The following is a 72089-nucleotide window of genomic DNA, read 5'->3' as shown; positions in this document are numbered from 1 at the left end:
CAGACTGGTAACAGCAAGAAAAGCATTTCTGAGAAACAGCAACTTGTTAACATCTAGTATAAATTTAAGTATTAGTAAGATATTTCTGAAGTTGTCTGGAGTGTAGTCATGCACAGAAGTGAAATATGGGCGATAAACATTTCAAACAAAAAGAGAATAGACGCTTCTGAAATATGGTGGTATAGAAGAATGCTAAAGTTTAGATTGGTAAGCGGAAAAAGTAATGAAGATCTAATGAATCGATTTGTGGAAGAAAAGAAATTTATAGCACACACTGACTAAAAGAAGGGATGGTTGATAGGACACAGCTGAGGCCCCAATGAATAATTAATTTGGTAACGGGTGAAGTGTAGGGGGTACAAATTTGAGAGGAAGACCTAGGTGTGAAAACATCCGAAGTGATCCCATATTCAGGAAAAGAGCGTAGGGTGCGGATGCAGGTATTTTGCAACGCCATTTCAGACAACGTCCTAGTGGAGATTTTTTGCCGTTGAATTCCTGCTACTTTTGATGAAATGTGGAGTGTGGATCTGTATCGTGTGTGTGATTGGTTTTACAATGTGGTGTCAAATCCGTGTTGTTACGGATGAATGGAATGCAGAGGTTTGAAAACCCGGTGCCGACATGTAGTCTACTCCTCTCGAATAGCACCAAGTGGAACGCCCAGCGTGGCGTCCCCATCCGACAGACGGACCATCATCAACCATATCACATGTCCTCACTTCATGAGACACTGTGGTACGGTTTAGAATTTAATCCAGGACATTGATGCAAAGACTGGTGATCAGAAACACCTTGTCAGCCAAATAATGCCAGTGGAAGGTTTCCAGCACCAGCATCTGAACTGGAGTACCCCCGAATCGAGCGCCAACGCGCAAGTGTGCGCCACCAACCTCAGGTATGAAAGCTGGTACACAAGTACGTTATGAAGGTTAAAATACATGTTGGTTGCCACAGTTATTCAGAGATGAATACGCCTGCATAGGATAGAGTAGCTTGTAGAGCTGCCTCAAACTAGTCTTCGGATGATAGAACAGAACAACAACACCGTGGGGTATACGTTTCAAGAGCCAATCACACCAAGCTTGATATTAAAGCAATGAGTCACATTTTAATGTTTTACGAAAGCAATACTTGAGTCGTAGTATGATACCAAAATCTTTCGATCCAGAAAACTAGTTTTCCATGGAAGATATTGTTGAAATTTATATGAATCTATTAAAATTCTATAGCAACAAATATATTACTTTAAAATGAACTGATAGTATCTGTTCGACATACTTTTTCCCCAAATAAAAATATTCATTCAGTTTTTATTGTGAGAGTGTTATAGGGAATTCTGCTTTTGTAATGTTTCCAACATTTATATAACTCATATCAAGCCGATACAATCACCAGAACGTAAATGTGAATTGCATACATACATGCAGAAAAGGCACTCCCTCCCACTTCCATTACAGCGCTCTGAACAGTCCATAAAGTCTGCAATCAGCTTAAGTTAGCAGTATGTAAGATGTACATTGAATTAAGTTACATGTCCTAATTACGATGTATCGCTCAGCCGACGCTGTGAAAGTCATAAAATACGAAGCATTTTGAGCCAAAGAGGGCAGTGTGTAACAGTCAGCATCGAATGGAGATTGTCACACAGCGTGTAGCGTTTCCTGGACTCGTAAAAACTCTGTATTTGGTAACTGGCGCATTATTCGAAGGGACACTTGCTTTGCGAGGTGCCAGGGCTATCAGTGTGTTTAGCACTAAATTCAGCTAGAATTTTCTTATGTAAATGATGCCCTAACCCCCCCTCCCCTTCCCTAACTCCAACTTTTTGCTGTTGCACATGGATTAAAAAAGAAACGCGACCAGATTGTAATCGACCCTGCAAGTGGAGTAGAGAAGAGTTTGGCACCTGCAATAATTTAATTTCATAAAAATTAATTTGACAGTGGAAAGTTTAGTTGATGTCATGACAGATGAAAGAGTTGCTCTACCTAACTACAGAATGAAAGTTGTGTTCAAGATAACAATTGGATTTGTTCTGACTAAATTCAAAATGAAAAACACATGAAACATTTTCAATACGTCAATTTGATACACAGATAATTGCTGTGAAGGTGAAGTTGTCCACAAACTAGCTTGTGACATTTATGACCAAGTGGTATGTGAAGCCAATTGCTTGCAACTCAGACCTATGGAAAAACACTCAGCGAACCCGACATTAAATGCGCAGCAACAGTAGTGAGAACTCAGACAATAAAAACCCAAGACAGAACCAAGTTAGGAAGAACGGAAACAGGTGCCCGCTGCTGAGCTCTGATTATCACGTAGCAAAATTCCCTGGTCTACCTGTGCTGCGGACATACATTTCCAGGTTGTCTTCTTTATTGCAAGAGCACGATCTGGCGTACTGGCGGCGATGGCTGGTTGCTTCGACGTCCCGTCGTGGTGATGATAATGTCGCGAATGTAGCTCGATACTAATTATCCTGGCCTGGTTGTTCCAGACTAAAGACTTCCTAGCAGTTCAAATGCTCCTCTGAGGGAGACGAAGAAAGGTTGCCACACAATCACTGACGGTACAGTGGTTGATTTTAACAATCAAAGTCACACAGTAACTGCGATACAGTCAACTTAAGTCAAAACTGCTCAAGACAGGCAACATGGGCCGATTGTACGCAGAACGCTCAACTGCCAACTGTACCCGGAAAGTTACGTTCAAGACGAAACTTCAGCAACTTCGTCAAACAAGTACTACTAAAAAAAAGTATATTAGACAGCCAAGGGAAGGCAGGCTGTCAAGAGCAGCGAGTGCTCAGTCTTGTAATCCACTCAGACCGAAAGGCAGACTAGACTGCCTCACAGAGCACCCGTACAAGCCGAACCCAGTACATTACTGCTCCCACCACAGTGCCCATGGTTAAACGGGCCAATCAGCAACCTGAAAACCGGTGGAAAATTCCCCTCTATTGCCGAAGCGCTTCTGCTACACCAATGGAGACACTAGGCGCCAATTTCTGCGCCGATTTTGCTGTGTCACGGAGCTTTTCCCTGAGCAAGCCAACCATAGGTGGTCTTTTACAGAAAACGCGGGAAATTGCCCGCGAAAACTGCCTGGGAACTCATGTCGTTCCCACGCCTCGCTCGTAGCTCGCCAAAATGTGTGTTTACCGAATTTCCGCGAAGAAACAGAATATCTCACTCCAGGCGCTCCGTCAGAACCCACTGCGCACGAGTCGTCCCGCTCTTTGGCAATGTCTTCGTCGGGGCAGCAATCACCCCGTTCAGCCAGTCCCTCACACCAGCAGAACCCTCCTGTCTTACCGGACCACCCAGGCGACGAGAGATGCCGCATGGGAATGAATAGAAACTCTTCACCACGTGCAATTAGAGAGGAAAACATTCATATCTTCCATGTTCTCAATACTAGCATTGTAATGCCCATTCTCGGCTATACCTCCCCAAATCGAATTACTGAAAGGAAGATGATTGCTGTAAACACGAGAGGGGGCAGGCCACTGTGTGCCTCAGAAAGGTATGCCACCTCTCAGCTTTGCTCATGTCTACTATGGATCCAGTGTTGTCTGCATTGGACTAATTCTCCGTAGGTCAACAGCGCAAGTAAGTGTGGTCATTAAGATAGTTGCAAAAACGTCAAAATATGTATCACCGCCGGAAAAAAAAATTGTGCACTTGGAAAGACGACGTCGACTTTGATCCGATGATGGCATACACCACCTGGGGGGGCAGAAAATGTTCTGATTAAGGTTTAAGAGTCATCTGCCAAAAGACAGGGCATTGGCATAGCTAGCAGAGAGCCATCTGTGTCAATCCCTTAATAGAGAATGCTCACAGCTAGAAGGTTCAGTGTGGTGCAACTGAGTGAAGCAAGAAGGCAACCCTGCTACGAAGACGCACTCGTCCTTTCTGCAGCCAACTGACGAGTCTGAATAGGTTGAAATTAAACTGTGGCCTTTCGAGTGGCAGGATGGTCCTTTCGGAGAACTGCTACTCGAGGGTGCGATAAACTTCAAATTGCGTTCACCTTTGGTGCTCCAGGAAGGGACGCTAACCAGCGCTCGGTACGTTAACAATGTTGTTTGACCCGTTCTTTTGCCGTTTTTGCTACATGAAGGTGATGTGTTGTTCAAACAGGATAATACTCGCTCGCGCACTGCCCGTGAAACTCAGCGTGTACTGCAAGACTTGCAGCGACTTTCCTGTGCAACACGACCGAGCATGTGCGAGTTATAATGGGACGAGAAGTGACTTGTGCGGGTCGTCAACCAAGAACTCTTATAGAACTACGTGAGAAGGTCGAACAGGCGTGGCATACAGTATCCGCCATATGTACGATCGACTGGGTGCGGAGTAAGAGCTTGCAATGATCCCTGTGGAGGATTCACCACACACTAATGTGGGTGTTTCAGCGTAGGTCGATAACTGTTATCTCAGAACCGCTTGTGCGATTGATCTGTAAATGTACTCATTTCATCTACTCCACATGCACTGTTGCAACAATAAATCTTGAATGAACTGGAAATCTCTAAAAGGGTATACCAATTCTTTCCGGCAGTGTATTTAGGAAACAATGGATGGTATCTTATTTATTTGCCCATTTGTGTGCAATAAGGAAGCACTTATATCTGATGGTAGGGTAACATCAATGCCACCTGAGAGCCAGTCAATATCCTGTTGATATTGCGACCGCGATGTCTAATCACAATGTCTAACACAACAGTTGTAGTACCCAATAACAAAATTTTTTCCTGAGGGTCAAATAAGCTCGCATCAAATATTGCCTGAAGCACTTTTATCATTTATTTCGCTTTAAACTACAGCGCTATGACCTGTTCCCTTCGATAGACATTTACATACCAACATCACCGAGCAACGAGCTAAACTGCTGAATAGGTACACCTCACAATTCCTCACTTGACGGCGCAGGGCACTTTCGCGTCATTGGTTATCTCCTTCGACCTTCGTCACGTTAATTTTGTTTCATTTGATTACCTACCGAATTTATTTTTAATAAATAAAACTGTTAATATGAAACGAGAGTATGAGTACGGGTTGAAAGTAATTGATAGCTTCGTTTTAATAAGTTATTTGTTGATTATTGATGTTTGAGATTATCCATTTCCGCCGGTTTTCTACAGGAGCTTTTCCGTCCGCCAAAGCTTGTGGACATAGTTTCCTACCAAATGAAAAATCACCTACACTGCGTATCCAGATGTCGTACTGGAGTGGGTAATCTGCCTATCTCTTCTGCCGTAGCAGTGAATGTAAGTCTGTACTGAGATTATGTTATGACACATCTAAACTGGCTGTATTGGCGTATTTTTTGAGATATTTGTGTGGTTACAAGACGTCTACATAGACCTCCACACTCGTGAAGCCACCTAAATAAAGCCCTCAGTTCCCACAACTCTCTCGTACCTCCTTTCCGGTTCCATTCACCAACGGTTCGCGGGAAGAACGATTGTTAATAGGCGTCCGCGTGACCTCGAATGTCTTTAATATTACCTTCACATGGTTCAAATGGCTCTAAGCACTATGGCACTTAACATCTGAGGTCATCAGTCCTCTAGACTTAGAACTACTTAAACCTGACTAACCTAAGGACATTACACACGTTCATGCCCGAGGCAAGATTCGAACCTGCGACCGTAGCAGCAGCGCGGTTCCGGACTGAAGCGCCTAGAACCGCTCGGCCACAGAGGCCGGCAATATACCCTTCTTGGTGTTTTCCTGAGATGTACATAGGAGAAGGCATTATATTCGTTGACTCTTCGAAGAACGTATGCTCTCGGAATTTTTATACTAAACAACACCTTGATGAAGACACCTCTCTTGCAGTGTGTGCCGTTGGAACAGGATGATCACCTCCGTGACGCTGTCTCGATTACTAAACGAACCTGTAACGAAACACGCTGCTCTTCTTTGAATCTTCTATAAGTACTCCATCAATCTTATCTGGTACGGACCCCAACTGGCTTTGAAATATGCATACTTCGGCTATTGTAAATTCTTAACCGATGTCTATATTATCGAATTTTATTTTGTTCGGTCTGAAATTGAGAAATGACTAGGTATTACTTAGAGTGTTTTCTGTTTCTCCTTGGTAATGTAGCATCCAAATATCCTTAGAACGTCAAGAAGTACAGGGAACCTGCACACGGGGTGATTCATCTGCCCTTACCGAAGTTATTTTATACAGTCCGAAATGTTGTCCTCGCTTTCAAAACTACGCGCGAGATTCTCATATTTTCACTCACTGCGCTCGAACTATCGGACCTGCAGAAAAAGAAAACGAACATAAGTTTTTGTAGGAAATTTAATGCAGCTAAATTTTGTCCTGGGATACGTTTTCGCTGGAGGTCACGGTTTCAGCGTTATTCAAGAAAAACGTGCAAAAATGACATTCAACGCACTCCATCCCCACAGTCATCCTTTACCACCAAGGATTTTTATGTTCTTCGTTGCACTCTCTGCTACCAGTGTGCAAATATTTCCGAAGATACGAACTACTACCGATATTCGACCTTTTTTGGTCTCTATTGATGGGCCGTTATGGCACCAGCATAGTCGGCTATTTCGTTAACATTATTAATTTAAACATGCTCATGAGAGTAATGAGAGAAAAACAACTTTTGTAAACATTACGCTAAACCAATTACGTTAATATTCCATTCCAAACTTAACCCTCGCTAACACAGTGGTTTCTTAGTCAGAAGGCCTGACGAATACAATGATGTAATTATTTATTTTATGCTGTCTAAATTGAAAAAAACTGTTAGGTGAAATTTAAACAAAAGTCGATTTTGCAATTTGTAATTGCTCTACTAAGACGGTGGCCTAATAAGACTAGTTAATGAAGACCAGCAAGAGGTCGAATGTGGCAAACAATTCGTGGAGCGGCAAATTTTCGTAAAGTGCTTGGAGGGAGTGCCATGAACAGCATACTAGAAACCCTCACCGGTGGGGGCTGAGGGTGGGAGTGTGGGTGCGTTTGAAGATCTCTTTTGTGCTTTTTTTAATAATTCTGAAACCGTGGCCTCCAACTAAAAGTTATGCCAGTACAAAATTTAACTACATTAAATTTGCTACAAGAAGATCATATTCATGTTTTCTGTAGCGAAAGAGACAATATGAAAATCTCGCATGCGTTTTGTGAAGGGCAGATATGACACTGGGGGGGTTGCATAGCACGACATCTGTAGGATAGCTGAATCACCGTGCATAAAATGACAAGAGGCGCATCCACGAAAGTTGTGGTTGCAGGAATTTATGTCTTCATGGCGAATCACAATTTAAGTACATCTCATAACGAGAAAAGAAGTAGTTTTTTAGTTTTTTTCGAACAGTAAGGTGACAAGCCAAGTGCAGTGGTAATTATGATCACTATCTTGCAATACTCTGGTAGCAGCCTTTACAACTGCTTGTGGAGATGAGTGACTGGAAGATACCGCCTCCGAACGAAACGCGTTGCGGCGTTGTTAAGGGGAGGTACCGGTGAAATTTCAACCCAGTCGTAAAAAAATTGCAGGAGGCTGAAAATATGTTTCGTAACACATTTCGGCATGCATAATTCAGTGGATAAATCCAATTTGCTAAACAAAATTTTTTCAGCACTTTAGAATGTTTGAGTTTTGAAAAAATAATTTTTTTCAAACCCGTAAGTGAAGTTATTGGTTATCACTGAATGTATTCACAAAAAAGTTTGAGGCAAAAATATTTAAAATTCACGAAGGAGTAGCATTTTGTTTTTGTGGCCATTTTGATCTTTTTTTCTAAGATGAAGCATAGTTAGTTTTTTATCACTAGATAAACATGCACTGCACATAAATTTAATCGAAACATTAATTTCATATGACTATGTCTGCTTATTTGCATAAAATACATGTACACCCGTAATCGTGCATGTAAATGTTCCTAATCTGTAAGTACATCCGAAATCAATGTAAATAAATAAGTGTAGGTATAATTTATATTTCATTTGCAATTTCCACGCATTTACTTTCGTGGCGGGCTGAGTCGTGAACTAGAAAGTAAAAATTTATGAAGTTTTCTGGCCCAGAATGGGCAGCGGCGTGGTATCAGGTTCTTATGGCGAGCAGACGACCAACATTCGAACACAGTTTAGTTACTTTTCCTAATTTTATTCGTGCCACGATACATACATACAGTAGCGGTAACGCCCCTGCAGTCCACCAACTCTAACCCGACGCGGAAGCCCACGACCGATGATAGCAGGACGTCTGGTTGCCAGAAAAGGCCTACTTTCATTGCGCATGGCCAGCTGTACCAGCGGCCGATGACCTGCCAGTACGGACGCAGAGGAGACGCGGATGTCTGATGTACTCGTACTACGTAAGCTGAAAATAAAGAATACAATTTTCAAACGTATCAGATCTCCTCTTATTCATTTTTCCTTCATATAGGGCCAAATATTGTATAGTGTCGTAGTACACTACTGGCCATTAAAATTGCTACATCAAGAAGAAATGCAGATGATAAACGTATTCATAGGACAAATATATTGTACTAGAACTGACATGTGATTACATTTTCACTCATTTTGGATGCATAGATCCTGAGAAATCAGTACCCAGAACAACCACCTCTGGCCGTAATAACAGCCTTGATACGCCTGGGCATCGAGTCAAACAGAGCTTGGATGGCGTGTACAGGTACAGCTGCCCATGCAGCATCAACACGATATCACAGTTCATTAAGAGTAGTGACTGGCGTATTGTGACGAGCCAGTTGCTCGGCCACCATTGACCAGACGTTTTCAATTGGTAAGAGATCTGGAGAATGTGCTAGCCAGGGCAGCAGTCGAACATTTTCTGTATCCAGAAAGGCCCGTACAGGACGTGCAACATGCGGTCGTGCATTATCCTTCTGAAATGTAGGGTTTCGCAGGGATTGAATGAAGGGTAGAGCGTCCGCAGATCGTGGTCATGCGGTAGCGTTCTCGCTTCCCGCGTCCGGGTTCCCGGGTTCGGTTCCCGGCGGGGTCAGGGATTTTCTCTGCCTCGTGATGACTGGGTGTTGTGTGATGTCCTTAGGTTAGTTAGGTTTAAGTAGTTCTAAGTTCTAGGGGACTGATGACCATAGATGTTAAGTCCCATAGTGCTCAGCGCCATCAATGCGAACAACAGGTGGCCGAGGCGTGTAACAAATGGCACCCCATACCATCATGCCGGGTGATACGCCATTATGGCGATGACGAATACACGCTTCCGACGTGCGTTCACTGCGATGTCGCCAAACACGGATGTGACCATCATGATGCTGTAAACAGAACCTGGATTCATCCGAAAAAATGACGTTTTGCCATTCGTGCACCCAGGTTCGTCGCTGAGTTCACCATAGCAGTTGCTCCTGTCTGTGATGCAGCGTCAAGGGTAACTGCAGCCATGGTCTCCGAGCTGATAGTCCATGCTGCTGTAAACGTCGTCGAACTGTTCGTGCAGATGGTTGTTGTCTTGCAAACGTCCCCACCTGTTGACTCAGGGATCAAGACGTGGCTGCACGATCCGTTACAGCCATACGGATAAGATGCCTGTCATCTCGACTGCTAGTGATACGAAGCCGTTGGAATCCAGCACGGCGTTCCGTATTACCCTCCCGAACCCACCGATTCCATATTCTGCTAACATATTGGATCTCGACCAACGCGAGCAGCAATGTCGCGATACGATAAACTGCAATCACTATAGGCTACAATCCGACCTTTATCAAGGTCGGAAACGTGATTGTACGCATTTCTCCTCCTTAGACGAGATATCACAACAACGTTTCACCAGGCAACGCCGGTCAACTGCTGTTTATATATCAGAAATCGGTTGGAAACTGTCCTCATGTCAGCACGTTGCAGGTGTCGCCACAGGCGCCAACCTTGCGTGAATGCTCTGAAAAGCTAATCATTTGCATATCACAGCATCTTCTTCCCGTCGGTTAAATTTCGCGTCTGTATCACGCCATCTTCGTGATGTAGCAATTTTAATGGGCAGTAGTGCAATTCTATTTACGCTAAATTCTTGTCATGTATTATAAATACATGATTTTTATAATTGGTTTACACTTTTCGTGTGCGTACAGTGTTAAAAAGGTCACTATACTTTAATTTCTTTGAAAAAATCGAAATGGCCGTAACGGAAAAATGCTACTCCTCTCTCAATTTTAAAAATCTTTTGCTCAATTCTTTTTTTTGTGAATACATTCCATGATAACCAAAAATTCCACCCATGGGTTTGAAAAAAATACTGATTTGTTTTCAGCAATCTAAAATTCAAAAGTGATGAAAAAAACTTTTTAGCAAATTGCATTTACCCACTGAATTCAGCACGCTGAGATATGTTATGAAACAAATTTTCAGCCCCCCGTGATTTTTGTATAACCGGGTTGGTATTTCACCCGTACGTCCCCTCAAGGAGAAACTTGATTTCACACAACGTCCGGCAAGGTGATGTGACGAAGCCCGCAGTCCAGCGCCTGCTGCCGCGCCTGCTCCCCACTGGGAGGTATTAAGGTCGCACCGTAGCCCGCGGCAGAAAAAGACACCTTACCCACCGGCCCAGCGACACAGTAGCTGCGCTGACGGCCGCCGGATCGATACTCGTGACTTATTCAGCGCCCGCCTGACCGACGTGTGTTCATTTAGCGCGAATTAAACTGGCAGCCCGTAGAGGCACTTGCGAGTGCTGAAAGCGCCATCTCTTATTGACAGTCCGCGGCCCCGGTCTCCATCTGCGCTTGCTCGGCATTCTTGTCCTACCTGCCGCTTCACCATTTTCTGGCCCTGGGCTGGCGTTCAGTGCTCTGCAGGTAGAACAGGCCACGAGGGAGTTACGTTAACGAGCACCTAGAACTGGTACAAGGTAAGGTGCATCTGCATTCGAAGCTGTGACGTCCCAACAGCGAGACCGCATCGCGGCAGGACGGATCGCCACGGCCGCTACAGGCGAGCCATGTGCTTCAGAAAAGAACCGGATATGGGTAAATCCCAAAGCTGGGAATCTGGACGGCTTTCACTCGCATAAACCTTCGTGCAGGAGACAATGCTCCTAAGATGTCGGGGTGTCAGACAAGCTGAAAGATGGGTGAGTTACAGCTCCTTCAGATTCGACAATAACTCACGACAGATATTAATGCAGATCTGAATACATCAGCAGTCTCATAAAAATGAGGGACATCCAATGGTGCAACAATATTTCAATATCGTTAAAACCAAAGATGATAATATTTCGCAGCGATTACACTATTTCACAGTGAACTTCCGAATTAACAACTTTTAAATGTTTCATGCGATTACACCATATGATGCACGACAGCTATCATCCAAGAAAGTCAATCATCTGTATCTATTATATTTATTGACTTATGACGTCATTTACACATTTTTTTTTATTACGCAGGTGTTTGTCAGAACGGCGTATTTTCGACACTTACACAGCAAATGAATACAGCATGATTGCCTCACATATTGTTATACTAGTGTAATTATTTAAAGAACAGATTGATATTTTGCCAGCAACTGTTGATTGCAACTACTATTAAAAATCGTGCTAATTTAAATGTGTTTAATCGCAGAAGTTAGCGGACACCACAATATATATTTGGCTACTCCGACGTTTCGGCGTTTTAGTCGACTGCGTCGTTCGCCCAATCGGTGCGGTTAGCTCTGACCTTTCTGTAAACTAAAACGAAGCGAAAGCGCCAGTTAGGGCAATTACTTGTCGCACAAACGTAACATCATTGCTGCACAAGCACTAAGTCAGACTTCAGCCACGAGCCACTGTTTAGACCTACTCAGTACATGTTACCATGAGGAACAGAAGATCTATAACTGCTGTAGTTGGAAAGCTCAAGATCTTATAGTATACACATTACGTCTACATCAAATTGTGAGCTAAACTGATTGAAACTCTTTCTGAAGTTAGCTTGAGTAACAGAAATGTAGTAGTAAGAAACATGTTGGTTCCTGGGCGTAGTATGGATGCATGGGCTTTATAAATTGTTCAAGCATCGGGGGTTATCTGCTCGTTCGCCATATAACATGAAAAGAAAAAAAAAAAAACCTTCAGCAGTCTAACGAAACGAAAAAAATGTAGTCAGGCGTTTTTCTTTCATGAAAATGATTTAAAATCAGGTATTACACAGGTTTTCAACAAGGTCTGAACTGGAACATTTTTATGACTGCTTACAAGTCGCTATTCATCTTCCAAATTCCATACCGTCAGGTCTAGACGCCCCAAGGCTGCTACGGTCGCAGGTTCGAATCCTGCCTCGGACATGGATGTGTGTGATGTCCTTAGGTTAGTTAGGTTTAAGTAGTTCTAAGTTCTAGGGGACTGATGACCTCAGATAGTGCTTAGAGCCATTTGAACCATTTAGACGCCCCAGACTATCGTGTGGGCGTCGTTACTTACTACGCAGAGGGTGGTGAGCAGCTACTTATACTGACCGTCCGAAGCAATTCTATACCACCTCCCAAAAGGGATCCGTGGCTGCAGTCAGCTACAAATGATATTCGGATGCAAAAAGAAAATATATCAACTTGAAATGAGTGATATATCTAAATGTGTGCAGTAAGGTTACAATCATAATTAACTTTGTAATGCTTTTACTTTTTACCGGGTGATATGTCTTGACATCTCCGGCCGGGGACTACTCAGGAGGACGTCGTTATCAGGAGAAAGAAAACTGGTGTTCTACGAATCGGAGCGTGGAATGTCAGATCCCTCAATCGGGCAGGTAGGTTAGAAAATTTAAAAAGGGAAATGGATAGGTTAAAGTTAGATATAGTAGGAATTAGCGATGTTCGGTGGCAGGAGGAACAAGACTTTTGGTCAGGTGAATACAGGGTTATAAATACAAAATAAAATAGGGGTAATGCAGGAGTTGGTTTAATAATGAATAAAAAAATAGGAGTTCGGGTAAGCTACTACAAGCAACATAATGAACGCATTATTGTGACCAAGATAGACACGAAGCCCACGCCTACAACAGTAGTACAAGTTTACATGCCAACTAGCTCTGCAGATGACGAAGAAATTGATGAAATGTATGATGAGATAAAATAAATTATTCAGGTAGTGAAGGGAGACGGAAATTTAATAGTCATGGGTGATTGGAATGCGAGAATAGGAAAAGGGAGAGAAGGAAACATAGTAGGTGAATATGGATTGGGACTAAGAAATGAAAGAGGAAGCCGCCTGCTAGAATTTTGCGCAGAGCATAACTTAATCATAGCTAACACTTGGTTCAAGAATCATGAAAGAAGGTTGTATACATGGAAGAACCCTGGAGATACTAGAAGATATCAGATAGATTGTATAATGGTAAGACATAGATTTAGGAACCAGGTTTTAAATTGTAAGACATTTCCAGGGGCAGACGTGGACTCTGACCACAATCTATTGGTTATGAACTGTAGATTAAAACTGAAGAAACTACAAAATTGAGGAAATGGGACCTGGATAAACTGAAGGAACCAGAGGTTGTAGAGAGTTTCAGGAGGAGCATAAAGGAACAATTGACAAGAATGGGGGAAAGAAATACAGTGGAAGAAGAACGGATAGCTTTGAGGGATGAAGTGGTGAAGGCAGCAGAGGATCAAGTAGGTAAAAAGACGAGGGCTGGTAGAAATCCTTGGGTGATAGAAGAAGTACTGAATTTAACTGATGAAAGGAGAAAATATAAAAATGCAGTAAATAAAGCAGGCAAAAAGGAATACAAACGTCTCAAAAATGAGATCGATAGGAAGTGAAAAATGGCTAAGCAGGCATGGATAGAGGACAAATGTAAGGATGTAGAGGCTTACCTCACCAGGGGTAAGATAGATACTGCCTACAGGAAAATTAAGGTGACCTTTGGAGAAAAGAGAACCACTTGTATGAATATCACGGGCTCAGATGGAAACCCAGTTCTCAGCAAAGGAGGGAAAGCAGAAAGGTGGAAGGAGTATATAGAGGGACTATACAAGGGCGATGTTCTTGAGGACAATATTATGGAAATGGAAGAGGATGTAGATGAAGATGAAATGGGAGATACGATACTGCGTGAAGAATTTGATAGAGCACTAAACAAGGCCCCCGGAGTAGACAACATTCCATTAGAACTACTGACAGCCTTGGGAGAGCCAGTCCTGACAAAACTCTACCATCTGGTGAGCAAAATGTATGAGACAGGCGAAATACCCTGAGACTTCAAGAAGAATATAATAATTCCAATCCCTAAGAAAGCAGGCGTTGACAGATGTGAAAATTACCGAACTGTCAGTTTAATAAGTCACAACTGCAAAATACTAACGCGAATTTTGTACAGACGAATGGAAAAACTGGCAGAAGCCGACCTCGGGTAAGATCAGTTTGGATTCTGTAGAAATATGGGAACACGTGAGGCAATACTGACCCTACGACTTATCTTAGAAGCTAGATTAAGAAAAGGCAAACATACGTTTCTAGCATTTGTAGACTTGGAGAAAGCTTTTGACAATGTTGAATGGAATACTCTCTTTCAAATTCTAAAGGTGGCAGGGGTAAAATATAGAGAGCGAAAGGCTATTTACAATTTGTACAGAAACCAGATGGCAGTTATAAGAGTCAAGGGACATGAAAGCGAAGCAGTGGTTGGGAAGGGAGTGAGACAGGGTTGTAGTCTCTCCCCGATGTTATTCAACCTGTATATTGAGCAAGCAGTAAAGGAAACAAAAGAATAATTCGGAGTAGGAATTAAAATCAATGGAGAAGAAATAAAAACTTTAAGGTACGCCGATGACATTGTAATTCTGTCAGAGACAGCAAAGGACTTGGAAGAGCAGTTGAACGGAATGGACAATGTCTTGAAGGGATGATATAAGATGAACATCAACAAAAGCAAAACGAGGATAATGGAATGTAGTCGAATTAAGTCGGGCGATGCTGAGGGAATTAGATTAGGAAATGAGACACTTAAAGTAGTAAATGAGTTTTGCTATTTGGGGAGCAAAGTAACTGACGATGGTCGAAGTAGAGAGGATATAAAATGTAGTCTTGCAATGGCAAGGAAAGAGTTTCTGAAGAAGAGAACTTTGTTAACATCGAGTATAGATTTAAATGTCAGGAAGTCGTTTCTGAAAGTATTTGTATGGAGTGTAGCCATGTATGGAAGTGAAACATGGACGATAAATAGTTTGGACAAGAAGAGAATAGAGGCCTTTGAAATGTGGTGCTACAGAAGAATGCTGAAGATTAGATGGGTAGATCACGTAACTAATGAGGAAGTATTGAATAGGATTGGGGAGAAGAGGAGTTTGTGGCACAACTTGACAAGAAGAAGGGATCGGTTGGTAGGACATGTTCTGAGGCATAAAGGGATCATCAATTTAGTATTGGAGGGCAGCGTGGAGGGTAAAATTCGTAGAGGGAGACCAAGAGATGAATACACTAAGCAGGTTCAGAAGGATGTAGGCAGCAGTACGTATTGGGAGATGAAGAAGCTTGCACAGGATAGAGTAGCAGGGGGAGCTACATCAAACCAGTCTCAGGACTGACGATCCACAACAACAATGTCTTGACAATTTGATATTGCTGGTATCTATGAACGAAACGTAAGAGGGATAACAAAATTGAAGTATCACTTCAGCTGCTGTATTTATATAGAAACAGCACACAGAAGGCGACTTGTAGAGATCGTTGTTCGATTTGCAAGGAGAGACAGAAAAAAAGTCAATGGAATAGGAAAGGGATGAGGTGTAGTACAACATTCTGATTACGGTGGAAACGAACGGAAGTGGACGAGAATGTAATCGCCTCTCCAAAATGTTCTAAGACTGACTTTATTCCTGATGTACAAGCGACGCCTGCACAGTATGTATGATGGCAACTTGAACTAACAAGAGCAAACAACGGATATACGTTCGACCAGTCAGTCGTGAGCGGGCAGTGATAAGTGGTGGACGTGCGACTGTAGTGTATCGTAGTTGTTATGTCACAAATTGCAATGGAGGGACATTGTAGATCAAGTGTTCAAGACGTTCTCCAGAATGTTTTGGAGTAGAGAAAAGTGAGTCAAAATTTGTGCTGCACACCATGTCTCCCGAACAAAAACAAAGACACCTTGATGCCTGCCATTACATTATTTTAATTAAAAAATTCTGGTAATAATATTAACGGATGACGAGACTTGGCGTTATCAGCACTAACCTAGAACAAAACGGCACAGTGCAGGAATTCATATGAAGGGTCAACTCTCTGATAGCATAATTGCATTGAAAATAATGTGTCGTGCAAGTTGAAGAATATTTCCAAGAATTTTTCTGACAGTTTCACAGGGTTGTATGAATATGCTTTGAACTGTACTCAAGTGGAGTGAGACTATGTACAATACCTGAAGCCTTGAAATCAACATCTTAACTTTTCTCTATTTTTTATTCATCGAGTCTCGAAACGTTTGGGATCGACCGGGAGGTAAGCGAATGAAGAGCAGGTAGACCAAGGAAATTATTTGCTGGATTCCAAGAGATAGGAAAGGAAGGAGGAAACGATGTAAAGGTAAATGGCTAGCTGACTCCTGAAAATAAGAGCAGTATTGCCGAAGAGCATAATTCATGAGAAATCCTGGAGTAGTTTGTTATTGGATGGAGGGCGTCAAATAGCTGCTGCTGCTGGCGGTGACGAGTTAACAACTTTATTAAAAAAGTGCAAAAAGAGTAGAACACCGGGGACAGACCGGTTTAAAGTTCCAATATGACTCGTAGCTTCAATCTGTCACAAATGTTCAGCACGATCTAAGACCAATTGACAAGAACTGATTAGATCGCAGCTGTGTTTGTAAAGAGCCTCGGTCAGAATCCTGTAGGTATCTACTGAATAAACGCCTGCGGTATTTCATTTTTCTTCTCCGTGTTGCCGTACAAGATTTCAAGTGTCATATAGATTTGTGCGTATCGGCAGAGATAACGAAACACTTACCAAAACTGATTCCTAGCAACTTCTGCATCAACCAGTAAACGTGTTAGAAACAGAATAGGTTTAGCATAAGTACGCAGCACTGCTGCGAGTGTTGGCGCGGCGCGTTGTGTGTGTGTGTGTGTGTGTGTGTGTGTGTGTGGGTGGGTGGGTGTTGCTAATGTGGCGGTGGCAGGCGGTCCATTAGCTCCGCTCTGCGTCCCGACACTCGTTTCATGTCCCACAGCTAATTTACGAGTTTGCGGAGTGCTCGGACTCACCCATCCAGTTGCCGACGATCTACTGAATCCCGGAGGTAATAACGAAGTGCTTTCAATTGGAAACTAAGCCCTCACGAAACGAGAAAGTTTCTCTTCACCACAGCAGCGAAAGTACCTAAGTGGCCGCTTTAACGAACCATAAGTTACACGGCAGCTTATCTTCTTCGTACAAAACAGTACTTCGATTTCCAATACGACCATTGTATTTCCAAAGCTAACAATGAAAACTTAAAATATAGGAAGAATTAATAAAAATGAGCGTACTGTGGGAAGGTTGTCCTAAATATTTCGATACAACTGCGCGAAGTTGTAGAGTTTCTGTCAAGTTGGTACATATAAATACCAACCTAAACCTAAACTGTTAGTAATTCTACCAAGTACTAAGTTTTTTACAACTCTTAAAAACAGCCTATACACAGATCAGACAGAACATTGCGACCACCGACCTACTGTCGATATAAACCTGTCTCGGCGATAGCAGCGTCACCGGATGAGGAGTGACTGCTAGTCAGAACACGCCCGGTGCCTGTAGTAACAGTGAGCGTGCAGTGCGTGTGTAGAATGGGGAAGGCGTGCAATCTATCTAAGTTTGACCGAGGACATAGTGTGATGGCCCGCAGCCTCTGCACGAGCTTTTCTGAAACCGCACCACATGCCGGGTGTTCGAGGACTACTGTGGAGTGTGTCTTTAAAAAGTGGCGAAACCAAAGCGAAACCACGTCCAGACGTCGTGGGTTGGGCGGTCACCCCTGATTACAGATGTCGGACGACGTAGGCTGAACAGACAGGTAAAACAGTACAGGTGGCGAAATGTGGCGGAACTATCAGTCTTTAATGCTGGGCAGAGTACCAATGTCTCTGAACACACAGTGCACACCACGACAACGGCAACTACGACTGAAATAGGCATGTGACCATCGGCACTGGACGTTGGCACAGTGCAAAGTGGTGGATGGTCTAATGAATCGTGATACCTTCTCCATCGTGCCGATGGGAATCTGTCATCTTCCAGGTGAACAGATCCTTGACACTTGTAGTGCGAGACGGCTCCATTATGTTCTAGAAAATATTCACATGGGCAGCCGTGGGTCCAATGGAGCTGGTTCAAGACGCCATGACGGTCAGGGAGTATCGTACAATGGTCGCAGACCACGTACACCTGTTCGTGACGATCATGTTTGCCGACGGCAGTGGCACTTTTCATCAAGGTAATGCACCATCTCACAAGGTCAATAGCGTGATGAAGTGGGTCGAGGAGTTCCAATTAATCCTGCTGGCACCCATCTAGCCAGATCTCAACCCGATCGAACACTTCTGAGATGTGGTTGCACGTGGCGTCAGAGCTCATCGCCCCCTCCTCGGAATTTACGGGAATTAGGTGACTTATGTGTGCAGATGTGGTGCCAACTCGGTCCAATGAGCTACCAAGACCTCATTGATTTCATGCTATGACGTGTCGCCACTGTTACCCGTGCCAAAGGTGGACATACAGGCTATTAGGTGGGTGATGATTATGTTATGGAAGATCAATATATGCGACCACGACGTAGGTTAGGCCTCAGTAATGTATGGTTATTAAAACATGGGACTACTCAACATCAAAACACATTTGTTTGGTGATAGTGGAAGAGCATATTTACTGGGTTAACATGTAGATTCCAGCGTAAAATATTACAGGATGTCTGTAAAACCTTAACACGAAGTATTCTCTGAGGCACATTAGACACTATATCAGCGTGAATTTCAGTTTTTTTTAGATGATAGAAACTTTAAACTTCATATTTGTTAAGATAGATGTCCCACGCAATGCGATAAACAACTTTGGAAACTGCCGAGGGAGGTATTTTGGAAATCAGCTGAAGGAATACCCTTTTCAATGGGTTCACTCGTTTTTCCAGAGATGACATGATAAGTTCGAAGCTGCCTTTCGTGGACGGGAATATTTCACCCCTTTGTAGACCATTTACGTACCTCTGGCACTAATTCAAATTTAGGATAAATTTTCCACAAGCTTAGAGACACTACAGAGATCTGCATCTAACGTGAAGTTCAAATATTTGTACGTGGTTGTTGTAAGAAATAGATGCATAAAAGCGATTTTCTTTCGCCACAGAGGTCGGAGAGCTGTGGTGGCTGCCTGCAAACATTACTTGTCGCGACAACGTCGCAAATTGTTTGTCGGAAACCATCGTCCGAGAAAACTGCCTCTTCTTGATCACGCACGTTCCCATACCGCAAATGTCGCAACGCAGAAGGTGCGTCAACTCAAGTGGGAGACACTTGAGCGCGTGCCACAGAGTCCTGGTCTCTACCCATTCGATTATCACGCTTTCGGTCCCATAAATGAGACCTTCAGAGGTCGACGATTCCTGTCGGAGGAGGATGTGCAGCGGCAGTTGCAGACTTCTCGACGCAGGAGAAACGGTTTTTACCAAATAGGGATTCTCAACCTGGGGCGTCGGTGGGATGATTGCCTAAACGCTCGCGGCGATTTTGGCTGAGTAGTTTACCGATTCAGGACTGTACTGCCTTCGAAAGGGGACTTTTTGATCGCATCTCATGTTATTACAGAAAAGTAATTATCTGCAAAAGTATTCTACATACAACATTGTTTACTGTAATATGCAGTTTTAGAATATCGTTCTATGCCTAAACTGCTCTGTCTATGCAGGCAGATTTTCAAATAATATGTATTCCGAATATGTTGTAATGCTATGTCAACTGACACATAATCTACTCTCCCTCAGTTTTATAGTAGATGTTTGTGAGAATTAATATTCTCATGCCTACTGATATCAAACCAATATTTGTAACATATCAATGATAATAATCTCTGCGTGTATTTTATTGTAAACTAGCTGCAATGCCCGGCGTTGCCGGTTCAGAATACTGTTAATGGCTTGAGGACCATTCTACCTATCAGACGTATATCCCATTAAACATACGGTGTATGTAGTGTCTACTAAAGTAATGAATTAATAACGCGATAAAATTTTTATTTACTTAAACAGGTGAGAATGTATGTGGGTGGGTGTGGTTTTATCGTTCGGATATAAATGCACAAATTTTGATGCGATCTACTCGTGAGCATGTGACGTACGATTGGCCATGTGAAAAGGAAGAGTCCTTCAAGCTAAGGCCACAATACCGGAATGTACTTGTTGATCGTTAAGCTGTAAGTCAATTTTACGAGAAACTTCAATCGCCTCAATTTAAAGGGCAATCCAGTTGATATTAAAGGTATTCGTGATATAAATACCATCTGCCTTTTTTCTTTGCCAGTCGTTATACAGGCTCGAGGGAGGACTCGAACCTCCGACGGGGGGGGGGATATTCTGCAGTTGTTTGACGCAGAGTCTTGTACTATTACGTATTTTCGACGAATTCAGATGTCGCAGTAAAATATCTGCAATTCTACTCTTCACTTCGGCTTTCACTTATTTGTTACACTCCCTGTCTCATTTTCGTAAAACGTCTTTCTTCTTCCTGACGAATCATATAGAATTGCGTGAGCACTATCTTTCGCTTTGTCATTTTATCTCTAACAACAACTTCGAAAAATAAATTGATTAATAAATTAAAATAAGTCATTAGCAGTAAGTAAGACAAGTGAAAAACAGTTTTCTACTCACTTGTATACAAGTGTTTAGAAAACAAATGACTACGAAAAAGAAATTTTCTTAGAAATCATTTTACCATTTGAATATTAATGTTTTGCTTTTAGGTATTTTTCACATTGATCCTTTCTTGACCGTTGTTACAATGTGACCGACGAAAAGACGCTGCGGCGCGACGTATATCGACGATCGAAGTTTGATATGTTCGATTTAGATATACTTCAACATTCATATACATTCGAGATCGGAAATTGAAGAAATTTCTCTGCGAATATACATCTAATTTTTTTGAATAATTTAGAATTTTTGTAACAGTAGAGTTTGGAACTCGCTAGAAAATTCTAACAGTTTAAAAAATTGTGAAAGATCTGAACTATAAGTTTTAAGTACATAGTTATATAATTCTATTAATAGCTGTTTATAATTATTATAGTTATTAATAATTATTGTAATTGGTGACAATGTTACTTTAGACGCTATTCGCCGGCCGCGGTGGTCTCGCGGTTCTAGGCGCTCAGTCCGGAACCGCACGACTGCTACTGTCGCAGGTTCGAATCCTGCCTCGGGCATGGATGTGTGTGATGTCCCTAATTTAGTTAGGTTTAAGCAGTTCTAAGTTCTAGGGGACTGATGACCACAGATGTTAAGTCCCATAGTGCTCAGAGCCATTTTTGAGACGCTATTCATAAACACAATGTGTGAGAAAACGATTTTTGCCATCGGCACTCACGCACTTCCACCGTCACTCTCTCTCTTTCTCTCTCTCCGTCCGAACAGGCCTTGGAAGGCCCAACAGTACCGACCGGCCGCCGTGTCATCTTCAGCCCACACGCGTCACTGGATACGGGTATGGGAGGACATGTGGTCAGCACACCGCTCTCCCGGCCGTATGTCAGTTTACGAGACCGGAGCCGCTACTTCTCAATCAAGTAACTTCGCAGTTTACCTCACAGGGCTGAGCGCAACCCGCTTGCCAACAGCGCTCGGCAGACCGGATGGTAACCCATCCAAGTGCTAGGCCAGCACGACAGCGCTTAACTTCGGTGATCCGTCGGGAACCGGTGTTACCACTGCGGCAAAGCCGTTGGCACTCACTTCCACCCACGGTGACCAAACTCCCTTACTAGCAGCAGGAGATCAAGGGCGATGTACCACCACAAACGCGAGCAGGTGGCAGTGGGTGATCATGGAGAAAAAAGTCTGTTTTTACATATACACATTTGCCTTTGATATCTAGGTTTCCATAGCACTAATATCTAACGTGCACTAACTTATAGATAAGATAATACCTTTGCGCCTCTTCCTTATAGAAAATCATTGGTGGATACGAAAACATTACTGTTAGACACTTAGCAAAGCATACGTCCGATGCGATTGTGTCTGAAAACGGTAATACAGATAGCGTATTCTGATGTGTTAGCAGAAGAGCCAACACCGTGTTGCTAGAGGAGGCCGAAATGCACGCGTTGAAGCTCACGCAGACTGGCGTGAGGTCTGGAACAATTAAAGGAGTTGAGTCTAATAAGAAAAGAACGTAGTTCTTGGAATACTTAACTTTAATCCATAATTGGAGAACATCGCTCTTGATGATACATAATTACAATCTCAATATAAACTGGTAATGCCGCCTTGCTAGGTCGTACCAAATGACGTAGCTGAAGGCTGTGCTAACTATCGTCTCGGCAAATGAGAGCGTATTTGTCATTGATCCATCTGTGGCAAAGTCTGCTGTACAGCTGGGGCGAGTGCTAGGACGTCTCTCTAGACCTGCCGTGTGGTGGCGCTCGGTCTGCAATCACTGACAGCGGCGACACGCGGGTCCGACGTATACTAACGGACCGCGGCCGATTTAAAGGCTACCACCTAGCAAGTGTGGTGTCTGGCGGTGACACCACATATGCAACATTACTCATTATGTGATATTAGATGACCAAGCAATTCTGCACATACAATTCGTTTGATAACCGAGAGACTTAAGTATGAATCAGCATTCAGCAAAAACTTCTCCTGCCTGCTCTCGACAATGGTTGCTGTTATTGCGTATATTTGCTCTTTCTAACTAAATGCAATTGTTCAGAAGATGACTGTCCAAAAACTACAAGGTATAGACGCATGTCAGCGGATAGAGCATCTCCTCAAGTTTTTAACTCAAATTGCAGGTGCTCTGTACGGGAACCTTCTGTTACGCGGCAGACTTCAATATGTGCGTGTGACGTGCCTACATAAACAACGACAGCAACCTGTTTTTTAAACTGTGCATTGGGTTGCCTATTTGCAGGTGCTAACTAATTCGGTGCGACAATACAGCGCGGATAAACTGTGTACACGTTCTCACATGATTGACCCCTGGTGGCGCACTTCGCAATTACGCCACGGTGCGAATTACGTACAGAAACTTGGATAGATTCTATATGCACTGATATTTGACATTTTTCAAAAAAAAAAAAATGGTTCAAATGGCTCTGAGCACTATGGGACATAACTTCTTCTGGAGGACGACGGTTCAATCCCGTCTCCGGCCATCCTGATTTAGGTTTTCCGTGATTTCCCTAAATCGTTTCAGGAGAATGCCGAGATGGTTCCTTTGAAAGGGCACGGCCGATTTCCTTCCCAATCCTTCCCTAACCCGAGCTTGCGCTCCGTCTCTAATGACATCGTTGTCGACGGGACGTTAAACACTAACCACCACCACCACCACCACCACTTAACTTCTGAGGTCATAAGTCCCCTAGAACTTAGAACTACTGAAACCTAACTAACCTAAGAACATCACACACATCCATGACCGAGGCAGGATTCGAACCTGCGACCGTAGCGGTCGCGCGGTTCCAGACTGTAGCGCCTAGAACCGCTCGGCCATTCCGGCCGGCTGTCATTTTTCCCTAAGCTTTGTGTTCGTAAAGACGTCTTCTGGAATTCCACAGGTCTGTTCGTTTATCTAAACTAAAAGAAGTACATTCCGCTATAAACGAAGTAATTAGTTCTCAAGCAGTGCAGTAGCAGACGAAGTGCTGCTAAAGACAGGCATATAACTCTGGAGCAGGCTGTGAGGATGAAATACTGACTGCTGATTATTACATAGTTCGGAATAACCGATAGTTTTCGTTATTTGTTTGGTGCCGGTTGTAACAGTTTTTTTCTAATAAGCGAGTAAAAAATCGAAATATCAATTAGTCATAGCAAGAGTGCAAAAATTTTTCGTTTTTAAATAAACCTTTCTTAAACAAGCAGTAATTTTTATACAAAAAGTTTGGATTATTTTGAAATATTGCGTTATTACAGAAAATGAGAAAAGTGATCAGTGCTATTTTAATAACAATGCCGACAGAAACGAGCAACGAACAAATGGCATGAGAATTGGTACAGCATCTCTGAAACAATATTGTCCGTGTTGCAGTGTGTCGTGGCTTAAACTATGAGCGTACGTGCAGTGTACAGGACTTGCCCCACCTGGTCAATATACGGTGGTTTCTCGCTGTTGTCGCCTAACATCCGTTAGTATTGCAGAATGGCACCAACCGTCGTCTGGAAATACTCGTAGTTTTACAATGAAGTACACTGCTTCATTTGGTTTAGGAGATCAGAGATTTGTCTGTTTTTTTTTTTTTTTTTTAATGAAATAATAAAACAGGAAGGAGGTTATGGTAACAGTGATAAATTATAACTTAACAGGTATTCATTCATAATGCGCAATAAAAATAGTAACTGACTGTTCTGCTGCCTGTTTGTTCATAAAAGGGCTATCTTTGCTTGCAGCCCTAGAAAACGGACAAATTAAGACCAAAAAAGACATCTTCAAACACAGCTTTCCCCCTTTACTACGGACTACTCGTCATGCCCAAATACTGATATGATCCCTGATTACAATTAATGATTTTTGAGCATTTTGTTTCTATGTATCTTGAAACTCTGAGAGTTAGAACTTTTCAATCTTTTCTCGATTTCTACATTTATTACAGGAAATAACAGGAACAAAATACCGAAACTCAAGTATTTTAGAAACCAGTTATTTTGAGCAGTTTTAAGAGTCAAGTTAAATTGGGGTGGAAAGAAAACGATATAACCGAAAACCACCATCCCTGGTCCCACTTCCTCGAGATGCTTGCGTTCATGGCACGTGCGAAGCCAGGCAGTCCACGTTGCCTCGTGCCTGAGGACGATGAGAGGTCGGTGACCTAAGGACGGCGGTTAACCGCACCGCCGGGCGCTGCCGCCCCCTGGTCCCCGAGGACTTCAGCTCGACGTCCTCGCCTTACGTGCTTCCCTCCGACGCCCGCAGAACTGGGTCATTTGCCACGGGCGCTGCAGGACGTCTTGCCTTCATAATGTGGGTGTTATTAACCTTGTGTTGTCTGCATCTCTTCAGGTGTTTAAAAGTGTCCCGAAGTTGCAGAGAATAAGAGTCAATAAAAAAATCTTTAGGTTTAAAAATAGATTCCTCACCTGTCCTAGCATTTTTTCTGGCGTTAGCTTAAGGCTGAATGCTGGCAAAAAATTTTTATAATTCTAGAACCAACGAGTTACAAAAAAATCTGGAAAACGTGACTTTCATGATACAATGAGAGTTCACTTTCATGGTTTTCTCATGAATACGTCGTAATCGATAGAAACGAGATGTGTAGTAAGGCCAGAAGCAGAAGTATCTCCACTGTCTTTATTCATCTCTCTAATGCTGAGTTATACACGAGTTACCATTCGACGCTATTTCATTAGAATTTACTGATGCAAGATGCACAACTAATTCACAGACAGCCATTTTTATTACTTACAAAACCGGCTCACCTTACAACGTATTTCTTTTTTCCAGTAATCATCGTTCCAAAGAGAGGTAGTCATTTGTACTCAAGTGATTCATGTAAAAATGTTTCCGACGTGATTAAAGCCGCGCGACAGGAATTAGCAGACTTCGAAGACGGAATGGCAGTTGGAGCTGAACGCTTGGAACGTTACATTTCGGAAATCGGTAGGGAATTCAATATCCTGCTATGCATAGTGTAAAGAGTGTGCCGACAATGACACTTTTCAGACACTGCCTCTCACCATGGGCAACGCAGTGGACAATGACCCTCACTTAACGACCGAGAGCAGGGGCGTTTGCATAGAGTTGTCAGTGCTAAGAGACAAGCCACATTGCATGGAACAATTACAGAGATCAATTCGTTAGCTCGTTAGCACACTGTGGTGAAATATGGCATTAATGGGCTACGGTAACAGACGACGAAAGCAAGTGCCTTCGCTAGCAGCACGAAATCGCCTGAAGCGCCTCTCCTGGGAGCGGGACCGTATGAGTTGGACGCTAGACGGCTGGAAAACCGTGCCCCAGTCAGATGAGTGCCGATAGTAGGGTTCGAGTGTGGCGCAGACCCCATGAAGCCCTGGAGCCAGGTTGTGAACAAGGTTTGTACAAGCTGGTGGTGGGTCCGTAACACTATGGGTGTGTTCACATGGAATGGACTGGGCTACATAGAGACCATTTGCATCCTTTCATGGACTTCACGTTCCAGAGCAACGATGGAATTTTTGTGGAAGATAATACACGATGTCTCTGGACCGCATTCGTTCGCAGTTGGTTTGAAGAACATTCTGGGCAGTTCAAGTGAACGATTTGGCCACTCAGATCGCCTGACATGAATCTCATAGAACATTTGTGGGGCATAATAGAGAAGTAAGTCCGTGCACAGGGTCCTGCACCGGCATCACCTTCACAGTTATGGACGGGTATTGTGGACGCATAACTCAAAATTTCTGCGCAGGGGATTTTCAACGTATTTCTGAGTTCACGCAATGTCGAGTTGCTACACTACATGATCTTAGGAAGTATCCCATGACTTCACCACCTCGTTGTGTATTAGTCAGGGACCATGTGTTGTTTCGTATATCGCAACAGCACTAAATTTAAGTGGACGGCTCTGAGCACTATGGTACTCAACTTCTGAGGTCAACAGTCCCCTAGAACTTAGAACTAGTTAAACCTAACTAACCTAAAGACATCACACACATCCACGCCCGAGGCAGGATTCGAACCTGCGACCGTAGTGGTCCCGCGGTTCCAGACTGCAGCGCCTAGAACCGCACGACCACTTCGGCCGGCAAATTTAAGTGGAGGTGCTGTCATTTTTGTTGTTGTTATTATTATAGCATATCATGTCCTGGCAGCGACTTTGTGGTCGTCCCGCGGCTATTGTGTACAACACAACTGGTTTCTGACATCCGGAAGAAGTAGATTTTCGTCATCCTTGAGGTGCTCGGCCTTATTTACCTAATCCTTCTAAATGGGCTATGGTCGGGGCCTTTATGGTTGGTGGTTTATAGGCCACTGATTTTAATGGGATGGCCTGTATTTCACAACATTTCTCACGAATCTGAAATTTGCAGTGGAGTTTTACCAGCGTGAGGTTACATTCTGCTACAGACTGGCCGGAAAGCACAAATACTGAAGTAATTTCCGCGGAGTGGTTTGGAGCTTCCGACACTAAAAGTCGATATGGAGCCCTCCTGTGTGTAAAGATACGTCCACACTACTCGTGTGGCTCGTGTACTTGTGAGACTCTCGAGCCTTACGAGCAATGTGGACGGAGGTAGGCTCCGCGGGCTCGCCGCGAAACAGGCTTGAGAGCCCCCCGAGTGTGTGGCTGTTGTCGGTACATCAAAGGGATGCGCGGTGAGCAGCGCGAGTGGTGTGGGCGGCAACAAGCACTGACCAGTTGGCTCGCTGCACTCGTACAGTTCGGTCTTGGTATTATTCTTTTTCTGTGTTGTGGACATAGATTTTTCTTTTAAAACGGAGTGGACTGACGATTTTGCCATTAAATTCATAAATACTTATTAACAATATCCTGTGCTGTGGGATGCAACAAACTCCCAATATAAAATAAAATTAAAAAAAGTGAAGCGTGGGATCTCATCGCATGGATGTGGCCGAATTAAAAAACAGCTTATTGGCCACTTACAGGAACGTCCACCAGAAGAAAAATAGGCGTCGGAAATCTGGCGCTGGGATTGAGGAAGCGAACGCTCCAAACTGCTTCGCTTTCAAAGCGTTTGAGTTTCTGCACTTAAAATATCAGCTGCGGAAGACAATCAACGTAGGTTTATGTAAAAAATATTTATTTTTGGAAATGTATAAAAACTCTATAAACAAAGTTAATGGGGTTCGGTCGCTTTTGGGTTCTGTCTCCACAGCCACTTAACTTTTTGTCTTTCTCAGCTTACATTTCGGTCAATGCTCATTTGTTAAGATATTTGTCATATTTATTTTAACTTACTACCATTTCTATTAGGAATACATCAAGTAATTGTTTTGGTTTACAAATTTAAAAATTAAAAATGTTATAATTGTGACAAAATTATAGAGTTCATGGCAAAATGAGCTCTGAACGTCACAAAGGGAAAGGAGGAAATTGATTAACAGGCCTGGAATGCATACTGGGTCAACGGTGGGTACTCAGCTAGTAAAAAATAAATAATAATGAATAACATTTACTTTTCTAACAATATATTTGAACACACGTACATTTATATGTATTTTATTTGTATATTATGTTATTTGACGAAATAAAAATAATAAAATAGGAATTAATGAAGGTAAAACTTCACATGTATAGGTAGTTGAAATGTGTGCAGCCTGGCAGTCACTAGTATGTACGTAGCTAACAACTGAAGAAATTCTTTAATAAGTTATTGGTAATCATATTGCCATGGCAATCTTCCCTCAACGGAAATGAAATAAGCAGCGAATTCATCTCTGATGTCTTGGGCAATCTGCGCTCAACGTCACGGAATGTTCGCTAATCGTGTAAACCTTGTAGCAGGAGTGATCTCATTTCTCCAAGCTCCTGGCTTTAAACGCCCGTTCTCCTCATTATCCACTGCTCCTGCAGGAGTATAAATTTGTCTGGAAGAAGAACTTTTTCGCAATAAATTATAGAGGTAGATACAAGTCATGATAACACTTTGGGCTTTCTCAGGCTGTAGTAATATGGGCATTATTAGTATCCGGAATATAGAAGAATGTATTCAGAACGCATTGTCCACAACCCGCCGTGCTCTTGAAAGTCTCTAGTTGTCCACTATACGGCTTCATGATATCACTGATGAGGGGAAATGCGTCGTCTGCGACAACAATATAGGGTACTTTTTTCTGTCTACCTGGGAGAGTACGAGCGTCCGGAAAAACGATGGTACCATTATTCATATTCTTAAAAAAAGATGTATTTCGAAAAACACCACTGTCTGAAAATTCGACATTGGCAACCGACATCAGCTTACAAAAAACAATAGTCAGCATCCACTAGACCAAAAAGAACAATACTGAAAAACGTCTTATAACTGAAAAAATCTCTTCCAGAATCAACTGGGCTTTGGACTGCGCAATGTTTGCCATCCATTGCAGCGAGGCACTGAGGAAAGTTCCATTTTATCTCATATTCCTCTGCTACAAGTGAAACGTCCCCTTAGAAAAATTATACATGACTGTGCTTAAACTGACACACAATATTTTTTTAGCGCAACGCAATCTGACTTTCAATAATCCCTACAAAAGAATGGCCCCGACTAACATTAACCTATACCTTTCACAAATCACTTACCTCACAAAAATCTTCGTTACTCAAGCTACTGCAATACAGCGAGCGCCACTACTGCCAGCTAATTAAAAGATTCAAATTACGGAAGGCACTAACTACTGATAGGGATAGTTAGCAAATGAAAGATTTTAATAGAGAACAAACAGTGTATTTACCTTAATAGTCATAATATATATAGCAGTTCATGACACCCAGTCTCACAAATTTCAAAACTCCGCCATCTCTCTCCCCACATCCACCACTGCTGGCGGCTCACCTCCAACTGCGCAACGGTACACGCTGCTCACATCCAGCTGCCCAACACTACAATGGCAGACAACAATGCAAACTAGCCACAGACTGCACACAGCACAGCCAGTGATTTTCATACAGAGCGCTCCGTAACGTTGCCAATAAGAAAACATAAACAGCCTACTTACACAAGTAACCACTCTTGTTGCGCCTGTGGAATCTCCAAAAAAAGTGAATAGAAACTAATACCTGCTAATAATATAAATAATTATTGGCAACAATGGATATTCTAATAATTATGAACATTGATAATAATTAAAATCAGTAATATTGCGTAATAAATGGCAGGTAATCATTATAACGAATATTCTGCATTTCAGTTATCAACTTGTCATTGTTCCCAATTTCTTACAATTATTATCGTATATCCCCCTAATCCTACATCCAATATTTTATTTTTCATTTTAATTGCTTTGTTATTGTTTATATCAATCTATTACCGTCGCTTTGTTTTAGGAGGAATTTAAGGAGGATTTGGGGGGAACAGAGGGTTGCGGGCATGGATACAAACGAAGGTACAGCGAGCACTTGCCAAGAAATTAGTAGTCAAGATGTCGATCACCAACCAATGCAAGGCAACAAACTACCACCCACACCAAACAACGCCGGCCGAAGTGGCCGTGCGGTTAAAGGCGCTGCAGTCTGGAACCGCAAGACCGCTACGGTCGCAGGTTCGAATCCTGCCTCGGGCATGGATGTTTGTGATGTCCTTAGGTTAGTTAGGTTTAACTAGTTCTAAGTTCTAGGGGACTAATGACCTCAGCAGTTGAGTCCCATAGTGCTCAGAGCCATTTGAACCACACCAAACAAACGCGCGAAGGTATTTGCTTCACCTAGAAAAAAAAAAAATCAGAGAAAAAGGGCGGTAGATCCTCACATAGGAGGGGCATATAACGCACTACAAGCTGCTTTATCTAAAACTAGAGACGAGTTTGACGCCTATGGAGAGTACATAACGAACGTTCTACGGTCCATGGACAAAAGAAAACGTCCTTTTGTTAAAAAAGAATTTTCCGACACGATTTTCACAGTAGAAAGCGGCTATTTCGAACATTCTAGACCAAGTTTAACAGGCGACTACAGTTTCTCTTCGCATTTACCGATTCCTTCAACTCAACATGTCCATGCCCATGAGCAGATGCAAAGCAACTGCCAACAGACTCTACTTCTACTGCTGAAAACACCGAACAAGGCTCCCCATATTTTCTAGATCTGCTTGATTTATAATACATCTACATCTACATCCATACTCCGCAAGCCACCTGACGGTATGTGGCGGAGGGTACCCTGAGTACCTCTATCGGTTCTCCCTTCTATTCCAGTCTCGTATTGTTCGTGGAAAGAAGGATTGTCGGTATGCTTCTGTGTGGGCTCTAATCTCTCTGATTTTATCCTCATGGTCTCTTCGCGAGATATACGTAGGAGGGAGCGATATACTGCTTGACTCTTCGGTGCCGGCCGGAGGGGCCGAGCGGTTAAAGGCGCTACAGTCTGGAACCGCACGACCGCTACGGTCGCAGGTTCGAATCCTGCCTCGGGCATGGATGTGTGTGATGTCCTTAGGTTAGTTAGGTTTAAGTAGTTCTAAGTTCTAGGGGACTTATGACCTCAGCAGTTGAGTCCCATAGTGCTCAGAGCCATTTGAACCATTTGACTCTTCGGTGAAGGTATGTTCTCGAAACTTTAACAAAAGCCCGTACCGAGCTACTGAGCGTCTCTCCTGCAGAGTCTTCCACTGGAGTTTATCTATCATCTCCGTAACGCTTTCGCGATTACTAAATGATCCTGTAACGAAGCGCGCTGCTCTCCGTTGGATCTTCTCTATCTCTTCTATCAACCCTATCTGGTACGGATCCCACACTGTTGAGCAGTATTCAAGCAGTGGGCGAACAAGCGTACTGTAACCTACTTCCTTTGTTTTCGGATTGCATTTCCTTAGGATTCTTCCAATGAATCTCAGTCTGGCATCTGCTTTACCGACGATCAACTTTATATGATCATTCCATTTTAAATCACTCCTAATGCGTGCTCACAGATAATTTATGGAATTAACTGCTTCCAGTTGCTGACCTGCTATTTTGTAGCTAAATGATAAGGGAACTATTTTTCTATGTATTCGCGGCACATTACACTTGTTTACATTGAAATTCAATTGCCATTCCCTGCACCATGCGTCAATTCACTGCAGATCCTCCTGCATTTCAGTACAATTTTCCATTGTTACAACCTCTCGATACACCACAGCATCATCTGCAAAAAGCCTCAGTGAACTTCCGATGTCATCCACAAGGTCATTTATGTACATTGTGAATAGCATTGGTCCTATGACACTCCCCTGCGACACACCTGAAATTACTCTTACTTCGGAAGACTTCTCTCCATTGAGAATGACATGCTGCGTTCTGTTATCTAGGAACTCTTCAATCCAATCACACAATTGGTCTGACAGTCCATATGCTCTTACTTTGTTCATTAAACGACTGTGGGGAACCGTATCGAACGCCTTGCGGAAGTCAAGAAACACGGCATCTGCCTGTGAACCCATGTCTATGGCTCTCTTAGTCTCGTGGACGAATAGCGCGAGCTGGATTTCACACGACCGTCTTTTTCGAAACCCATTCTGATTCCTACAGAGTAGATTTCTAGTCTCCATAAAAGTCATTATACTCGAAGATAATACGTGTTCCAAAATTCTACAACTGTTCAACGTTAGAGATATGGGTCTATAGTTCTGCACATCTGTTCGACGTCCCTTCTTGAAAACGGGGATGACCTGTGCCCTTTTCCAATCCTTTGGAACGCTACGCTCTTCTGAGACCTACGGTACACCGCTGCAAGAAGGGGGGCAAGTTCCTTCGCGTACTCTGTGTAAAATCGAACTGGTATCCCATCAGGTCCAGCGGCTTTTCCTCTTTTGAGCGATTTTAATTGTTTCTCTATCCCTCTGTTGTCTATTTCGATATCTACCATTTTGTCATCTGTGCGACAATCTAGAGAAGGGACTACAGTGCAGTCTTCCTCTGTGAAACAGCTTTGGAAAAAGACGTTTAGTATTTCGGCCTTTAGTCTGTCATCCTCTGTTTCAGTACCATTTTGGTCACAGAGTGTCTGGACATTTGTTTTGATCCACCTACCGCTTTGACATAAGACCAAAATTTCTTAGGATTTTCTGCCAAGTCAGTACATAGAACTTTACTTTTGAATTCATTGAACGCCTCTCGCATAGCCCTCATTCACTACATTTCGCTTCGCGTAATTTTTGTTTGTCTGCAAGACTTTGGCTATGTTTATGTTTGCTGTGAAGTTCCCTTTGCTTCCGCAGCAGTTTCCTAACTCGGTTGTTGTACCACGGTGGCTCTTCTCCATCTCTTACGATCTTGCTTGGCACATACTCATCTAACGCATATTGTACGATGGTTTTGAACTTTGTCCACTGATCCTCAACACTATCTGTACTTGAGACAAAACTTTTGTGTTGAGCCGTCAGGTACTCTGTAATCTGTTTTTTGTCACTTTTGCTAAACAGAAAAATCTTCCTACCTTTTTTAATGTTTCTATTTACGGCTGAAATCATCGACACAGTAACCGTTTTATGATCGCTGATTCCCTGTTCTGCGTTAACTGTTTCAAATAGTTCGGGTCTGTTTGCCATCAGAAGGTCTAATATGTTATCGCCACGAGTCGTTTCTCTGTTTAACTGCTCAAGGTAGTTTTCAGATGAAGCACTTAAAAAAAATTTCACTGGATTCTTTGTCCCTGTCACCCGTTATGAACGTTTGAGTCTCCCAGTCTATATCCGGCAAAATAAAATCTCCACCCAGTAGTATAACATGGTGGGGAAATCTACTCGGAATATTATCCAAATTATCCTTCAGGTGCTCAGCCACAACAGCTGCTGAGCCAGGGGGCCTATAGAGACATCCAATTACCATGTCTGAGCCTGCTTTAACCGTGACCTTCACCCAAATTATTTCACATTTCGGACCTCCGTCAATTTCCTTCGATACTATTGCACTTCTTACCGCTATAAACACGCATCCCCCTTCACTGTCCAGCCTGTCTCTGCGGTATACATTCCAATCTGAGTTTAGGATTTCATTACTGTTTACGTCTGGTTTCAACCAACTTTCTGTCCCTAGCACTATATGGGCGTTGTGACCGTTTATTAATGAGAGCAGTTCTGGGACCTTTCTATAGACGCTCCTGCAGTTTACTATTAGCACATTAATATTGTTATTCCCTGTTGCATTTTGCCTACTCCTACCTTGCCGCGTCTCAGGAGGCGTCTTGTCGGGCCTAGGGAGGGAATTCTCTAACCTAAAAAACCCACATGTGCACTCCACACGTACTCCGCTACCCTTGTAGCCGCTTCCGGCGTGTAGTGCACGCCTGACTTATTCAGGGGGCCCTACATTTCTCCACCCGATAGCGGAGGTCGAGAAATTTGCACCCCAGAACTCCGCAGAATCGCCTGAGCCTCTGGTTTAAGCCTTCCACTCGGCTCCAAACCAGAGGCCCGCGATCGGTTCTGGGAACAATACTACAAATAGTTAGCTCTGATTCCACCCCGCGAGCGAGGCTTTCCGCTTTCACCAATTCCGTCAACCGCCTGTACGAACTGAGGACGACCTCTGAACCCAGACGGCAGGAGTCATTGGTGCCGACATGAGCAACAATTTGCAGTCGGGTGCACCCAGTGCTCTCTATCACCGCCGGCAGAGCCTCCTCCACATCTCAGACGAGACCCCCCGGCAAGCAGACAGTAAACACTGGCCTTCTTCCCCGACCTTTCCGCTATTTCCCTAAGGGGCTCCATCACCCGCCTAACGTTGGAGCTCCCAATAACTAATAAACCCCTCCCCCCATGTGCCTGCTCGGACTTTGCTGAAGGAGCGGCCACATGTCCACTCACAGGCAGAGCGGGCGATGCCACACGGCCAGCCTCCACATTTATCCTCCGCCTCGTGCGCCGTGAACGCCGCTGAACCTGCCACTCCCCTTGGGGAGAGGGTGGCCCAACCGCGCCCGGTACCCGCGAAGATGTCTCGACAGCAGGGACAGTGGGTGAAGCACGTAACACCTGGGGTGTACCATGCGACGCACCAGAATCCCCACTGCCGCTACACTCCGAGGCAGCAGCCTGAAGACGGCTGACCGCGGCCATCAACACGTTCAGCTGTTCGCGAACAGTGGCCAGCTCCTCCTGCGTCCGTACACAGCAGTCACACATCCTATCCATCCTAAGAAGTCAATTTACTGTAGAGAGTTAATCAACTTTTAACTAGACTGCTAATTCACTAAAGGCGGGTGATTGTTGACTAAACTGTGGTTGCTAGCCACTTCTTGTAGAAAACAATGAAAATAGCACTACCTGTCTCTGGATTGTATTGAAAACAAACACTAGCACTACTGGCACTTTGGTTGACTAAAGGGACTCTCTCTGACTGTATTCAAAACAAACACGAAATCTATGGAACACTATTACTAGCACTAGACAATTAAAGCTTCCTAAAAGCAAAAACACACGGAAGAAGAAGTGACAAGTAGGAAAAATACAGTTAATACTTAAATTAAGGTAGCTCGCTGCACAGCAGACGTGAAGCAGACGGCAGTTACGACGCAATAATCTTAGCGTTTAATTATTTCTCGTTTTTTAAATCTAAATGTTTTTATTTCTTTTGCTTATTAACTGCTGAATAAAAAAGTATTAATAACAAAATTATAATTTATTAACTTACTTTTACATACTCCTTTAAGTTGCCAGTACGAGCAGCACATATTTCAGGAACAATGTTTGATATCACTTGCTTGGAGACTTTAAATAAAAAACTGATGCTGGTGTAGGAATCGCCAGTTGCTAGGTATCTGAGCGTAAGTGCCAACCGCTCAGTAACTGGTATAGCTTTCCGAAATTTGCTGTCAGCCTTTAATATTTTCGGTCCAACCAAATTTATGAGATATTTCAAATCTGATGCGGACATACGGCAAAATGTCTTAAAGTGTATATTTTCAACATCCAAGTCATCCATCAAATCACTCCCACTACATCTTTTCCTGCTTTTGAAAACTGTGGTCATCCACCACCTGCGTTTTCTTCGGTCTTTGTAGCGTCTTCTTCTATCTTCTCCCTCAGCTAAAAGGCGCATCGCAAGGAAGCTGGCACTTGCTATAACCACTTCGTCCATTTTAAGTTTAGGAAACTGGCACTGGTCACGACTGTGAGAACGGTGTGCGGATCCTCACAAGCCAAAGCCTGGCAAGCAGCTGGAGTGGAGCAGCAGCACGAGCGCAAGTCTGACAAGTCTCCTGACGGACGAGTGTGGCGTGCACAAGTCTGGCGAGCACGATTAGTGTGGACGCACCTTGAAAATGTGTTCCCGAGTGCGGGTGGGAAATGTTGTTTCCAGTGTTACTGGGTGATTGTTACTTTTAACTGAGCATGCACATGTTAAGATTTTAAGCAGACTGAGGACTTACACCAGATTGTGGCTCTAGTAGGCAGCTGGAGGTGGTGTTCAATGAACGGAATGCATATGGAACGTTTAACTGAGCCAATAAATTCCATTTCTTTTAGTGGGAATCTGAGTATGATGTTTCTGAGTGTAATGACTTTAAGCTGTATTCTGTTTCGGTTGTGTGCTGTTGATTGGTACATCTGCGAACCATCCCCTCCTTGACGAGCGCTGGTGGCGCCATAAGGAGTCGTAAAGAGGAGTGCGCAGGCAGTGCGAATTCGAGCTGGTAGAGGCCGGACCGGCATATGAGTAGTTCTGGCTTATTAAAGTATGATTTGGGCTTTGGACAATGTCAGCGCTTAGCTGGACTGGTGGCTTAATATGTGGAGATGTCATTTGGTTTGATTATACGAATACTTGGTGTATGTTCTTTCAGACATATCCGAAAGATCACACACCACACATTTCTAAAATTAATTCGCCTCCATGGACAACACACCCTCCACCCTCAGTGCGGATGAACGATTACGTTCGACCTCCTACGGGAATCTCAAAGAAGCGAGCATGGAGGAGCTGGTCAGGGACAGTGCATAGGTGGAGCTAAGTGGCAGTGTGAGTCGGCTGGTATGTTTGCCGAGAGAGTCAGCGCATTTGTGACAAACACCGTAAGGGATGGTGCAGTCGTTAACACATCTGCCTGGTAAGCAGGAGACTCCAGGCTCGAATCCAGGCTTGGCCCACATTTTCACTCGTCGCCGCTGATTCCGCATAAGTTACCGATGCAACTGACGTCAACAGTTCCTTCCCTTTCCATTCCTTTCTCCTCCCTCCACCTTCAATGTACATTATACTTGTGAACTGAAATGTAGGTGACTGAAGATATTGGGCTTCCTTACAGAAGTAATACGATACAGTTTTCGTATCCAGGAAAGGACTGATATGGTACAATAACTTGAACACTCCTACATCGAATACTTCTACTTTTATAAGTGCCAGCAATGGATGGCGTAAGTTAGTGGTGTTTTATTATTGGACAAATTATTCACTCTACGAATCTTAACGCACATGGCGGTGGTGGTATCGAGTAACTGACAGTATGTGTTGTTATTCTGTGCCGCCTAAAATTGTTCTCATCCCACCATAGTTATTCTAAAAGTCACGCTACTGCCTACATCTGTTGTTCTGGTACGGCATATGTTACTGTGTGTGGGAAAAGTTATCTTGAATCAAGAAAGTGTACTACTTTTCGCCATAACGACACAAAAATTTGTAAACGGCTGCTGGTAGCATCGAGGTATTTGACTGAAAATTTTATGTTACGTATTTCGGGCTTCTTTTAATATTATGTGTTTAACAGATTACGGACCCGTCGGGTGATGGATATAATGAATGAAATCGAGAATCAAGAAATCTTTGTTAGTGCTGTGATTCTAATTATCTTGTGACTTGGGATTTGCGGTGGCTATCAGTTGTAAACATTTTGCTTTCAAAGTGTTAATTATTGTTCCTGTCAGATTGTGTAAGGAAATGTCAGACGTATGAGATGATGGAAGGCATTAGAGGTCTACAAAATGTTTCGCTCTGAAATGACCCGATTTCAACTGTCTCCGACTGTGGAACCACGGGGGTTAAGAATACCGTGCCTGAAGTGGATTGTGGCCCTTTGATTGTGTTGACTGAGGTTCAGTCATAAGAGACTACCTTACTTGGGTGGAGCTTTGTAATTTATAGTAGTTTTAAACCAACTTCATTTCATCTGACTGGATCATAAGTGATACCTGGTACTTACTGGAAGTAAGGAAAACATGGAAGTGAGGACCCGCCAATATAACTCTTTTCACTCGACCTGTTTATTTAACAATATACATAACAAAAAAAATTACAAAATGAAAAAAATTTCAAAATTCTTTTGAGCTTAAACCTTAAGATGAATAAACCTTTGTAAGAGAATTCAAAACAGCAAACAATATGACAATGATTACAAGAGGGCCGGACCTGCAGCCTGCCTGTTATCGGGTGAAACAGCGGTGTTTACTACCGCGCTGGACACAGTCTCTCTTATTAAATGCCCTTCTGCAACACATGAAAACTATATGAGCACAATTGACGACAAGAGTGATCCAATTACTCAAAACAGATGACGTAATTTTTAATTTGAAAGCTGTATGTCAAGAAGTTCAGGGTTAAGATGCGCACCTGTGCTTGAAGGTTAAACAGATTAGGAAACAATATGACAATGATAAGGCTTACTGTACAATAAAATTGATCCATTAATGGAAACGTACATCAGAGGATCCAGACCAAATAATAACAGCCCTGTGTTTGTTAGATTGTGCATTTAAGGGTTGGCAGCCTCTCATTTATTCTGTCCATATGCAACATGACACCTATTGCTTTATGGATAAATTCCTGAAGTCAGGAGTTCATGTAATACTAACAGTTTAAAAAAATGGTTCAAATGGCTCTAAGCACTATGGGACTTAACGGCTGAGGTCATCAGTCCCCTAGAACTTAGAACTACTTAAACCTAACTAACCTAAGGACATCACACACATCCGTGCACGAGGCAGGACTCGAACCTGCGACTATAGCAGCCGCCTGGTTCTGGACTGAAGTGCCTAGAACCGCTCGGCCACCGCGGCCGGCAACAATTTCCACTTAAGCTTCAAACTGTTTCCTCTCATTTTCCCGTAGCTCCTTGAAAACACATGTTCCAGCATTGCAATTAAAAAGTACGTCGTACGTCTGCGTGACGCAGGTTTATAGAGAAACATCTCCCAGATAATGAAGGTGGACGTGATTCTGGGTACACAGTGGAGGAGCCATTCCAAGTGACTTTATTAGATTTAGGTCTCAACGTGATGGCCGAGATGCCAGTGATTTAGCTTACGAGAGCTGCTGCCGAACTAAGCATTATACAGGAATGCTTCCAAAACAACACATTCTCACAACTGTAAGATTGTTTAGTATGACAGAAGACTAATCATCTTGAGGTTGAAGCTCTTTTGTCCGTGTTTGCTTTAACAACACGTATCTTTTTGGATGGCGTCCGGCTTTAGCAAAACGCAGTTTTGTTTTTTATTCCAAACATGTTTCACTGCAGTTTCACCACCATCAGTGCACATTTGTTTTGTGGCTGTTGAACATAAAGAATGTTCTTTAATGTTTTTAAACATGTAAATTTTAGTTTTTTAAATCGTATTACAGTTTTTTTGAAGAGCACATAAAATAATGTATTCATACCTTTTTACCACATGGTATGGTTTTCCTGATGCATCCCAAACATATTTCACTGCAGTTGCAGCATCATCAGTGTGCTTTTATTTTATGGCTGTTAAACATAAGGAATGTTCTTTACTGATTGTATACATGTAAAAATTAGTTTCTAAGATCGTAATTACACATCAGGAAAACCACACCATGCGGTAAAAAGGAACGAATACATAATTTTATGTGTTCTTCAAAAATGTGTAATAACGATTTTAAAAACTAACCTAAGGACATCACACACAGGATTCGAACCTGCGACCGTAGCGGTCGCTCGGTTCCAGACTGTAGCGCCCAGAACCGCTCGGCCACTCCGGCCGGCTTCCTGTAGTCTGTTTACTTCTTTCTCCGTGCTATTCTAGGTTGTATTTATCCCATTAGGAACAGTTTGTTTCTAAATGAAGACTTGCTAATCTGCATTCTAAGAGAACTTTGGTTGTGGTGTCACCGCCAGACACCACACTTGCTAGGTGGTAGCTTAAATCGGCCGCGGTCCATTTAGTACATGTCGGACCCGCGTGTCGCCACTGTGTAATCGCAGACCTAGCGCCACCACCAAGGCAGGTCTCGTGATACGAGAGAGCACTCGCCCCAGTTGTACGAGAACCTAGCTACCGCCCAGTTGTACGAGAACCTAGCTACCGACCAGATGTACGAAGCCTTTTCTCTCTCATTAGCCGAGAGACAGAATAGCCATCAGCTAAGTTAATGGCTACGAACTAGCAAGGCGCCATTTGTATCAGTGCCTATAGCTTACGAGTATTCAAGAGAGATGTATTCCCAGGACTAATAAAAAGATAAGTAATAAGCATCTACATACTTTTCTTCTTATTCATTTATAAGTTCTCATGTTCCAGACTTCACGCCCGTCTGCTTTAGCCGTGCGTGCCCTATCGGCTACAGCGTTAGTCTAGCATTCCTTTTCAGCCATCTAAACTTCACGGTGTCGGCCCAGCTACCGACACAACATTTATTGGCGACGAGCAAAAGAGTTTGTATTAATTCGTTTGCAACATTGGCGACGATTTAAAGTGTTCTGATTGCTTACATTTAATTGTGTCATGGCTTCGCCACATTCTCCAGATGTACTGTCCGAATTTTATCGCTTGCAGAATCAGCAGACGCAGGCGTTACTGGATGCCCTTGGACAGCTCGTCCAGGGTCAACGTACCATTCAAACCGATGCGGCCGCCGCCGCTTCTTCGCTACCGCTGCCACTAAACGCTGTTGCACCTCCCTTTCGACCATACGTGGCAGCCGATGAGACGTGGCAAGAGTGGTTTCGCCAGTTCAACTTCCACCTTGCTGCCTACAGAATTCAAGGTAATGAGCGGCAGCCGTTTTTGCTTTCTTGTGTCGGTGTGTCCACATACCGTGTGATAGTGAAATTGTTTCCCCGACGCGACGTAGCAACTCTGTCCTACGAGGAAATTTTGTCTGCCTTAGATGCCTATTTCAAAGAAACAGTTAATGTGGTTGCAAAACGGTATGCGTTCTTTCGTACAAAACGTACGGCCGGTCAAACTAATAGGGAGTGGGTAGCAACATTGCAAGGACTTACTAGGGACTGTGCCTTTGAATGTGACTGTGGTCTTTCTTATTCAGATACAATGGTGCGTGATGCAATTGCACAGAACGTTTCTGATGTTCGCATACGGGAGCAAATTTTGAAACTCGTTAATCCCTCCCTTCAACAAGTGATAGACATATTGGATAGACAGGACACCCTTGACTGTGCTCAGGAATCTTTTGAAACTTCGCCAGCCGTGTGTAACATTAACCGGCCCGCTGGACGCGCTGCGCGGCCCGGTAATCGGGCCTTGCGCACGTCGACACAGCGACCGCCGCGTGCTAAGCCAGGTGTGCCGCGCCAGCACACAAATGCAGTGAAATCATGCCCGCGGTGTGCTACTAGACATTCGCGTGAACATTGCCCGTCACGCCAAGCTATTTGCTTTTTCTGCAATAAGAAAGGACATGTTCAAAGTGTTTGCCAGAAAAAGCTCAGATCAGACAATCACAATCATTCCAGGCCCTTTGCTTCGCGCCGGAATCGAACCAAGGACACTCAGGCTCGTGGACCTTCGCCTATGGACATTCATGTCGTTAATTCCACTTCGTCCAGTGACACTTTCTCTAACAGTGACTGTGATCGTCCCACAAAAACTGTGCGTCGACGTCGCCGGAAATCACGTCAATTAGCAAGTGATTCTGTACCAGCGTCTATTCAAATTGCACAAAACAGTCGCTCTTGTCGTCAGCAGGACAATAAACTTTTTGTGGACTTAGACTTTGAAGGCAAAGTGATACCATTCCAGCTCGATACCGGAGCTGCAGTTTCATTGCTCAATCACGACACGTACAAACAACTGGGCAAACCTCCGTTGCGTTCCGCAAATGTTAAGTTAACTACGTATTCCGGACAGAAAATTCCTGTTAGGACAGTGCAGCTTTCTTGCAACATACAAGGGACAAACAAAACTTGTGTCATTTTACGTTCTTCGTTCTTCTACGCCAGTGAACTTGTTTGGTCTAGATTTATTTCAGTTGTTTAACATGTCTATTGTAAATCAGGTCCTATCAGTGAATCAGACTGTGCCTACAGACAGTGTTTCTCGGCTGTGTGACGAATTTGCAGACATTTTTGCACCGGGCTTAGGTTGCGCTAAAAACTATGAAGCACATTTAGAACTGAAGGTAAACGCGCAACCGAAATTTTTCAGGGCGCGCAATGTTCCCCACGCATTGCGTGATGAGGTCGCAAGAACGTTACACGATCTCGAATCCCAGGGTGTAATTGAACGTGTGCAAGCTTCTCTCTGGGCCTCACCCTTAGTAATTTTGCCAAAACCTTCCGGAAAATTGAGACTTTGCGTGGACTTCAAGGCCACAGTGAATCCACAGCTAGTGACTGCTACTTTTCCTTTGCCCCGCCCGGAAGATCTTTTTGCTAAACTGTGCCCGGGAAAATATTTTTCAAAGTTGGACCTAGCCGATGCGTACTTGCAAATACCGATGGACGACGCATCCCAGCGCGTATTGGTGGTTAACACGCATCTTGGATTGTACCGCTTCAAAAGACTGCCTTTCGGGTGTGCATCCGCCCCTGCCTTGTTTCAGCAATATTTACAAACTATTTGTGCGTCGGTCCCTACTGCAGCAAACTATCTGGACGATATAGTGATCTCCGGACAGACAGAAGAAGATCATCTTGCGAATTTACGCACATTATTTCAGGTCTTGCGGCAAAATGGTCTTCGCTTGAGGAAGGACAAATGTGTGTTTTTTGCTCGTGACTTACCATACCTGGGACATGTCATTAATGCCCAAGGCATACATCCGAGTCCAGAGCACCTCCGTGCCATACAAGAATTGCCTTCCCCTCAAAATGTGAAACAGCTACAGAGTGTGTTGGGTAAAATTAATTATTACCATAAATATGTGCGCAATGCCTCTTCCATTTCAGCTCCGCTTCATCGCTTACGCCGTAAAGGTGTTCCGTTCGTCTGGACGACGGAATGTGAACGCGCCTTTCGCCAGTTGAAATCGGCGTTGCTTTCTAATACTTGCCTTACGCCATTCGATCCCCAGAAACCCCTTTTGTTGATGGTAGATGCATCGGATTTCGGGATCGGTGCTGTGCTTGCGCACAAAGTTGGCTCCCATGATCGCCCTATTGCCTTTGCGTCCAAATTGCTCTCGTCTGCGCAAAGAAATTATTCACAGATAGAGAAAGAAGCTTTGGCTCTCGTGTTTGGTGTTACTAAGTTCCATGATTTCTTGTATGGTCGTCACTTTACCATCATCACAGACCACAAACCTTTGACATCGCTTTTTCATCCGACCAAGCCTGTACCTCCACGTACAGCGCAGAAATTCATTCGCTGGTCTATTTTCCTCTCGCAGTACCGCTACGATATCTTGTATCGGTCCACTGCTAAGCACGGCAACGCCGATGCGTTGTCCCGTTTGCCTGTTGCTGAGGATAAAGCATTCGATTCTTCCGAACTTGCTTGCATGTTCATTGATTCGGAAACCGATGAAGTGGTCGAATCGTTTCCGATTGATTTTCGTCGTGTCGCTACAGCCACAGCTGCTGACCCCGTCCTTGCTACTGTTTTACGTTTTGTTGCTACGCAATGGCCTTTGTCAAAGTCTCGGATCGAGGATCCGTTGGTTCGCCGATTTTTTGCTCACAAGGAGAGACTTTTTGTTCGACGTGGTGTTTTGTTGTTGCGTTCTGATAATGATCAGTCCAGAGTCGTGGTCCCACGTTCGTTACAGTCCTCTGTTTTACGGCTTCTTCACCAAGGACATTGGGGTATAGTGCGAACGAAACAACTTGCTCGTCAGCACTGTACTTGGTTCGGAATCGATGCTGCGATTACGAATATGTGTTCTTCGTGCCCGGCGTGTGCCGAACAACAGTCCGCACCGCCGCGGAAAGTCTTTGCGTGGCCAAAAGCCACTTCCCCTTGGCAACGCTTGCACATTGATTTTGCTGGTCCATTCTGGAATGCTCGATGGTTGGTTCTGGTCGACGCCTTCAGTAATTTTCCTTTTGTTGTCCGGATGTCTTCCACGACGTCCTCCGCCACCATCCAAGCGTTGTCTGCTATCTTTTGCATTGAAGGTCTTCCGCAGACTATTGTTTCCGACAATGGCCCACAATTCATGTCCGCAGAATTTCAGTCATTCTGCCAGGCCAATGGTATTCAACATCTGACATCCGCGCCGTTTTCGCCTCAGTCCAACGGTGCCGCTGAACGATTGGTCCGGACTTTCAAGTCGCAGATGTTGAAATTGAAAGAGTCGCATTCTCGGGAGGACGCATTGTTGCTCTTTTTGTCTTCGTATCGCTCTCAGCCCCGAGATGGTCGCTCGCCGGCTGAGTTGCTCCACGGTCGTCCTCATCGCACCTTGATGTCTTTGCTGCATCCGCCGCATCAGGTTACTGTGCAGCGGCAGACTCCTGCTTTTGCTCCAGGCGACGTTGTATTTTATCGCCACTATCGAGGTTCACGGCGTTGGCTCGCAGGGCGCATTCTTCGCTGCCTCGGCCGCGCGATGTATTTGGTTTTGGGGGCCTCTGGTGAGGTGCGTCGGCATCTCAATCAGCTGCGCCTCTGTCGTCGCTCGGGTTCTGCCGCTCCCCGTCTGCTTTCAGCGACGGTGCCGTCCGGTCAGCGCCCTGGGGACCCATCTACTGGCTCGCCTCATCCCCAGGTGTTACCGACGATGCCTTCCATTTTGCCCCATGGCGACGCGCCGCCGCAGCAGCAGCAGCAGCCGCCGCCGCCGCCGCCTGTTCTCCCGCCGGCGTCGCCCGCATTAGACGCTTCGCTGCAGCCGCCAAGCGCCTCCCAGGGTCACGCGCCGCCGATCGCTTCCCGTGACCAGCTGTCCTCCGCCATGGAACTCCCGCCCGCTCCGGACCACATGACGTCATCGCGCGTCGGCTACCCCGACGCAATGGAGCTTGATCCTTCGGTCCCTCCTGTCTCTTTACGGGCGCATACACCGCATGTTGACGTGCACCCTGGACTAGTTTTTCAGGCGTTTCCTAGCTCCCCTCGGACCGGATGGCCGGGTGCGGGTGGCACGGCCTCGCCTGTTGTTAGGCTCCCCACCTCATCGCATACGTCAACATGTGGTCCTCCCCACGGCGGGCGGAAGCCTTATCACACGACCGTTCGCCGATTTGCGGGGGAGGAATGTGGTGTCACCGCCAGACACCACACTTGCTAGGTGGTAGCTTAAATCGGCCGCGGTCCATTTAGTACATGTCGGACCCGCGTGTCGCCACTGTGTAATCGCAGACCTAGCGCCACCACCAAGGCAGGTCTCGTGATACGAGAGAGCACTCGCCCCAGTTGTACGAGAACCTAGCTACCGCCCAGTTGTACGAGAACCTAGCTACCGACCAGATGTACGAAGCCTTTTCTCTCTCATTAGCCGAGAGACAGAATAGCCATCAGCTAAGTTAATGGCTACGAACTAGCAAGGCGCCATTTGTATCAGTGCCTATAGCTTACGAGTATTCAAGAGAGATGTATTCCCAGGACTAATAAAAAGATAAGTAACAAGCATCTACATACTTTTCTTCTTATTCATTTATAAGTTCTCATGTTCCAGACTTCACGCCCGTCTGCTTTAGCCGTGCGTGCCCTATCGGCTACAGCGTTAGTCTAGCATTCCTTTTCAGCCATCTAAACTTCACGGTGTCGGCCCAGCTACCGACACAACATTGGTGAACCGTAGAATCATCAACAGATATTCAGTCACTATATTCTTTAACTATCTGTTGAACAAGCATTGCCGTCTGCAATAAAAAAAAAAAAGATTTAATATCAGTATCACCCCTTCATCGAGAGCAGAACTATGAGAAATTTACACTGAAGAGTCAAATATATTGGTAAACGTGCCTAATATCGTGGAGTAGAGCCCCACCAAGCACGCAGAAGCGCCGCAATAGGACGTGGCATAAACTCGACTAATGTCTGAAGTTGTGTAGGAGCGAATTGATACCATGAATCCCGCCGGGAGGTCCATAAATCCGTTAAACAACGAGGGGGTGGAGATCTCTTCCGAACAGCACGCTGCAAGGCATCCCAGGTATCTCATTCATCCCAGGTATGTTCAATAATGTTCATGTCAGGGTAGTTTGGTGGCCAGTAGAAGGGTTAACTTCAGAAGAGTGTTCCTGGAGCCACTCTGTAGCAATTCTGGACGAGCAGGGTGTCGCTTTGTCCTGCTGGAATTGCCCAAATCCGTCGGAATGCACAGTGGACATGAATGGATGCAGGAGATCAGACAGGTTACTTAGGTACGTGTCACTAGTCAGAGTCGATCTAGACGTACCATGGGTCCCATATCTCTCCAACTGCACACGCCCCACGCCATTACAGAGCCTCCACAAGCTTGAAAACTCTCCTGCCGAATGCAGGGTCCATGGATTCGTGAGGTTGTCTCCATACCTACACGCGTCCAACGCTCGATGAAACTTAAACGAGACACGTCCGACCAGGAAACATGTTTGCAGTCATCAACAGTCCAATGTCAGTGCTGCCGGGCCCAGGCGAGGCGTAAAGCTTTGTGTCGTGGAGTTATCGAGGGTAGACGAGTGGGCTATCGGATCCGAAAGCCCTTATCGATAATGTTTCGTTGAACGGTTCGAGAGCTGATACTTTTTGATGGCCCAGCATTAAAATATGCAGCAATTTGCGGAGGGGTTGCACTTCTGTCACCTTGAACGATTCTCTTCAGCCGTCGTTGGTCCCGATCTTGCAGGATCTTTTGTCGGTCGCATCGATGTCGGAGATTTGATGTTTTACCGAGTTCCTGATATTCATGGTACACTCGTGAAATGGTTGTACTGGAAAATCCCCACTTCATCGATACCTCGAAGATGCTGTGTCCCATCGTTCGTGCGCCGACTATAACACTACGTTCGAAGTCACTGAAATCTTGATAACTTACCATTGTAGCAACACTAACCAACCTGACAACTGCACCAGACACTTTTGGTCTGATGTAGACGTTTCCGACCGCAGCGCCGTATTCTGTCTGTTGCGTATCCCTGTATTTGAATACGCCTGTCTATACCATTTTCCTTGGCGCTTCAGTGTATAAGGCGCTGCAGTACTTTCTGAACAATCTCCTGTAAATGTACGCATCTGTAATTCAAGTTGTTGAGGTTTGAAGATTGAGAATTGAAGTCATGTGTATTTCAATGTTTGTGGACAGGTAATTTCTCTCCTAACGTTAGTTCCTCGTCTTGTTTTTGTAGGTGTTACATCAAACCATCACTATTTAAGCCTGTTCAGCTCTCTGCCACCTACTTGTCTCCTTAACAGATTAGAAGCTGTGGATATATTTGCCAGTATGTTTGTATTGTACTAGCGAGCTGTTTTTATACTGGAAAAATGGTGTGTATTTTGGGGCACATAAATTCTAAATAAATGGAAAAACACGTGACTAAAAACAGCAGCGTCAAATGGATCCCAGGCTTCCTGCCGAAGGCGCTTTGGAGCGATGGATGAATTAACGCCGCCCGATAGTTCAGGGGCTTGGCGAGAATTTAATTTTCGGAAATAATTAAACGCTTTAGGCTCCATTCAGATCCGATAACAATATGGATTTTATCGGGGGAAGGGTGGCGGGTTGGCGGGAGCTACGGTCTTCAATAAACGATATTAGGGGAGCGTGACACAGTCAATCTGTTCCAACATGGACAAAACAGATCTATCTGCTGCACATACACTGGCGCACTCCATCGTCGTTTGAAAAGCACCCACCCACCACAAATCGCACTCGCCTGCGAAGCTGAATTCACAGCAATTGCGTGGGTACTCTCTCGGTGGCCTGACGAGTGACGAAGTTATTGAGATTTAAACAACCAGAATGCTTTCCAAAATGATCCATTGTGTTTTATTACCATAATTAACGACAAAAGTATTCTACACACTATAGGTGCCACAATAACTCAAATTGTTGACTATCAAACAATTGTATTAAATGTAACCGTGTTTGTACTACAACACATCTCCACCTTTAACGGAGTTTTATTGATGCCTTATTTTATTATTAGTCACCTACACAAGTGTGTTAAAATGTTCACAGCATATGGAACTGATATTTGTGCTCAAATGTCGATAAGAACTACTAACTGTGTATCTATGTTCTCGAATAACGGAAATCTCAGTTGTCGCAGCGGAAAGAAACTCATGGTGCCAAAGGAACAACAGTTGTGACTTCATAGTCTTTCACTACGCAACGTGGATGCATTGAGGTCCATCCGAACGACAACATAGAATCATCTGAATCCACTCAGTACTTTTATTACTGAAACAGTGAATAAACTAGTCACTTATCAACATACGATGTTGTTAAATTGAATTTGTAGCTCACAGTTAGCAATCTACACGTTACCATGTTTCGTGCAAACGCTAATCTGTGGCATTCCTGAGAATCAAGCAGCTTAGAAGACACGTAACGCGACAATTTTTGGTGGAGAAAATTTCGGTGTAATATTTTCAGCGACATATCTCTTGAATTCATTAAATTAACCCTTAAAGTGTAACAAATGTGGCAATAGCAAATTACTGAACGATTCTGCGCATTTCCGCCAACACTACATACAAAAATATATAATTACCACCCTCATACGGATGGAAATCGGAATCTTATTTGACGAGTATAAGCTATGACCCTTAGCGGTTTGGAGCTCAGAAACCTTTCTTTCACAACGATCTACGTATGACTGGCTATGCAACCCAAAGCTTTATCTTACCAGTTGTTATTTCTTCTCTATTTATTCCAAATACTATAGATGTCCTCCAGCCACCGCCTCCGGAACAGTGCATCTAACAGAGAGGAACCACTGCTAGAGCAATTACTGCAGTACTGCTTGCAAAAGAAACACCCTTCTGACTTGTCACGTGTAAACAGTACAGTGTACACTCCGTCAACAATAAAATCATTCCATCTTTGAATGTCTGAAGGCTCAAACGCTCTCGATGTGAGTTTTATGTGTCATACACCAGACTTAAGAAGCCGTAGTAGCCTACCCATCACAGACGATTCCTCTCAAGCAGGTCTGGTAAACCTGATCTGCCCTCCTGCACTATAGTTCCATACATGTTTTTAAGAGGCTGCAATTTCTATATTTTCTGTCACACGGGGCTGTATCTACGAACAACCCTAACTTTTTCTCCTACTCCATTTCACCCACACAGCTCTGGAACACAATTATTAGTAACCTGTGTCTCAACCAAAACCACTCTGTATTGAAGGCAAGACTGCAGTTTCCCCGGTTATCATCAGCGTAACTGCCGTCCAGATATATCCCAGCTGCTTCCCTTTTGTCAAACAGCGAAACGGTATTTCTCACACAACGTCAACGCTAACGAAGCTTTCCTCATCCATATTTATTTCTATTTTCTTTCTCCCATCTCACTTTATTGTTACTCTCTCGTCTCAAGACCAGATTTTGTTTCTACCGCACTGTTGCCTTGAATTTCTGTTAGTATGTCATTACTTATATTCGGGAGAAAAGTAATTACAAAATCATTTAACATAATATTAGTTGACATACATATGAAACTAGCTTATCAACCGCTGTTTCGCTCGTGTAGACTGTATGGTCTGCACAAATTTTTTTAAAACGAATTGTTATGTTGTTCATAAGTGGCAACACCTTCGAAATTTTTCATGCTAATTAAGGCCATAGAAACTCAATCTTTTCCAAATGTACTTGTGGACATAAAGGTAGCTGGAGTCCAATGTTTTTATTAATCATGTCTTTTGCATTCTTGTGGTGATGTTTCCATAAAAACTTTCATCACGTAATACATATTTATTTATATCTAACCGAGAAGTGAAATACCAGTTTTTATTGAATTAGCTTCAAAAACTTTTACGAGTAATATAACGAAATGTTTTCTTAAACACTTTCATCCCCTATTCCACCCCTTATAGACTGAATTTCCAAAAACTGTGAAACATGTATTTTTTCATTGTTAACCGAGAAGCCAAATACCAATTTTCAAATATTGAGCTTTAAAAACGCTTTCACACTGAAATAATTTCATACAACAAGTCTCCCCTTATGTCAGGCTCTTAGGGGTTGAATTTCCAAAAACAGTGAAATGTATGCTTTTTATTTCTGACAGAGAAGCCAGATACAATTTCACCCTCATAAGGCTTAAATTTCCATAAATGCTGAAACATTTGTTTCCTTACTTCTGACCGAGGACCCAAATACCAATGTTCGTAAGTCTAGCTTCAAAATCGCCTTAATAGTGACATATTTAAAAGGAATTCATCCCCTATTTCACTCCCTTAGGGGTGGAATTTCGAAAAATCCCTTCCTAAACGGAAACTACAGTGGAAGATCGACACCCTCTGCAAGTGTCGAGTTTCCATCCTTAGTGCTTTGGGCTGGGCAATGATGAGTGTGCGAGTAAACGAGTGAGTCAGTGAATCCTGACGTTTCATTTTATGTACAGAGATATCGTTTGAACAGTCAATATTGTTAGTATTATGTATTTCTCAGGCAGTCCAACTCTCGGACCATTTTTGTACAATCCTTAAGACTATCTTGCAACTTGCTGTCGACCTCGAATTGGCCACCAACCATTGTAGCCTTGTGTTATCTGGTCTTTTTATGTTTATGTAATTCTCTTTGTGCAACACTAATTTCGAGTAGGTAGAGCACGGACAAAAATAATATTTTGATGTCATGGATTATTATGTTATTCCAATAAAATAAGCACCGTCCAGACGCAGCTATTGGCAATGTTAATTACGGTTCTCAGTTTAATGAAAAGTTAATTTTCTTGATGGGCACTAAGCAAACCCGAATGTGTTGCGACACCGCGATATCTATTGAAATTAAAAATAAAATAAAATGAACTTTTTTGTACGCTGAAGAGCACAAAAAGAGAAAAATAATTGTGAACTGCGAAAGAAAATCAATAAGAAGCATCCAAATAACGGAGAGAAACAGCTTTAAATCGTGTGCCTGATCCTCATTTAAGCAAGTACACCGCACATATTGGAGATGAGGGTAACGACCGCAATCAATCACATGATTCTTCGGTACTTTCTGTATATCTTTATAGAATCTACAAAAAAAAAAAAATGGAGCTTTATATTAGTGAGGTTGTCATCCGTTTCCTATCATCTATTTTTTTAAGACACTAAATCGAATTATATTTAGAAGTGGATTCAGTATGATCCCCGTTCGGTCTGAACACAGCTAATTACTTGTGCAATGAATTTTGTCTTAATATTAGTATTACGTAAATGTTATGATCTCCAGTGCTATCGATTCATTTTTCTACATTTTATAGTGTCATAAGAGAAAGTTATGTGACCATCAGCACGTTTTTTCAACGGTGAAACTGCTCGAAGCGTGACGGCTGTTATTCAGGCGTTCCTCTCTCATAGCACCTAATGGGTTAATCACAGGAATGAATCAATTAGCTGTAATATTATTTTATATGTCTTCCAGACAGTTCACAGTGTATACAAATATATCAATTCTATTCTTCTCTCGACTCGTGACGTTGAATTACATGACACATGTAATTTCGGACCTCGTTTATTTTCAATCGTATACGTTCAGAAGACGAAAAGAACCCATTCTCAACTCTCTTTCTGATTTTTCTGTGATCACATTTCTTCGACAGGCATTCTTGCTATAGTCTAGGTTAAGAGCGAAATGACATTTTTTTAATTGTGATATGGTAATTCCATGTTAGAATGAGATGGTTACGCCAAAACTTTTACGTAAAATGCTATAGAATTGTGTTCAGAAGAAAAATAAAGTTATTAATTTAATACCAAGCCATTAAGATCATGCATGAAAAAATAGCTATAGACTTTAGTTTTGACGTACGGAAAGCCATAACCAACACAAAATACATTTAAAGGATTGCGTAACAGAGTACGTTTTTCACAATAAACACGTTGCTTAGTAGACAGATCACCCACACACGGTATGATTCTATTTAACATATTTATCAAGCATGTTGTTAAATAGGTGGAAAATAGATAACACTGATTTCTATAAAAAGTGAACCGGAATGTGGAACTTATGTCCCCTTTAATGATAAGTTTTGCATTAGACTGAAACTCACAATTCCACCGAACGTTTTATCTATTAGTACGTATTCATATGGGCCCTTCTTGATTCCACAACGTTGTGCTTCATATCCATTTTATCTTGGGTTCGGATACAACAATCATAATATGTGTGTGTGCTTGATCTGCAGCGGAAATTCACAGGGACGGTTTGGAGCGGTAGAGAGGTCAATACATTACTGCAGGAGAAACGCGCAGTAGCTCGGTACGGGCTTTTGTTGAAGTTTCGAGAACATATCTTCACCGAGGAGTCAAGCAGTATATAGCTCCCTCCTACGTATATCTCGCGAAGAGACCATAAAATCAGAGAGATTAGAGTCCACACAGAGGCATACCGACAATCCTTCTTTCCACGAACAATACGAGACTGGAATAGAAGGGAGAACCGATAGAGGAACTCAAGGTACCCTCCGCCACACACCGCCAGGTGGCTTGCGGAGTATGGATGTAGATGTAGATGCAGATGTAGATGTTGTCAATGACGATGAAGGAATTGATTTACATTTCAGTGGTGATTTTCTAGTTCAGAAGCCTTTCCTTTGCAAGAGCGGTACGGCAAACAAAATGATTATGGTGACCACCTATTTGCTAGAGAATTGCTGAATTCCTTTCGTCAGGAATGTATGAAAATATTTTAGTCTTTTCTTCATCATTTACTTTACAGCATTTAGTAGCATTTAGTATGCAGTTATTATTAATAAGTTCCTCCTACTTGCTTTGAAACTTAAACTGTCGCTTAAGTTGCATAGAACAATCCATATTCAAGACGACAATAGGGTGTCTTGGATAAATGAGTGTTGCGTGTATTCGATTATGTTATCTTATATGGGGTATTTTGAAGTTCTGGTCAGTAAACTGGTAAAGGAAATGTATGCATAAACAATAGAAATTTGTCAATACAGATGCTCATTAAGTAAATGCTTAAGAAATAGGCACACACTTTCTAATCCCTAGAGAAACAAAACAGTTCTCAACGGAATTTAAAAATACTGAAACATGGTTTTCTTATCACAGCATTATTCATACTGATCTCCAGTTTCTATGTTTCAGTCCCGAGTCTTCTCTCACTTGCTGGGAGGGTCCTTCAGTTGAGCATCGATGTGCGTACGACTATTCTGGTGATTTCCGAGGTTTTAGTCCAGGTTCGCTTCACGTCACAATATAGATGCTCTTATGTCTCGTTCTGGGTAAACCAGACGTTCAAGTGTAATAGAACATTATCGAAAAAACGTGAAAAATATTATGGAAGAATGAAAGGTCTTTCTCATCCGTTTGCATCGAAAAAATTGAGGCTGAGTTACACTGTCTCCCTAGGGTCTTGCTCAGACGGTGTACGAATAACGCTGTTGATGTCGGACACGTGTTACTGGAGGACTGCTGTCGGTCCGGAAATGAGGACTGTCGAAATTTAAAAGGTCATAACGTTTGGCCCCAGCTGTTACCGACAACAGATTTATGTTTAAAAAGTGGAGGTGGAATGGAGTTAGTTAAGCCGTATGGCAGGAACACATTTTCACAGAAGAAAAAAATGATTCGAATGGCTCTGAGCACTATGGGATTTAACTTCTGAGGTCATCAGTCCCCTAGAACTTAGAACTACTTAAACCTAACTAACCTAAGGACATCACACACATCCATGCCCGAGGCAGGATTCGAACCTGCGACCGTAGCGGTCGCGCGGTTCCAGACTGTAGCGCCTAAAACCGCTCGGCCACTCCGGCCGGCTTTCACAGAAGATCCTGCATTGTTGAAACATTGCATTTTCTGGGAATGTTTAAACTACTGTTTATTTTTCAGTAAATGTTGATCATCAGCAATTCATCTATTCGAATTCGCTAGATACGGTGAAAATGTTTTAACACCCTTTACTGGTCATCAAGTAATGGTTTTCATGGTCTACGGGTGCTTAGCAAACCGAGAAAACCTTCTGTCATTCAGTACAAGCTCATCGTCAGCAGTTCTTCTGTTCTAATTCATTACATAATGTACACACGTTTAAACACTATCCCCCATACACCGAGAGTTGGGAATCAGCGCCTACATGCCCTTAGTAGACCGCGCTCTCTAAAGTGTTGACATATCGACTAAAAGCCAGTGACAGTACGAGTATTGTAAAATCTAGCAGTCTACTCTGGGTCATCAGTTACTTTGGTATCTACGGTTTTCTAATGGAGTAAACGCCGATGAGAAAGGCTAGGGAAGTGATCAGTACCTCACATGATTCACTGATTCTGACCTCGGTCTTACCTCTGAAGATTTCTAACAATCTATTAAATATGATTGTGTACGACCAGGGAGTGTGCTGGGCTTTCGAAGGCTGTTATCGATCGATCGCTAATGGATTGGGTGGAGACCTCGTTGTCTTACGTATCACAAAGCGGGACCTTAATGACCCAGTTTGCAAACCTACCTCATTGTACGAATGTTTATCGTATCAAGACAAAATGTTATTAATGCACTGCTCTCTGATTAGAATTAAAACAAAACTTTCACATTTCGAGAGATTAATGTCGTTATTAAGAAGGAATTGAGTCGACAAGTGAAACTGTGCAACATCCAAAAAGTATTCAGGTAACGCAATGTAATACGGAACTGACCACTAGATGTCAAAGGTGGACTCAGTACAAAAGGAGGTTAGGAGTATTGTCAATATAAAACTAATAACAGCAGAATGAGTCGGTCAGGAGCGTGCGGTCAGTTCGAACGTAGACTAGCCATTGGGTGTCACCTGCACTATGTGATCAAAAGTATCCGGAAACCCTCAAAAACATACGTTTTTCATATTAGGTTCATTTTGCTGCCACCTACTGGCAGGTACTCCATATCAGTGACCTCAGCGGTCATTAGACAACGTGAGAGAACAGAATGGGGAGCTCCACGGAACTCACCGACTTCGAACGTGGTCAGATAATTGGGTGTCACGTGTGTCATACGCCTGTACGCGAGATTTCCATACCCCTAAACATCCCTAGGTCCACTGTTTCCGATGTGATAGTGAAGTGGAATTGTGAAGGGACACGTACAGCACAGAAGCGTACAGGCAGACCTCGTCTGTTGACTGAAAGAGACCACCAACAGTTGAAGAGGGTCGTAATGTGCAATAGGCATCTATCCAGACCATCACACACGAATTTCAAACTGCATCAGGATCAGCTGCAAATAATATGACAGTTAGGCCGGAGCTGAGAAAAATTGGATTTCATGGTCGAGCGGCTGCTCATAAGGCACGCATCACGTCAGTAAATGCCAAACTACGCCTCTCTTGGTGTAAGGAGCGTAACCATTGGACGATTGAACAGTGGAAAAACGTTGTGTGGAGTGACGAATCACGGTACACAATGTGGCGATCCGATGGCGGGGTGAGGGTATGGCGAATGCCCGGTGCACGTCATCTGCCAGCATGTGTAGTGCCAACGGTAAAATTCGGTGGCGGTGTTGTTACGCTGTGGTCGTGTTTTTCAAGAAAGGGGCTTGCACCCCTTGTTGTTTTAGGTGGCACTATCACAGCACAGGCCTACATTGATGTTTTAAGCACATTCTTGCTTCCACTGTTGAAGAGCAATTCATGGATGGCGGTTGCACCTTTCAGCACGATCGAGCACCTGTTCATAATGCACGACCTGTGGCGGAGTGATTATACGACAGTAACATCCCTGAATGGACTGGTCTGCACAGAGTCCTGATCTGAATGCTGCAGAACACCTTTGGAATATTTTTGAACGCCAACTTCGTGCCAGGCCTCACCGACCGACATCGACATCTCTCCTCAGTGCAGCACTTCGCGAAGAAAGGGCTGCCATTCCTCAAGAAACCTTCCACCGCCTAATTGAACGTATGTCTACGAGATTGGAAACTATCATCATGGCTAAACGTGGGCCAAAAACATATTGAATTCCAACATTACCGATGGAAGGCGCCACGAACTTGTAAGTCATTTTCGGCCAGATGTTTGCATACTTTTGATCACATAGTGTAAGTGACAAATTCATCAGGGACATTTCATCCCAAGCCGAAGGTTGATAATGTGATAGTGATGTGAAAACGCGAAGGAACAACCACAGCTAAATCAATATCTGCAGACTTCATGTTCTGACGGACAGGGATCGTCGAGGACTGCGAAGGTTAGTTGTAAAAACTTTCGTTAAATGACCAGAGTGAATCACCAGTGACAGTACGTAGGGTGATGAACGTAATGGGCTACAATGGTCGAGCTTGTCCTTGTAAGACACACGTTATTTGAGTCAGTGCTGAGCGACATTTGACGTGGTTTAAAGATCGATGACCACGCGCAGTGGATGACTGGAAACAAGTTATTTATAGTGATGAGTCACGCTATAATCAGTGACACTCCGACAGGAGAGTTTGGTGACTGCCTGGAGAACGTTACAATAAAGAGGCAGTGATACGTTGTAAAACTGTTTCTCGCGTTTAGGATGTTGTCCCCTTATTGCCCTTATGAAATCACTAAAAGTGGAAGGATGTGGATATATTTTATAACATTGTGCACTGCTTACTGTAGAGCAACAGTCTGGGAAAGATGATTGTTTGTATAAGTATGACAATACACCCAGTCATAAAGCAGCACCTGTGAGACAATAGTTTGTGGACAATAACATTCAGGAAATGGGCTGTCCTGCCAGGAGCCCTGACCTGAACCCAGTCGATGACATTTTGGAAGAGTTAGGTTGTCGGCTTCGCTCCAGACCTCCAGATCACAGCGTCCAGGATCACTACATCCTCTGCTTTCAGCTGTTGAGGAACAGTGAGCTGTCGTTCCTCCACAGACCTTCAGATACATGCTGAAAGTGTGACCAGCAGACTCCACGCCGTCAAATAGGCAAAGGGCACACACACCACCTACTAACGTCCACTAAACAGATAGCATATTGCAGATGTGACTTCAGTCTCTCAGAACTGGGAATAAACTAATTTTCAGATCACTCGCCGCCTACTTTGGGACTTCCCCAGTCCTGCGGACAGTGACGATATCTGGAGGCTTCCACGCTCTGTGTACCTCCCAGAATACGATTGAAAACCACCAGGAAGTGGCGGGTGTCACTTGGAGCGGGAGTTCATTCTTAAGCAGCTGGGGGCCACCTGCCATCCGAATTCTTGAGGTAGCGGAGTTTGTCGACAACCTCTTCTGCGTCAACTGCGTCAATCAGATCTCCCTCGCCGGCGTCGGCATTGGACGCCGCACATAGTTAGGGGCTCAGGAAATACGGCCACGGACTCTGTGTGACACTGCAGAGTGAGCAGTGCCAGCTCATACCGACAGTCTTTCTGGTTGCCCAGAAGGAGGGTCTCCCAAGAGGGCAAGGCTTGTGCGCTTGTGCGCCTGTAAAGCTTGAAGGCCCTTGCTATCCCAGTTGGATTCACTCACATTGGAGCGTTTGAAGTCATCCTGGTGGAGCGCGGCGTACTGTGGCAGTGCCAAACTACAATAGGAAGTGGGCATATTAGCTGGAGGCTCTCCAGCTGTAGTATGTACTGGGCTAAGCGGCACGATGGTCACAAGCAGCCCGTGGATGCAACGGTGCACTGGCCGTGGAAACGTAGAGGGGGAAGGGAATTTGGTGAACATCTTTACAAACACTTGGCGACAACGTTTGTGTGGTCCAGGAAGCACTCCTGTGGCTGCGGGAGTTTCTTGGCTCCTTGTTTCAGCAACTTTACTTGTGCATCATTGCAGAGATTTTTTGCCGTCCTTGTCTGACAGCACAAATTTGTGAACTGGAATTGTCTGTTGCCTTGTTTGCCACTTATAGTTTTACTACTTAATTTATTTTATGTTTAAAGACTTCTTTTAATGTATTCCACCTTGCATCGTGAATTCTTGTGACTAGGAGTGTCAAGTACCTATGCAAACTTTAAGATTGTGTTGTTATTGAAATTTTGAGTTATAAACATTTTCACTAGCCAATTATTCCGTGTTTAACCTAATTTTTTAATGGCTTTCATGAAATTCTTCTATCATTAAACTGCATCATAAAACTGTAGACTACTCTTTTATTTTTTTAATAATCTGTTTAAACTTAATTGTTTATTTTATTGGTGTAGGGATCACATTATAGAATTCTTTCTATTACTGGTGTTTCTGGCTGTTTGTACATTCTAAGATAAAAAAGGTCGTACCACAAGGGAATTATCCGAATGAGACAGAAATCTGAAGGTATGATGTATGTAAACAGACAAGCAAACTATTACAGTTTCAGAAAAATTGGATGATTTATTCAAGAGAAAGAGCTTCACAAACTGAGGAAGTCAGTAACTCTTTGGTCTACCTCTGGCGTTTATGCAAGCAGTTATTCGGCTTAGCATTGATTGATGGAATTGTTGGATTTTAGTCGTCCTCCTGAAGGATATCTTGCCTGATTCTGTCCAACTGGCGCTTTAGATCGGTAGAATCCCGAGATGGTTGTAGGACCCTGTACATAGAGCTCCGAACGTTTGGCAAGCATGGAGGCAAGCAACAGAAATGCTTGTAGTGCGCGGGCGGGCATTATCTTGCTGAAATGTAAGCCTAGGATGGTTTATCATGAAGGGCAACAAAATGGGACGCAGAATATCGTCGACAAACTGCTGTGCTGTAAGAGAGCCGCGAATGACAACCAAAGGGGTCCTGCTATAATATGAAATGTCACCCCCGACCATCAAGGTGGGCGACACTCATTTTGGTATCCCACTACTGTGTGCGGCATCTTCAGACACGAATTCACTGATTATCGGGGCTCAGTTCAAAGCGGGATTCATTCCACTTCAGTTAGTGAGATTTAAGGCCGACGACGTGTCTGGAGACGCCCTGGACACTGGTGGGATACCAGCCTGACTGACGCCTGCCATGTGGCCCAACAGCCACGAGTTATGGTCTCGGTTGCCTTTTCTTTTCATACCAGGACCCAATCGGTTGTCATCAGCAGTACTCTTACAGCACAGCGGTACGTCGACAATATTACGGTGAACTCGAGAATTTGTTTTTGACATTAAATAACATGAAAATTACCAACGAGATCACTCCGAAAATTACGAATGAGATCATCCCACGCTGGGAGCCAACAATTAAGTGACAAATCAAACATAAAACATTGCGAGGTTAAGGGGTTGATGTATGAGTGGAACAGATGGCTTAGATGACTAGAACGCGTAAAAATGCATTTACACAAAACAGCTACAAATCTCACAGCCGATTTGACTGGGCGCGGATACGACACAGCTATTAAGGGGAAGGAAAGTGGGGGGGGGGGGCTACAAGTCATCTCACCATCTCACCATTATTTATGATCACTTGCCATACAGCACTGTGACGGCAGGCGCTGCGTCGGTATGGCTCGTCACCTCGGAGCTGTGCGGCGCGAGTCGGCTTTGCAGCTAGGCCCAGGTACGACTTCCACACCGTTTGCCTGTTGCGGGTTGTGGGGTCAAAGCTGCGACATCACAGTGTCAGAAGGCGGATGTTGGCGATTGATGGAAGAGCCCCCATAGCCTCTTGCTTCCGCGCTGTCTCACCGACTGTCTCCATTCACCCTCTATCCATCTGTCAGCTCCACCACTCCTCAAAATGTTCTCCCCTCATGGCATTATCATTGGCGGGTTATATCTGCGATGCCGCCCAATGACTGATCGCTGTTTTATGACTACGCCTCTCCGTGCAGGGTGGAAATTTTCTGTCTTGCTTGGGCTGGTGTGTGACTCGAAAACTCGCGCTCCCTCACGATTTCACCAGCCCTGGTGGCACGTTCTTCCAGTGTTTTCGTGCATTCCGATGTTGTGAAAGCAGCCACACAGCACCCTCTTTGAAGCCGCAGCGTGGACAGACTCATGATTGGGCTTCGTCTCAGAGTCTGCTGGCGTCCGTGATTTATAAGGAACGTCCTTACGGTCCAGAAAACATAAGAAGCCTGACTTCTTTCACACGCCTCAAATTCAAATGGCTCTGAGCACTATGAGACTTAACATCTGAGGTCATCAGTCTCCTAGAACTTAGAACTACTTAAACCTAACTAACCTAGGTACATCACACACATGCATGCCTGAGGCAGCACTCGAACCTGCGACCGTAGCGGTCGCGCGGTTCCAGACTGAAGCGCCTAGAACGCTCGGCCACAGTGGCCGGCCACACGCCTCCCTGCGAGAATTCTTCTTACTCTGTGTACGCTCCTCCTAGTGTTTGTGGGATGTTGGAATTGTCGACACGTAGTTTCTTTGCAAGGCATGTAAAACGAGTACTGCCAGGCCAGGAGAATTCACATGCTTTCACTTGTGCATTCTTGACGTAGTATCCTAATGGCTGTAGGGGCCCATAAGTTTTCGGCACGTTCCTCATTGTCCTACAGGCTCTTCGCAACGAGTTTATTCTTAAGCGATTATATGAAGTAAGAGCGCCCTCCCCCCTACACCTTGTGTTGCAGAATGGCTCCAATGCCCGCGTCTCGGGTGCTCGCCACACTGGGTTGGGCCGGCTTTCTCCTGGGCCACTGGCGAAAGTGATCCCCGAGGTATCGCAGTATACTACGCCCCATTTCGTTGTCCTCCATGGCAGACACCCTGGGTTTACGCTGCAGCTAGATAATGCCCACCCGCACACAGAGAGAGTTTCTGCTGCTCGTCCTCGTGCTTGCGAAACCATGCCTTGGCCAACAAGGTCGCCTGACTTCTCCCGAATTGAGAAAGTTAGGAGCACTGTGGGCTGGGCCCTCCAGCCAGCTCAAGATTTTGCCAATCTAACGCGACAGTTGAACAGAATTGGGCACTCCATCCCTCAGGAGCAGGAATAACGGCTTGCATAACGAGTAAAGGCGGACCAGTGCCTCATTGACTTGCTCAATTTGTGCTCCTTCTCTCCAACAATTTTTTTTTAAAATTGTTATCACGTTGTAAGTAGGCTGTTTATGTTTTCTTATTGGCAACGTTACGTAGCGCTCTGTATGAAAATCACTGGCTGTGCTGTGTGCAGTCTGTGGCTAGTTTGCATTGTTGTCTGCCACTATAGTGTTGGGCAGCGGCAGCTGGATGTGAACAGCGCGTAGCATTGCGCAGTTGGAGGTGAGCCGCCAGCAGTGGTGGATGTGGGGAGAGAGATGGCGGAGTTTTGAAATTTGTAAGACTGGATGTCATGAACTGCTATATATATTATGAATATTAAGGTAAATACATTGTTTGTTCTCTATTAAAATCTTTCATTTGCTAACTATCCCTATCAGTAGTTAGTGACTTCCGTAGTTTGAATCTTTTATTTAGCTGGCAGTAGTAGCGCTCGCTGAATTGCAGTAGTTCGTGTAACGAAAATTTTTGTGAGGTAAGTGATTTGTGAAACGTATAGGTTAATTTAGTCAAGGCCATTCTCTTGTAGGGATTACTGAAAGTCAGATTGCGTTGCGCTAAAAAAAATATTGTGTGTCAGTTTAAGCACAGTCATGTATAATTGTTCTAAGGGGACGTTTCATATGTCGACCCTTAGCAGAGGATACCTCACTGGAATCTTCTGATTTTTTCTTGTAGTTTGTGTAATTAGTGTAGCTTTAGTTTATTGCTAGCGCGTAATTGTAGAGAGAATCTTCTTTGTAGTTGCAGTCTTTCATTGTTGTACAGTAAAACAGTTGGGGCATGCATGTAAATTTGCACCAAGTATTTCGCAGCTGCGCTTGCAATTAACTAGATATTTTTTTCAGTGCTATGTTAATGTGTTCTCTTATTTTTGCTCTTCAAATTGTGCTTTTCTGTGTTATCGTGTGAAATATTGCGACAATAATGGCGTGTGAAAAACGTAACACTAGGCTCCAAAGTAAACTGAGAAATAATAGTGACGACGAGCGTAGCTTATCAGCACCACTGTGTAATGAATTAACAGACATTCAAAGTAGTAATTTGGTAACTGTGCATAGGGAAATGGAGCAGGCTGCAAATAATGGTGTAGACAGTGAAACAATTAGTGAACAGGGAAGCATTATCGATCGATCGGTCGGCAACAGCTCGCCTCAGGATTCCGAAATGACAGGACACAATATTGCAAATACTGTAGACTCAGGTTTAGGGTTCTCACCGTTTTCTCAAATGAGTCAAGACACATTTTCCGCTTGTCAAAATGTGAATGTTGCCGGTGCAAATTCACTGCCGAAAAGCACTGAAGAACATGTTTCACACACCAGTGCATTGTTATTACAGTTAATGCAACAAATGGGACAAAGGCTACAAAAGTTAGACACAATGGAACAAAATCTTCAAAAGTTAGACACAACGCTTGAACAAAATCAGAAACAAATGGGACAAAATCTTCAAAAGTTAGTCGCAATGGAACAAAATCTTCGCACCATGCTTGAACAAAGACGTGAAGATTTAACTACTGAGTTACATAAAATCGAATAGAAGTGTCAAAAAGTCTGTAACGACGTAAAAACACAAATTTGTGAGCATTTCCAACCTATTTTTTCGCGTCATGAAAATGCATTACAGAATCACGAAGCAGCCATAAAGGAACTGCAAACTATTGTTCATGAAAATCACGACATCTTGCAAGCTAAAATTGACTCAGCTGCATCTACCGATTCGGTTATGCAGCTTGCAAAAACTCAGGAAAACTTAAAAGACACAGTAGATACGATTTCAACACAAATGGACACTCTGAAACTTGGTTCAGAAAAACACACAGAGGAAATAATTTCACTAACGGATAAAGTAGCCGAACTTTCAGATCAGTTCACTAACTTATCTACAAAGGTAGATGATGATCTGAATGACACAAGACCTGTAGCCTTCACGGACACTGAAGAGTGTGAACAAATTACAAAATTCAAACAAAATCAAAATCAAATCAATACACAGTATAAAAGAGAAATCCGGGAAGTACAAGATCAGTTGGCACAAGTAATACAAGAATTACATATTTCAGAGGACACTCGCGCTCCAGTACGGGAAGAGGGACATAGAAATACGGAACAACCACAAAATAATAACACAGGACACTTCGGAAATTATGAAAGAAATTGGCAAGGCGCATTGGATTTTGAGATGGAACCGCCAAAACGAAGTAACAGTGAGCGATGTGCGACTCACCGACACCATGATTTTGACTATAAGCTGTTCATTACTACACGTAAATTCAAAACATTTAAGAATTCTGACAACGACATTCATCCACAAGCATGGCTTCATCAATTCTCTCATTGTTTTCCTCCCAACTGGTCATTGGAGCACAGGTTAGAATTGATGTGTGGCTATGTAGAGAATGAACCAGCTGTAAGAATGCGATTGGTCATTCACGATTGCCACAGTGAAGGAGAATTTTATCATGCTTTCCTCTCAGCGTATTGGTCTCAAGCTACACAAGACCGAGTAAAACATAGCATCATAATGATGAAACGTTTCGAACAATCTGAATTTTCCAGTCTTATGAAATATTTTGAAGACATGTTGCATAAGAATCAGTATCTTTCAAACCCATACAGTCCCTCAGAACTCATCCGCATTTGCTTAATCAAATTGCCTGAACATTTACGACATATTATGTTAGCAGGACGTTGCAAAGACGACATTGAAGCTTTTCAGGGACCGTTACAAGAACTGGAAATTGACACTGACAATCGCGGAACGCGAAAACAGGAGCACAACAATTACAGGTCACATCTGTCACAATTCCGAGATGGCAGAAATAATACACGACAAGGCTATTCTTACAACGTAAATCGTGACCAAAACAGACACCACCCGTATGATAACCGTTGGCAGAGTAGTAATAATTACAGGGAAAGATCACCTCTCCGCAGTAATGACTATCACAGAGACAATCAGAGAAACAGACAATATGGGAACCAAAATAATTATTATCAAGGGAGAAAGAATAACTTTAGATGCAACGGTCCAGCGCGCAGTTATGATTCAGGGAGAAATTCTCCACCACGTGACCGACAAGAAAGAAACTATGGAATCTACCGACATGACGACAGACGACATGATCATAACGACAGACCTGAATTGCATCATAACTGGCGGGATTCGAACAGAGCAGGGCCCTCTCGACAAGGTGAATTTGTAGAAATTAGGTCTCCAAATCCCAATAACGACACGCGCCAACAAAGACACAATAGGCAATGACTCATACCGCTGGCAGCCACAAAACGTACTTATGAAACTGACGACGCAGCTGCCTTAGCTAGTAAATACGTAAAAATGGAAGACATTAGGGACATCTTACTCCAGGAAAACGACGTGAAACATAACAAAATTGCATATCCTGTGATTCACATTACAGTAAATGACGTAAAATTTACGGCAGTACTTGACTCTGGCAGTCCCATTTCAGCCTTTAGCAAATGCAACAAATCGAACGATTGCCCCACACTTCTGTTACGTAAGATTAAATTACAAGGTGCAATCTTTGGAAAAAGTGTAGATGTACGCCAACAAACCAACTTAGAATTCTTTTGTCAAAGCCACAGCTTCTCTATGAACTTTCTTATTGTTCCATTATTGTCGACGGAAATTATATTGGGAGTAGACTTTTGTAATGAATACAAAGCAATCTTAAACTTTCACGATGCTGAAATAAGTTTAGAGAAAGAAAGTAAGTCAATGGCTTTGAAATTTGAAGATTGGCTCTCAAACCATGACGAGGAAATTAATCGGCTTTACCTTCTGTTAGACAACAGTTCGGAATTTTCTACGGAACTAGACACTAACAATCACTGTGCAAGTACTGACAGGGATGATATCGACGGCATATTTGAAACTAATGAGTTAATTCGGAATAAAATTCAAACAATTGACAATTTTAGTGACAGTGATAGGCAGGACCTTTTTGAGATTTTACAAGCACATTCCACAGTTTTTATTCACAAAACAGGAACAATCAAGGGATTTCAATACCAATTTCGTGTTCGTGAGCATACTAAATTTTGTGTTAGACCATACGTAATTCCGGCACATTATAGGGACAGTGTTAGAACAGAAATACAATCTATGCTTGACGAGGGCATTATTGAGCCTGCAGTAGGCTCATACAACAATCCATTACATGTTGTTGAGAAGAAAAATGGATCGATCAGGCTTGTCTTAGATTCGAGACAAATCAATACTATCATCATTCCTGAAACAGACAGGCCACAAACGTTGGAAGAACTACTTCAAAATTTTAATGGTGTAAAAGTGTTGTCTTCTATTGATCTCAGATCAAGCTTTTATCAGATCGAACTTCATCCAGAATGTAGAAAATACACAGCTTTCCTTTGTTTCGGCGTTTGTTATCAGTTTCGGAAACTTCCTTTTGGTTTGAACATTTCTTCGGCAGCATTCATTCGCGGGCTAAATTCCATATTACCTGAGTTCTTAAAACGTCACATCACCTTATATGTGGACGATATTCTGATAGCAGAAGCCTCATGGGAACAACACAGTCGCTTCCTCAACAGCGTGTTACATATTTTTACAGAATCTGGAATTACAGTTAACTTGGAAAAGTCTGAATTTGGTAGGACAAAGGTGAAGTTTTTGGGACATATTATTTCTTCTAAAGGCATTCAGCCGGATCCTGAAAAGTTAGAAGCAATCAGAGGCATTCCAGTTCCATCCACAAAAAAACAAGTCCGCAATTTTCTAGGTCTCTTAAATTTTTACCGTCGTTTTCTGAATATGCAAATTCTTGTTACACCATAACTTTGTTCTCTCATTGGAAAAAATACTATTTGGAACTGGGACGAACAAGCACAGTTGCAATTCAATTCTTTGAAAGAAGCGTCAGATCTGTCACAAGATTTCTGCCTTAGCACAGATTCTTCTAAAGTCGGTCTTGGTGCCCATTTATTTCAAGAAGCCATAGAAAATGACACTACTGTTCAGAAAAACCATTTCTTTTGCTAGCCGAGTGCTAACAAAATCTGAAAAAAAATTATTCCGTTACTGAACTAGAAGCTTTAGCTATCGTTTGGGCATTTAACAAATTCCGTTTCTTTCTTTCTGGTAAGCACGTAAAAGTATACAGTGATCATCGTGCATTACAATTTCTTATGTCTTCAAAATTAAATCATGACAGGTTAAAACGTTGGGCATTGTTTCTACAAGAATTCCACTTCACAATAGTCTACATTCCCGGCAAGGAGAACATTGTTGCGGACGCACTGTCACGCGCACCGGCTGGGCTTGAGAAAAGTAACATAGAAGGCAATCTCGAGAAAAATTTCAGTATTCTTTACATTCAGAAAGTCGCCTTTGAAAACTTCATCACCACATCTTTAAAGGACATTGCTCATGAACAAGATAAAGATCAGATTTGGAAAGACATCAAAAGTAAATGGCATGAAAAGATACACACACAGATTCGGCATTATTATCTGGTTAGAAACAACATACTGTTCAAACGCTGCACTGTTGATGACAAGCTATGGGTACTTTGCATTCCAGATGATTTTGTTAATAAGCTCATTTGGTACATTCATTTCAGCTATACACATTTTGGTCCACAAAAATGTTATCATATTCTTCGGACGACTTGTCATTTTAACAATATGGAAAAGAGAATTCGAAGAGTCTTGTCTATTTGTAAACTTTGTCAAAAGGCGAAACCATCTACTATCTCCCATCGTGCTCCGCTGTTTCCTATCATTCCTTCTAAATTAAAAGAATTTGCTGCTGTTGATCTCTTGGGACCGCTTGTCAGAACATCTAATGGATTTTCGTACGTTCTAGTCGCTGTTGAACTTACTTCAAAATTTGTTTCTTTCATTCCGTTACGTAAAGCCACTGGACGGTCTGTATCCAACGCCTTTGTTAAACATTTCTTACATGAAGTTGGACACGTTAGTAAAGTTCAAAAATGGTTCAAATGGCTCTGAGCACTATGGGACTCAACTGCTGTGGTCATAAGTCCCCTAGAACTTAGAACTACTTAAACCTAACTAACCTAAGGACATCACACACATCCATGCCCGAGGCAGGATTCGAAGCTGCGACCGTAGCGGTCGTGCGGTTCCAGACTGTAGCGCCTTTAACCGCTCGGCCACTCCAGCCGGCCGTTATTAAAGTCATTTCAGATAACGGACCGCAATTCAGATCTGCTGTTTGGTCACGCATGCTTCGGAATCATAAAATCAAACCTGTTTTTATTTCATTGTACTCACCACATTGTAACCCCTCCGAACGGATTACGAAAGAAATCAATAAGCTTTGCAGACTTTATTGTCACAGAAAGCATCAGCATTGGGACAGATATTTACACTTATTTCAAAACATGCTGAATGAAATGCCTCATGACTCCACTGCTTTGCCACCTATTCTTGTACTGAAGAATGAAGAACCACCGAACAGAATCAGAGAGCTTGTACCTTTCCCGAATACACGTAAACTTCGACACAAAGACATAATTGATTTGGCTATTATAAATATAAAATCTGCAGCAGACAAAAGGAGAAAACTACACGGTAAAGCAAATGCAAAGAAATTATATATTGGTCAGAAAGTTCTCATTAAAGCTCATTCATTGTCACATAAGAAGAAACACTTGAGTCACAAATTCTTTCTAGTTTACAATGGACCTTACAGAATCCGACGTATACCACATGATAATTGCGTTGAAGTTGAAACTCTGCGCACCAGGAAGAGTAAAGGTTTACACCACATTTCACATGCAAAACCGTTTATTGAAAGATAATCTGCTTTTTAACTTTGTCTTTGCCATATAACTTTTCACTTTACATTACTAGTATGCTTTGTCAGACTTAGAATCTGTTAATATGCAACAATGTTTGAAGTTAAAAATCCAATCAAGAACCAAGAGAACTTATTTAAACAGAAATTACGAATGCATTGTTATTGTGAACAGACGACACAGTGTTATTGTGTGTGTACATTCTTGCTTGTTAGTTGCACGATTACGTAATGACTATAAGGCTCACATACTTAGAACATTTACCAGTACTCCTAATGAGATTTTAATGCAACATTTTGGTTTACTTGAAAATACATTCTGGATTTAAAGTACTTTCTGTGAAATACCAGATGACACAGTGGTTAGTTTATGTGACAGCTACACGATTTTATCACGACGCTACTAATGAGTGACAATTTACAATGTTGTTTTTGCGGTGTATCTGTTTTATATCTGCACAGGTTTTCTGAATTCTTCTGGAAAGTGAAACATGTTTTAGTAGTAACTTTTGTGGCATAGCTACAATGAGACAGCCTTTATCATAGCACAACAATACGTTACATTATAGTACTTTCTTCATCGCGGCTATAAGCATAATAACTACGATATCTATACGCAGAGCATCTCACTTTTGTTTATGATGAGGTGAGTACATTTACTTCAGCAGAACTTTGTTTACAGAGGACGATAACTATGACACTTCAACAGAATTATCTTACAGCAAGACGCACATTTAGCGCTACAGTACACGTATTTGAGTGATTAATTTTGTACTTAAAACATTTATTTTTAAAGATTTTTGAGTTACAAAGAAAGTTTTCCGTGATACATTTCATTCCATTGCTGTAATCTGTAACACCTGAGGGTATAATTACATTAATCCTCAGGGGGGTACACGCTTACTATGTGTACCATGTGTTTGGCAAGCACAAGGAGCCCTAGCTAATATGGTATTTGCTTATACAACTTTACACATCGGTACCATATTTCTGTAACACAGAATTACACAGATCTGATCATTTAACTGAGAGAGACAAACATTTATTTTACTACATCAGTGACAGATGTTTATGTAATTACAGAGTTGGATAACTTCACACTTATGAAATTGTATTTTGTCTGTACTGTGTGAACTCTTCAAAATTTTTTGGAACCATTGTGATACCATGAGAGCTTTGAATGATGTATTTGGTATGGGATCATGATTTTAAAGTACGTTTGAGGTAGATGACACTATTGAAATGAGCAGAGAATTTTTTTTAGGTTTTGAAATTATTGGAGGAAGCTATGACGATTTTGAGAGTTGACTGAGATGTTATGATGTTATTATTACGATGACTATGTGTATTATGCTGTTGCGGTATGTTTATGATCAATAAGCTGATGCTATATGGGTTATTTGAGTATGCTACATATCTGTTATGATGAAATATTGAAGAAGTGTTGACGAATATGGTAAGGAATAATGAGTAGTGGTTAGGGACTCTGGTTTGTGAAGAAGGATGTTGGAAACCAAGAATCATACTTTAAGAGTTATGAAATGTATGTAAATGCATGATTGTATTACAATGCCGATGAAAATTTTTTGGACTCTGTTACGTCAATAGGATTTTCTTTCTACAGATTTGTAACGCAAATTCTTGACCTGTGAAATATTTTTATATGAGACTGTCACTGTAGCGGAAACTGCTGTCGTAAATATTTCCGTAAGAAAGTTAAGTGACCAACTGCACGTAATGTGTCGTGGGCACCCAGCTGTGTCAGATGCCTAGAGAAAAAGTCATTAGTGTGTGCCTTTTCAGAGGCACAGGTAGAAAGAAAAGGGGAGGCCATTATCCTCACTATTGACATTCCTTTGTAGAAAGCATCGCAAATATGACATGCTCAAACTTGAAAACATATGATTATACTGTGGTGCTCTTAATTTATGATATTTACTAAAATGCCTAATGAAACGATGAGAAACATTTCATGGCTATTGTCTTGCTAGTTGAGAGAAATGCCATATGGCTTGCTTTGTGTATTTATTTACTCATTTTGTTTAATATCTAGTTTCTAGCTGCACTGCAGCATTGGTTAAAATAAAATTTAATAGATGTACTAATATAAATATTTTATGCCTACAGATCCAGTAAATAATTTTATGACCTATTAAAAAAAACGAAGGAGCATAAAAAGACATTTCCATTCACAGGAATTGCATACGGAATTTTCTTTTCAACTACTTGGTAATTTTTTTGGTAGAATAACTTCTTGTGGTGCATCACTTTAATTACATAGACATTAAGATGTGAATATACATTTCCCTTGTCTGCATTGTTGTCTTTAGTGTAATATTTTTTCTGCTTGAGCTATGTCATGTTCAGATATAAGTTATTGCATTTGCTGCTGCTCTTTGCCAGGCATAGTGCAACTAAATTTCATTTTGTATTACTCTGTTAAGCTAGTTTTATTACTGATTTATTTTTCTTGTTGCTGCACATTGGCTCATATTAGTTGTAATGTTGCATTGCTTGGTAATTTAGATTTACTGTAGCTTGCTTTGCAATTAACCATTTTTTTGTCACTGCTGTTTGTGTTAATTGTTTTGTGCTGCTGCATTGCCTCGTCCCTTAGTTTAGCATCTGAGCTCAGTAGATTTAAGTTAGCTTAAGAGGGGGTAGCCTATAAGAGAATGAGTTGCGATGAATTTGAAGAAATGCACTGAGAGGCTATATGAGAAAAGTACAGAAAGCAGGTATAAATAAGACTTTTGGAAATAATGAAGAACAAAGGGAGATCTCCGAGAAGTAAAGAAAGTTTTGTTTGCAAAATACTGCAGTAAAACAAACCCTGTCCTTTCCTTGTGTTATCCCACTATGTGTTTGTGTATCCTTGTGTATTTGTGTTCTTCCTGTCTTTATATGTTTATCTGATAAGACTTATGTTGTAGAATTTTTCTAATACTCAGGTACATGAACTATGATGAGGAATACTGTTATCCTCAAATATAATTTGCATTAATAATATGTTATTTACTTTGTAAAGATGTTAGACATTATTAATTCTGTTCTGTTTTAATGCTCATGTGTGAATTTGATGTTTTGAAAGTTATTCTGATCTTTTATGTATGTACTTATGTCATAATTCCTGTAACACTGATGTATATGTTATTTCGATTCTTTTGTAAAGCCCGTATTACTACAAATGTTATCTGTATTGTTATGTTCTATAATGATGTATTTTGTACCTTTGTTATTGTATTATTATGTTATAAAATTGTAATTGACACCAGTTCATCAAATTAAGTAACTTGTAAGTTCTATTTCACTGCACACATCTGTTGGTCATTGTATATGGACAATATATGAGCAGAATGAGATTTTCACTCTGCAGTGGAGTGTGCACTGATATGAAACTTCCTGGCAGATTAAAACTGTGTGCGCCGACCGTGACTCGAACTCGGGACCTTTGCCTTTCGCCGGCAAGTGCTCTACCATCTGAGCTACCGAAGCACGACTTACGCCCGGTCTCACAGCTTTACTTCTGCCAGTACCTCGTCTCCTACCTTCCAAACTTTACAGAAGCTCTCCTGCGAACCTTGCAGAACTAGCACTCCTGAAAGAAAGGATATCCTTTCTTTCAGGAGTGAAAATCTCATTCTGGAAACATCCCCCAGGCTGTGGCTAAGCCATGTCTCCGCAGTATCCTTTCTTTCAGGAGTGCTAGTTCGGCAAGGTTCGCAGGAGAGCTTCTGTAAAGTTTGCAACGTAGGAGACGAGGTACTGGCAGAAGTAAAGCTGTGAGACCGGGCGTGAGTCGTGCTTCGGTAGCTCAGATGGTAGACCACTTGCCCGCGAAAGGCAAAGGTCCCGAGTTCGAGTCTCGGTCAGCGCACACAGTTTTAATCTGCCAGGAAGTTTCAATATATGAGCAGTTGGGACTGTTAGTGTTGGGATGTGTGTTAATAATTCAGCAAGGGACTGGTCAACAGCATTGCTAGTTCTAAGGACAATTCCAAAAACTTTGTGAGTGCACAAGTGATGGTTATGGACTTGCTATATTGTCCGCAACACTCTTCGATGGTGATTGTGCACCTGCACAGTCGCAGCAGATGGCTGCTGGCCATCTATACAAGGACTACAGTGGGTCTAAACCTTTGATGATCCATCAATACCATTATTTCTACAAGGACTGCAGTGGGTCTGCACCTTTGGTGGCCCACCAGTACCATACTCTTTACCAAGACTATAGTGGGTCTGCTCTGTGATGACCTACCTACCAGTATTCTTCAAAATTTCGACTGATTCTGCTGTGGGTTTGCTCTGTTGTGGACCAATACCTGTCTGCATGTCAAGAGACAGCACTGTCTTTCCGTTGGAAGGACAACACTACTTCT

At 42.9% G+C, this 72089-nt stretch overlaps 1 pseudogene; it reads left to right on the top strand.

The window, feature by feature from the left end:
• Window positions 1–27400: 27400 nt before the first annotated feature.
• LOC124795888 lies at window positions 27401–57284 on the top strand (annotated as a pseudogene).
• Window positions 57285–72089: the final 14805 nt, after the last annotated feature.

Source organism: Schistocerca piceifrons, chromosome 4 (assembly GCF_021461385.2).
Source record: "Schistocerca piceifrons isolate TAMUIC-IGC-003096 chromosome 4, iqSchPice1.1, whole genome shotgun sequence".
Lineage (NCBI taxonomy): Eukaryota > Metazoa > Arthropoda > Insecta > Orthoptera > Acrididae > Schistocerca > Schistocerca piceifrons.
This window is presented reverse-complemented; position numbering and strand designations above follow the sequence as displayed.